This window comes from Chiloscyllium plagiosum, unplaced genomic scaffold (assembly GCF_037043375.1).
Source record: "Chiloscyllium plagiosum isolate Xiang-an unplaced genomic scaffold, Cpla_swu_hap1 HiC_scaffold_6, whole genome shotgun sequence".
Classification (NCBI taxonomy): Eukaryota; Metazoa; Chordata; class Chondrichthyes; order Orectolobiformes; family Hemiscylliidae; genus Chiloscyllium; species Chiloscyllium plagiosum.
Window position 1 is genome coordinate 104,005,692 of NW_028270144.1, and position 72,089 is coordinate 104,077,780.

General features: G+C 41.3%; 1 protein-coding gene across 1 annotated transcript; it reads left to right on the plus strand.

The window, feature by feature from the left end:
- Nucleotides 1-5,856: 5,856 nt before the first annotated feature.
- Nucleotides 5,857-59,275, plus strand: LOC122551164 (transmembrane protein 272-like). The gene is made up of 5 exons (XM_043692790.2): nucleotides 5,857-5,959; nucleotides 40,951-41,039; nucleotides 45,603-45,662; nucleotides 52,493-52,575; nucleotides 55,678-59,275. Exons 2-5 carry the CDS (start codon nucleotides 40,982-40,984, stop codon nucleotides 56,038-56,040), a joined length of 564 nt encoding a protein of 187 aa, XP_043548725.1. The 5' UTR covers nucleotides 5,857-5,959; nucleotides 40,951-40,981; the 3' UTR covers nucleotides 56,041-59,275.
- Nucleotides 59,276-72,089: the final 12,814 nt, after the last annotated feature.

The window sequence follows — 72,089 nt, forward strand, 5'->3', positions numbered from 1 at the left end:
GCTCTGTAAAGCATGATCTTGGTATCGGATCTGATTTAATGTTCTCGAACACCCTTTTCCTCAGGCGGCTGAAGGTTGCACTAGCGCACTGAAGGTGATGCTGCATCTCTTCATCAATAACTACTTTGGCTGACAGGACACTTCCAAAGTATTGTAAGTGTAACATTCTCTGAGACTGCCCAAGGACCTTGATGATTGGGGGCTCGTTCCACAATGCCAGGCCAGGTTCCTGAAGGATCTTCATTTTGCTGATATTCAGGGTGAGACCCGTGATCTCATTTGCCTCCAAAAAGGTGCTGACCATGGTCTGGAGTACGTCCTTGGAGATTGCACATACACAAGCATTATCCATGTACTGCAGCCTGATGTCACTGTTTGGGGTGACTGCTTTTAGCTTGAACAGGGAATGGGTTGATGGTGGAGCCATTTATCATTACTGCAACTTCCATGTCATTGTGGAGCAGGCAAAGGATGGTGACAAACCTCATGGTGCAAGATATATATTGTGACAGCTAAGAAAATACGGCACAGTGGCTCAGTGGTTAACACTGCTGCCTCACAGCACCAGGGTCCCAGGTTTGATTCCAGCCTTGGGCGACTGTCTGTGTGGAGTTGCACATTCTCCCCGTGTCTGTGTGGGTTTCCTCCAGGTACTCCGGTTTCCTCCCACAGTCCAAAGATGTGCAGGTCAGGTGAATTGGCCCACCTAAATTGCCCAGCGTGTTAGGTGCATTAGTCAGAGGGAAATGGTCTGGGTGGGTTACTCTTCGGAGGGTCGGTGTGGACTGGTTGGGTTGAAGGGCCTGTTTCCACACGTAGGGAATCTATTCTAAAACATAAGTGGCAAGAAGACAAATGATGTCCTTCAAATTCTACCTAAGGGTCACTTTGTAAGGTTATTGTCAGTTCTCCCAAATTCCTCCGTGATTTTGATAAATGTGATAGTAATAACTTTGGATTGTGTTGCATATCTTCATTATAATTAATATATTATCTTTTTTCTATAGATTATTTCCACACTTCCTAAATCAGATCAATAGTTCCCTGGTTGTCATTTACATATGGTTGTTCCTTCACATTATATAATATTTTAAACTGGTCAATTCATTTTGAAGAAACAATTCATTCATTTCCAACTTTCTAATCTGGGAAGTCAGGCAAGGCAGTGACAACTTTATAGCTCATTGTCTGACTTTAGAATCCAAGCTGAGGATTGAGTTTCAAAAAAACACCAGGAATTGGTCAAACCAGAAATCTCTGTTCTGTATGACAGAGTGCTATGTAGACTCCTGCTCACTGTCATACATGCACTAGACTCACCTCCAGAACTGTACCCTATAAAGATTATAATCCTGGAGTTATACAACACATATCATGCAGAACTGTTTCCTGAATTATGTATGCCTATTATTCTGCTAGTGTCTCAGTAAAGCCTGTGATTTGAGGTTTTGTTTTCTATATATTACAAGCTGTTGGTTTCAAATGTGCAATGTCAGGAAAACTGTCCAAGGTGCTGACCAGAAAGGAATTTCAGTCCATGACTTTTAGTTCTCCCTTCCCATGGAAATTATGCCAGATAATCATTTTATTTTCTGCTGATGGGAATAAACCCATAATATAAAAATCTTTGCACTTTTAAGCAACTGGCCAGATTTCTGTTTTATCACTGTGAAATGACATTGAACATTCACTATCAAAACTGACAGCATTTTCTGGAGACTGCCCATGTGCAGTTAGCCATGAAGCTACTGTCAGTGATTTTACACTTCTCCATAAGTTCAGCCAATAAAGTTCTTCAGTCTGTAAACAAGTATTAATTGCTGTGCTGACAAAAAAAATTGCCTTTGTCCAGGTTTTAGGGATAAATCTTATGGAGGTACTGGGCTAAGAATCCCAGCTGTGAGCTAGACAGTCAGTGAAATAGGCCTGGCAACTCTTTAAGAATGATGTCTGCTCCTGTGTCACTCAGGCACTTGACAGGCCAATGGTAAGTCTTCCACTGGTTCAGACAACCTACCTGCTGTGAGACTCTGGCTATTCAGGGGCTCAGTAGCAAAAGCAGGGGTGTGTCTCTCAATGACACTACACCTTCTGTTTCCTTTATTGTGTTCCTTATTTGGATACTTAGTTCTTTTGAATAAGGGAGCAACTTGGGTGTTTGCATGCCAGCACACCAGAGTTTTCTTGCCATGCTCCCCACATGGAGTTCCAGTATGGGTGACATGGTAGCACAGTGGTTAGCACAGTTATCTCACAGTGCCAACCACCTGGGTTCAATTCCACCCCTCGGGTGACTGTCTGTGTGGGGTTTGAACATTTTTCCTGTGTCTGCATGGGTTTCCTCTGGATGCTCTGGTTTCCTACCACAGTCCAAAGATATGCAGGTTAGGTGGATTGGCCTTGCTGAATTACCCATAGTGTCCAGGGATGTGCTGACTAGGTGGGTTAGCCATAGGAAATTGCAGGGATAGGGAAGAGGGATGGGTCTGGGCGGGATGCCCTTTGGGGCATCAGGGTGGATTTGATGGACTGAATAGTCTGCTTCTGCATTGTAGGGATTCTATGATAACATGGAGACCTGTCATCAACCCCTGGGTTGTAACCAGCAGCAACAAAATAGGGGCCAACAAATTTACTGTAGGGGAGAACTCCAAATCCTGTCCCATGGCTCACCATAAAATCCTTGAGGAAGTTACACATTTTTGAATGAAATGTCACTAGATATTTAATGCTACACATACTAATGCAAAAAAAATTGCCTCTGAAAAATCTAATTTTATGTATCATACATGATTATTGGATATTGAATAAATATCTAATTATTTATTTCACTCTTAGTAAAATTTAATCAAAGTGAAAAATTTAGTGCATTTTGCTTCTTGATTTGCTGTCTCTCAGAATGCTTCAAAATAACTGGTTGCTTACCCCACTTGATGACACCACAATTGCTGGATACCTGCCAGGCTATTTTACTTGGTAGCAGATTCAAACAGGAGTTGGGAAAGGTGAAATCTGTGCCAATGAGTTCATTAGATCTTTATACACAACCTCCTTGTGTTCTGCAGTAAGTACCCTTGTCGTGCCACTGACTATGAAATCAGAAATTGACTTACGTTTTTCATATCAAAGGTACCTTTCATTGCAATCATACAGAATACTGGAGAAACTTAGCAGGTCTGGCAGCATCTGCTTAGAGAGAAAAAGAGTTTAAATTTTGAGTCTGGGATGACTTAATCTCCTGATCTGCTGAGTTTCTCCAGCATGCTCTGTATTTGTTTCAATTTTCCAGCATCTGCAATATTTAGCTTTTACCTTTTGTTACAATTTTGGTCAAAGTGATATTTATGTATCTTCAAGCAGTGACCATGGAAAATTGAGACTAATATTCAGTGAGTCGTACATTTACACTTTTTGTTTAAACCCGTATTTGAATGATTTTGGAATGAGTTAAAATCTAATCCATCGTCACATTTTGTGCAGGGTATGGGTATTAATTTTGGATTACATCCAATCATCATAGCATGAAAATGAAATGAGAAAGCCTTCCCCTTTTACATTTAATTGTATGAAAAATAGAAGTATTGTACAAATAGAAATCATATGCAGTTAGATAATGAATTCTGTTCAGTAGCACATTATCATACTTCAGATCATGATAGAGGCTACACAATTTGTGATCATTTTTAGCAGATAAGCTTTTCAAAATTCTCATCTAGTTGCCCTCAGAGGAAAGCTAATGTTAAATGGAGAGAGGGTCATTACATAACTTCCTGAATTATTTGGCTAATATCCACTTTCACTGAATTAGCAGATGCAAAGTGTCTTTTTCACTTTTGCTTGATTAACTTCTGAATTACAATGTCAAGTCACTGTCAGTGGCAGGTTTATGTGCAATTACTGTGTAGTTTGACAAGAAAATGATGCAGTATGTAACTGTTTTACACTGCTCAGAGTTGAAACTTTATGAGTATTGTGGCATTGTGAGTCTACTTGCTGTAGACGGCCATGGTTTAAGCTGGAAGCTCACCACCACCTTCTCAATGGCAACTAAGGATAGAAATATGCTGGCCCAGCCTGTGATACCCACGTCCCATGAGTGAGTAAAAAGAAATTATCCAGTGGGGTGTCAAAACAATTGTCAGTCTGAACTTTGTAAGACTTAAACTTCCATGAGAACATTTCTAATGTTATGAGAAAGTAAACATTGTCACCATGCACAGTACATATTAAAATGTATACTGAATGACAAATGGAATTCTGTGAATTTAGTGATACACAACTCATATTAAAGCTTGTTGTGGTAACCGCTTATCATGTTCTACAGCTAGTACAATGTTACTGCAGTGTCAGATGCCATTTCAGCGCAGTACAGAAGGAGGGCTACACAGCTGTGGGTGCTGGTATTCAGGTGAGCTCCTCTCATGTCCTGGTCAATACTTATCCACTCATCAAAAAGTAAAGTATCTGACTTTTATCAAATTGCTGTTCGTGGGATCTTGCCACATGTATAAACCAATGCCATGCTAACCCATCTCACAACAGTGAGATGTTCCAGAGACATTCCGATTTCCATTGATTCCAACCACACACAATCAAATGTAGCTTTGGGTGACAGTATAGAGGTTTGCAAAATCATGAAGGGCAAGATAAGGTAAATAGAAAGAGTCTTTCCCTACGGTGGATGAGTCCAAACCTAGGGGGCATATTTTCAACATGAGAGGAGAAAGGTTTAAAAAAGAACAAGGGGGCAACTTTTTCCATAAAGAGTGGTTCATATATGGAATTAACTGCCAGAGGAAGTGATGGATGCAGGTAGAGTTACAACATTTATTTGGCATTTGGATAAATACATGAATAGTAAAGGTTTGGAGCTTTATGGGGTCAAACACAGGCAGGTGGAATAAGGATGGTTTGAGAAAATAGTTGGTGTGGACTAGTTGGACCAAAGAGTCTGTTTCTGTACTGTAAGACTCTGTAACTTTTTTTTTGCCTTTAATAGCATAATACACAATGACAATGACTGCAATTCAAAGAAAGTAATTTTATTTGATCTAGAGCATTTCAGTGTATCTCTGAGACACTTAATGGAAGTACAAAGCATTTCCCTTTGAAAAGTAACCCCAGTTTCTTCAATCCAGGTGGTAAAGTTGGCAGTTTAGACAAATTAGCCAAAATATTCAGTGTGGAGTACAGGCATAAAGTTGCAAGGGAGTTCCGCAGAAGATGGAGAACATATATCCAACGTTAACGAACTACAGATAGATTGTGCATTGTATAAAATTGCACAAACTCAGTCACGTTTGAGGCACCCTTCAATTTTCCTGCATTTGCTTTTAGCTTTTGTTTCTGAAACTATTAATTTCAGAACTATCTTAGCAGACATTTCACTTTGATAGCTAAGGTATCCAGATGATTACCTCCACAACATTAACAATCATTTGTGTGTGTGTGTGGGGGGGGGGGAGGGATTCAGCGTTTACATCCACTACATGATGTATCTGATTCTAAAACCAAATCTATCAAAGGAAGACATCCTGGTGCCAAAAGAGAAACTGCTCGAGGTAATGTGCCCCCCATGGTGCCTCCTCACTGCGGGGCTTTAGCTATTGATTGAAGAGAGTACTGTTACTGACACTACACAGCCCAGCTCCGGTGTTTGCATCGACAGCTCTTATCAACAGGAGCATTTCATTTTTGCAACATTGCAGCCTGGTTACGGATCCAACAACATGTGCTGGAAAGCAATGCAAGCTCTGAAACATTATCACTTGAACTGATCGGTGCAAGTTCTGGAGCGAGTCTGTATCTGAAATCTGAAGCCGGAGCATCTGCAGTGAAGTTAACCCCCCCCCCCCCCCCCCTCCCCCCCCACCGAGTGACTGTAGATTGTGGATTTCTCACAGCCGGTGTGTTTTGCTCGTAGCTTAAACTGGGGATCCATTGGCTCAACATAATTCAGGTAAGCGTTCCGAATCCGCCAAATGTAGTATTTCAGATCACTGGTCAAACCGCCATTTCTACCTCAAGCAACTTCTAAAAAAAAAATCCATCTCTTTGTATTCTGGTGGTAACACGAATTGTACAGTTAGTTGGAAGCGCCAATAGATCCAGATAACAGAACAGGATGTTCAAAAATGTTCAATCTTTTTTTGCAGCGTTGCCTTCACACGCGCCTATCTCTTGCTTCTTGTATTTTGTTTTCATCGTTGAAAGTCCAAAGATCGCCAGCACCAATTATCTGATTCGCTGTTATTTTTAAAAGAAAAGCATACTGTGTTTTTATTTGCATTGTAAAGACATCAGTCCATGTAAAGAAGCATGTAAAAAATTGGAAGAATTTCTGGATGTTTAGATCAGAAATATTCCGCAGTAAGCTGCAGTGGGAGAGGGTTAGAAAGAATTAGTCACCTTTTATGTCTTCACTTGGTGTTTCTGAACCTGCTTGTAGTTTGGCCAGAGTTTATTCAGCCAACTTCTGATATTCGTGAGGAAATGTCATGTAACCTTGTTCAAATAATGTCACTCCTGTGTCTTGGGGAAGGGGTTCCATACCGTAAGCTCTGCCGAGAGGTGGAAAGACTATACTTGTGTTTGCTTTAGTTATGGTCCCTTTGAGTGGATATATCCCTTCAGACCAGAACACAAAGCGCGTAACCTCTCCCTGATATGTCAGTTGTGAAGTCAACAAAGCTCCAGTGCTTTGACGAGATTAGCTGAGAGATACTACCGCAAACCAGCCTCTCAAACCTCCCTAGTGCTCTAAAAGCTTTTCCAGAGCTAAACTGGCACACTGAAAGCTTGTGTTCAAACGGCAAATCGATCAGAACATTGGCTTTAATGTAACTGTTTAACTTTGGTGTAACACCAGTTTTTGCGCGATCATTAGACAATTGGGTTAGAGATACTTGATGAACTGTAACTTCTAGCCAACTGACGACATTGATAGTTAATGGAGTAAAAGCTAAAGGGATTATGAAAACAAAATTATGCGCCAAAAAGCTGAAACAAAAATTTTAAAATGCCATACGGGTCAGTCAGCATCTGTTGGGAACTAAGGTTGGTAATGTTTCAGTTGCTTGAACTGCCATGGTACTCCCTTTCTGTTTTTGAAGTTGAGTTGGATGAACTGTACATACCTTCTAAGCAACCTGTACAGAGATATTACACTCCTCTGGGGCAGGTGGACTTGAACCCAGACCTCCTAAAACAGAGGTAGGGACATAATCACTACACCAAAGAGCCCTTAGTTGCAAGACTAAATATTTTTCCAATCAACCTGTTCAGGCATGTTTGGACACAGCTCTGCAGGGACTTGAACCTGGCTCTTCTGGCCTAGAGGTAGGGACACCACCACTGCACCACAACCCTTTTGCACAGCTGTAAATGAAGCAGGCTAAGTGACCTCAGCTGTGACCTGCTTAGATCTTTCACTTCATCCATTACTTTGTGAGAAAGAAAACGGCATATCAAGTAGAAATTTGCACTTTTGCCAAATAGGGAGCTCTCAGCCATCAATTCATAAATTACAGGTGGAAATATAAAGAGTCATGAATGCAAAACTCAATGGGATTCGGGATAAGTAAGATTAGCTTGTTTGTCGTTATGGGGAAATGTGTATAAAGGACCAGTAGAATAGAAATTTGGTAGTACAGAACTGAGAGAAAGAAAAACTGTGTCAAAGATTTTCATCTGGCACTCATCAGAACAATTCTCATTAAATGTCAGCATCAAGGGGAAAGATCACTTAAACTAAAATCAGAAATACAAGAGAAACTCAGCAGTATGTATGGAGAGAAATAGAGTTAAAGTTTTGAGTCCAGTATGGCCGTTCATCAGAAAATTTATTCTGTATGAGTGGTGAATTGGTTTCAAGTCGACTCAGATTGGTAGAGGCATTGTCATGGAGAATGCCCCATTTGATGTTGAATGACAGTTAAATGTCATTGTTTAAATATGTTTTAGCATTAAATCAAATTCAAATTCTCCAGAATTGAAGACATCTATTGAAGGGTCATATCTGACTTGAAGGCTTAACTCTGTTTCTCTCCTCACAGACCTGTTGAGAAGTTCCAGAACTATTATTCTCATATATTGTGTTGCAGAATTTCTCAAATGGGTTTTCTTTCTGTCAAGGCATGGCCAATTCTTGCTTGGGTCAGGTACCAATATTGATCATGTGTGAACAAAAGCAAAGACTCCAAGTTCTGTTGTCAATCACTAATGAAAAGAATGAGGGAAAGAGACAGAGGCTTAGAGAGGAGCACCATGACAGAAGGGCTACAACATCAAAACATTTATTGGAATTGGGTACAATTGGAGGAAGGGACTTATTTTGAGAAAATAGTCGAACTATCTTCTGGAGTGGTATAGAGTAAGCTACTTTTGCATGAAACTGGTTTGTTTTTCTTTGTATGATTAACATAAAAGATAATTAACATAAAAGATAAGGAGCGAAAGTAGACAAATCCCCTGGGCCAGATGGGATTTATCCGAGGATTCTCTGGGAAGCGAGAGAGGAGATAGCAGAGCCTTTGGCTTTCATATTTGAGTCGTCATTGTCTACAGGTTTAGTACCAGAGGACTGGAGGATTGCAAATGTTGTGCCCTTGTTCAAGGAGGGCAGTAGAGATGACCCAGGTAATTATAGATCAGTGAGCCTTACTTCTGTTGTAGGAAAGGTTTTGGACAGGATTATAAGAGATAAGATTTATAATAATCTAGCAAGCAACAATTTGATTTCAGAGAGTCAACATGGTTTCGTCAAGGGCAGGTCATGTCTCACAAACCTCATTGAGTTTTTTGAGAGGGTGACCAAGCATGTAGATGAAGGTAGGGCAGTTGATGTGGTATACATGGACTTCAGTAAAGCCTTTGATAAGGTTCCATATGGTAGGCTGTTGGAGAAAATGCAGAGGCATGGAATTGAGGGTGATTTAGCAGTTTGGATTAGAAACTGGCTTTCTGAAGGAAAGCAGTGAGTGGTGGTTGATGGAAAATATTCAGCCTGGAGTCTGGTTATTAGTGGTGTGCCACAAGGATCTGTTTTGGGACCACTGCTGTTTGTCATTTTTATAAATGACTTAGACGCAGGCATAGGTGGATGGATTAGTAAATATGCAGACGACACTAAAGTTGGTGGAGTAGTGGACAGTGTGGAAGAATGTTACAGATTGCAGGGGAACTTGGATAAACTGCAGGATTGGGCTGAGAGGTGGCAAATGGAGTTCAATGCAGTTAAATGTGAGGTGATGCACTTTGGAAAGAATAACAGGAAGGCAGAGTACTGGGTCAATGGAAAGATTCTTGGTAGTGTGGATGTGCAGAGGGATCTTGGAGTCCATGAATATAGATCCCTGAAAGTTGCCACCCAGATGGATAGTGCTGTTAAGAACACATATGGTGTGTTCAGTTTCATTTGTAGAGGGATTGAGTTCCGGAGCCACAATATCATGCTGCAACTATACAAAACGCTGATGCGGCCACACTTGGAATATTGTGTACAGTTCTGGTCCCCATATTTTGGGAAGGATGTGGAAGCATTGGAAAAGGTGCAGAGGAAATTTACCAGTATGTTGCCTGGTTTGGAGGGAAGATCTTATGAGGAAAGGCTGAGAGACTTGAACCTGTTCTCATTGGCAAGAAGAAGGCTAAGAGGGGATTTGTTAGAGACATACAAGATGATCAGAGGATTAGATAGCATAGACAGTGAAAAACGTTTTCCTAGGATAATCACGTCAGCGTGTACAAGGGGCATAACTACAAATTGAGGGGTGATGGATTTAAGACAGATGTCAGAGGCAGGTTCTTTACGCAAAGAGTGGTAAGGGCGTGGAATGCCTTACTTGCTAATGTAGACAGCTCAGCCACATTAGGGAGGTTTACACAATCCTTAGATAAGCAAATGGATGATTTTGGGATAGTGTAGGGGGACGAGCTGAGAATAGTTCATAGGTCGGCGCAACATCGAGGGCCGAAGGGCATGTTCTGCACTGTATTGTTCTATGTTCTATAATCCTGCTATAGCTGCTGTTTCTAACAATAATCAACATGGAATGAAAATGACTCATAACTAATGTACACAAAGGAGAAAGGTATGTACACAAAGGAGAAAGTGGGGACTGCAAATGCTAGAGATCAGAGTCAAAAAATATGGCACTGGAAAAGCACAGCAGGTCAGGCAGCATCCGAGGAGCAGGAGAGTCGCCCTGAAAGTTGAACATGTTCATCAGAAAGGTTCGTCCAAATGAATTTGTTTGTTTTTTAATAAGAATGAATATGAAACTTCAAGATTCGTGCAATGCAAATTTTTTGAGTGCAACTCTGCACTGATCAATCTTTACTAAATATCTAGATCTAAAAGTTGAAGTTCTAAATTGGAGAAAGGCCAATTTTGACGGTATTAGGCAAGAACTTTCGAAATCTGATTGGAGGCAGATGTTCGCAGGTAAAGGGACGGCTGGAAAATGGGAAGCCTTCAGAAATGAGATAACAAGAATCCAGAGAGTTTATATTCCTGTCAGGGTGAAAGGGAAGGCTGGTAGCTATAGGGAATGCTGGATGACTAAAGAAATTGAGGATTTGGTTAAGAAAAAGAAGGAAGCATATGTCAGGTATAGACAGGATAGATCGAGTAAATCCTTAGAAGAGTATAAAGGAAGTAGGAATATATTTAAGAGGGAAATCAGGAGGGCAAAAAGGGGACATGAAATAGCTTTGGCAAATAGAATTAAGGAGAATCCAAAAGGTTTTTACAAATATATTAAGGACAAAAGGGTAACTAGAGAGAGAATAGGGCCCCTCAAAGATCAGCAAGGCGGCCTTTGTGTGGAGATACTAAATGAATACTTTGCATCAGTATTTACTGTGGAAAAGGATATGGAAGATATAGACTGTAGGGAAATAGATGGGTGACATCTTGCAAAATGTCCAGATTACAGAGGAGGAAGTGCTGGATGTCTTGAAACGGTTAAAGATGGATAAATCCCCAGGACCTGATCAGGTGTACCCGAGAACGCTGTGGGAAGCTAGAGACGTGATTGCTGAGCCTCTTGCTGAGATATTTGTATCATCGATAGTCACAGGTGAGATGCCAGAAGACTGGAGGTTGACAAACGTGGTGCCACTGTTTAAGGAGGGTGGTAAAGACAAGCCAGGGAACTATAGACCAGTGAGTCTGAGGTAAGTGGTGGGCAAGTTGTTGGAGGGAATCCTGAGGGACAGGATGTACATGTATTTGGAAAGGCAAGGACTGATTATGGATAGTCAACATGGCTTTGTGCGTGGGAAATCATGTCTCCCAAACTTGATTGAGTTTTTTGAAGAAGTACCAAAGAAGATTGATGAGGGCAGAGCAGTAGATGTGATCTATATGGACTTCAGTAAGGCGTTCGACAAGGTTCCCCATGGGAGACAGATTAGCAAGGTTAGATCTTACGGAATACAGGGAGAACTAGACATTTGGATACAGAACTGGCTCAAAGGTAGAAGACAGAGGGTGGTGGTGGAGTGTTGTTTTTCAGACTGGAAGCCTGTGACCAGTGGAGTGCCACAAGGATCGGTGCTGGGTCCTCTACTTTTTGTCATTTACATAAATGATTTGGATGTGAGCATAAGAGGTACAGTTAGTAAGTTTGGAGATGACACCAAAATTGGAGGTGTAGTGGACAGCGAAGAGGGTTACCTCAGATTACAACAGGATCTGGACCAGATGGGCCAATGGCTGAGAAGTGGCAGATGGAGTTTAATCCAGATAAATGCGAGGTGCTGCATTTTGGGAAAGCAAATCTTAGCAGGACTTATACACTTAATATTAAGGTCCTAGGGAGTGTTACTAAACAAAGAGAACTTGGAGTGCAGGTTCATAGCCCCTTGAAAGTGGAGTTGCAGGTAGATAGGATAGTGAAGAAGGCATTTGGTATGCTTTCTTTTAATCATCAGAGTATTATTGGTCAGAGTATTGAGTACAGGAATTGGGAGGTCATGTTTGGCTGTGCAGGACATTGGTTAGGCCACTGTTGGAATATTGCATGCAATTCTGGTCTCCTTCCTATTGGAAGGATGTTGTGAAACTTTAAAGGGTTCAGAAAAGATTTACAAGGATGTTTCCAGGGTTGGAGGATCTGAGCTACAGGGAGAGGCTGAACAGGCTGGGGCTGTTTTCCCTGGAGCATCGGAGGCTGAGGGGTGACCTTATAGAGGTTTACAAAATTATGAGGGGCATGGATAGGATAAATAGACAAAGTCTTTTCCCTGGGGTCGGGGAGTCCAGAACTAGAGGGCATTGGTTTAGGGTGAGAGGGAAAAGATACAAAAGAGACCTAAGCGGCAACGTTTTCACGCAGAGGGTGGTACGTGTATGGAATGAGCTGCCAGAGGATGTGGCGGAGGCTGATACAATTGCAACATTTAAGAGGCATTTGGATGGGTATTATGAATAGGAAGGGTTTGGAGGGATATGGGCCGGGTGCTGGCAGGTGGGTTGGGATATCTGGTCTGCATGGATGGGTTGGACCGAAGGGTCTGTTTCCATGCTGTACATCTCTATGACTCTGTGATTCTATTTGAAAAGGTTAGTGGAGGTGCAAATCAGCACAGGTCTAGGCATTGGCTGAATAAATCTGTTTCTGTCTGTGTTCTGTCCTCCTAGAACTGATATATTACAGACATATTTGTAGGCTTTTTCTTTGTTGATCTACATTGTATAGATTAAATAATTTATCTATTGGATTTTCGTAGTGTGGAGAATGTTATTGAAAATGCATAGAATTCCTTACTTGTGAAGAGAGTTTAAATACCCATGTCCCCAGGATTTTCACAAAAATAAGGGCAAGAAAAATATGTAGGTGGTACATTCAGAACAATGGGTAAAGATGAATATTGCAATAAGCTAGATTCTAACAGTGTTCATGGTTATTCAAGTGTAAATTGGATAGCAGCTACCATCAACATATTTTGATCAATGCACATATTAGGAATTTGCAGTCAAAAGCTATGCAAGAATGGCATCTCACCATGAGGTTCACTATTATAACATATTGAATTGTGTGAAGTTGCTTTATTTATAAGATATATACAGATACACCAAACTCAACTTTAAAAGTTACGACTGATCCAATTTGGTGTAAGTACATTTTAATCGTATTTTTATCTTAGTAGCTACCAACAACTTCTCTGACACTGAAAATTAACTTGAACATTGTACTTCTCATTCTGCAAGATATTAGTTGTTGGAGATTTTAAAAACTGATCAAATATTTATAGTCATATGGTAATGCAGAATTTGAGTATTGCTGGAAAAAGATACATTTTTGAAGGATTTCATCTTGCACTCCTCAGAACATGTTGCAAGAATACAAATAGAAAGAGAAAATCAACTGCATGAGAGAAGAATGCTGATTGGTCAGCAAGTGGACTTCGGTTGATACAAGCCTTGCCATGGAGAATTCACACAGTTAATGCTGATTGACAGTTCATAGCCAAGCTTATTTAAATACTCAACCAGACAGGTTTTCTTTAAATTCACGGAATGTGGATTTCACTGCCTAGTCCAGCATTTATTGCCCATCCTCTAGTTGCCTTTGTGGGTGGCATGATAGCAAAGTGGTTAGCATTGCTGCCTCAGAGCGCCAGAGACCCGGGTTCAATTCCCGCCTCAGGCAACTGACTGTGTGAAGTTTGCACATTCTCCCTATGTCTTGCATGGGTTTCCTCTGGGTGCTCCGGTTTCCTCCTATAGTCTAAAAATGTGCACGTTAGATGAATTGGCCTGTAGTGTGAGGTGTAGGGGAATGGGTCTGGGTGGGTTGCGCGTCGGTGTTGACTTGTTGGGCCGAAGGGCCTGTTTCCACACAGTAAGTAAGTAATCTAATCTAATCAGTAAATGCCTTTGAGAAGATGCCAGTGATCTGCTTTCTTGAACTATTGCAGTCTCTTTTAGTTAGGTGCATTCACGATGCTGTTGGTTGTGATCATGGATCATAGAAGATCATGATCAAAAATCCCTACAGTGTGGAAACATGCCATTTGGGCCAACAAGTCCACACCAACCCTCCAAAGAGATCCCACCCAGACCCATTCCTCTATCCTATTACTCTACATTTCCCCTGACAAATGCTCCTAACCTACGTATCCCTGAACACTATGGGAAATTTAAGAACATAGAACATAAAAACTAGAAGCAGAAGTAGGCCACAGAGCTCTTCAAGCCTGCTCCGTCACTCAAATGCAATCATGGCTGGCCTTTTTGTGGGCTCAGCTCCACTTACCCGTGCTCTCACCGTATCCCTTAATTCCTTTGTTTTTTTTAAAATGTCTATCTTAGCTTTAATTTGTTTACTGAAGTAGCGTCAACTACGTCCCTGGGCAAGAAAGATTAACAACCCTCTGGGTGACGAAGTTCGTACTCAATTCAGTCCTAAATCAGCTCCCCCTAATCTTGAGGCTGTGCTCTCTTGTCCTAGCTTCACTTGCCAGTGAAAACATCCTCTCTACTTTTATTTTATCGATTCCCTTATTAATTTTATATTTTTCTATAATATCCCCCCATTCTTCTGAATTCCAATGTACATAATCCCAATCTACTCAATCTCTCCTCAGAAGACAACCCCCCTCAACTCTGGAATCAACTGAGTGAACCTCTTTTGTACCCCCTTCAGTTCCAGTACATCCTTTCTCAAGTAATGACACCAAAACTGTACACAGTACTCCAGGTTGGCCTCACCAGCACCCTGTACAGCTGTAATATTACCTCTCTGCTTTTAAACTCAACGTCTTTGGCAATGAAGGGCAAAATTCTATTCGCCTTCCTAATTACCTGTTGCAACTGCAGACCAACCTTCTGTGATTCATGCACAAGGACACCAGGTCCCTCTGCATAGCAGCATGCTACAACGTTTTTACCATTCAAGCAATAATCTTTTGTACCGTTACTACTACCAAAATGCATGACTTCACATTTATTAACATTGTACTCCATCTGCCAGACTTTTGCCCACTCACTCAATGTATCTATGTTCCGCTGCAAAGTTTCACAATCCTCTGCACACTTTGCTCTGCCACTCATCTTAGTGTCAGCTGCAAATTTTGACACCGTACATGTGGTCCCTAACTCCAAGTCATCTGTATAAATTGTAAATAATTGTGGTCCCAACAGTGATCCCTGAGGCCACTAGTCACTGATTGCCAGCCAGAATAGCACTCATTTATCCCGACTCTTTGTTTCCTATTAGTCCACTTTTCCTCTATCCATGCTAATACTTTACCCCTAACACCAGGCAACCTTATCTTATGCAGCAGCCTCTTGTGCAGCTCCTTGTCAAGGGCCTTTTGGAAATCTAGGTACACCACATCCACTGGGTCCCCTTTGTCCACCTTGCCCTAAATGTCTTCATAGAATTCTAAAAGATTTGTTAAGCATGACCTGCCCTTCCCGAACTCATGCTGCATCTGTCCAATGAGACAATTTCTTTCGAGATGCCCTGCTATTTCTTCCTTAGTAATAGACTCATGCATCTTACCCACTACAGAGGTTAAGCTAACTCGTCTATAATTCCCATCTTTTGTCTATCTCCCTTTTTAAACAGGGGCATCACATTTGCTGTATTCCAATCTGCTGGGACTGCCTCAGTACTGGGGCACTTCAGCATGGCCAGTTCAGCTAGCCTGCACATCTTCGGACTGTGGCAAGAAACTGGAGCACCTGGAGGAAACCCATGCAGACATGGGGAGAACTCCACATAGACAGTCACCTGAGGCTGGAATCGAACCCGGGTTCCTAGTGCTGTGAGGCAGCAATGCTACCTACTGTGGGATGGATTTCCTGAACCTTGACACTGATACACCAAAGGAACAATTATATATTTTCAAGTCAGGTCTGTGGATGCTTTGGAGGGGATTTTACAGTTGGTTGTGTTTCCTTGTAAGTGCTGCACTTGTTCTTTTAGATTTGGAGGTGCCAGTGTTGGACTGGGGTGGTGCTCTTCCAGCACCACTAATCCAGAATCTGGTTTCCAGCATCTGCAGTCATTGTTTTTACCCTGACAAAGTTAAAAGTCATACAACACCAGGTTATAGACCAACAGGTTTATTTGGAAGCACTAACTTTTGAGGCACTGCCTCTTCACCACATGGGTTGCAGAACAGGACCATAAGACACAGAATTTATAGCAAAAGGGTTACTGTGTCATGGAGTTGTAATGATATATTAACATTGGGACGCAGAAAGACTTTGGTATCACACTTTATGATCACATTATGAATAATGTGATCAAGAATAGTCAGCATGGTTTTGTGAAGGGCAGGTTGTGCCTCACAAACCTTATTGAATTCTTTGAGAAGGTGACTAAGGAGATGGACGAGGGGAAAGCGGTAGATGTGGTGTATATGGATTTTAGTAAGGCGTTTGATAAGGTTCCCCATAATAGACTACTGCAAAAAATACGGAGGTATGGCATTGAGGGTGAGTTGGAGGTTTGGATTAGGAGTTGGCTGGCTGGAAGAAGACAGAGGGTAGTAGTTGATGGCAAAGGTTCATCTTGGAGTGCCGTCACTAGCGGTGTTCCGCAAGGATCTGTTTTGGGACCATTGCTGTTTGTCATTTTTATAAATGACCTGGAGGAGGGGTTAGAAGGTTGGGTGAGCAAGTTTGCGGATGATACGAAAGTCGGAGGAGTTGTAGACAGTGAGGAAGGATGTGGCAGGTTACAGTGGGATATAGATAAGCTGCAGAACTGGGCAGAAAGGTGGCAAATGGAGTTAAGTGTAGCTAAGTGTGAGGTGATTCACTTTGGTAAGAGTAACAAAAAGATGGGGTACTGGGCTAATGGTCGGATACTTGGTAGTGTGGATGAGCAGAGGGATCTTGGTGTCCATGTACACAGATCTTTGAAAGTTGCCACCCAGGTAAATAGTGCGGTGAAGAAGGCATATGGCGTACTGGCTTTTATTGGTAGAGGAATTGAGTTCCGGAGTACTGAGGTCATGTTGCAGTTGTATAAGACTCTGGTGCGGCCACATCTGGAGTATTGTGTGCAGTTTTGGTCGCCATACTATAGGAAGGATGTGGAGGCACTGGAACGGGTGCAGAGGAGGTTTACCAGGATGTTGCCTGGTATGGTAGAAAGATCGTATGAGGAAAGGCTGAGGCACTTGGGGTTGTTTTCATTGGAGAAAAGAAGGTTTAGGGGTGACTTGATAGAGGTGTACAAGATGATTAGGGGTTATGATAAGGTTGACAGTGAGAATCTTTTTCCACGTATGGAGTCAGCTATTACAAGGGGGCATAGCTTTAAATTAAGGGGGGGTAGGTAGAGGACAGATGTTAGGGGTAGGTTCTTTACTCAGCGAGTCGTGAATTCATGGAATGCCCTGCCAGTAGCAGTGGTGGACTCTCCCTCATTATGGGCATTTAAGCGGGCATTGGATAGGCATATGGAGGATAGTGGGCTAGTGTAGGTTAGGTGGGCTTGGATCGGCGCAACATCGAGGGCCGAAGGGCCTGTACTGCGCTGTATTCTTCTATGTTCTATGTTTAATGCATTGCATGAGCTGAGATGGCATCTATTGTCAGAAAAGCTGAAGCTATCTTGAGAATGTAACCTAAAAGGAGTTCTGGGATTTGCATATTAAAGAACTGAAACTAGCATATCCCATTCTGAAAGATGAAAGACTTAATCTAAATTTGTTTAATAGAGGTAGACGATCTTTTATCCAAAATCATCGGGACCAGCTGTTTTTTGAAATTTGGAATTTTTCAAATTTCAGAATAATTGATAGTTTGATGGTGAAATTTTTAAAAAGTCTTAATGGAAGAGCAGACTTACTAACCAAAACAGGCCTTGAGAGAGAATCTAGGCCTGCTGGTGCTAGGCCACGCCCCCCCACGTCACACCTGAGTGACACGCATCGAGTGGGTGTTGACTTGGTTAACTGTTTGCACGCCAAACAACCTTGATAATGAGAAAAAAAACTTTACAAAAAAACCTTCGGATATCAGAGCTTTTCGGATTTTGGAACTTTGGATAAAGGATTGTCTACCTGTATATCTTTACAGCTCCATGATACTGTTACCCTTTCGCTATCAATTCTGTGTCTTATGATCCGATGAAGGAGCAGCGTTTCAAAAGCTAGTGCTTCCAAATAAACCTGTTGGACTATAACCTGGTGTGTGATTTTTAACTCTTTACTTCCAGATAATAGAGGTCATGAGTTTGAAAGATTAAAAAACCTTGGTTAAATTCTGCAGTGTATCTTGTAGATGGTAAGCACTGTTGCTACTGACCATCCGTGGTGGAAGAACTGAATATTTGTGGTTGTGGTGTCAATTGATCTGGCGGCTTTGTTCTGGATGGTGACAAGTTTACTGAATGTTGTTGGAGCTCAACTCTTCCAGGCAAGTGGAGACTTGTCCATCACACTTTTGACTTGTGCCTTGTAGATGGTGGATAGAAGTTGGGGAGTCAGGAGGTGAGTTACTCACTGCAGGATTCCTTATCTCCAAGACATCTCTGCAGGTGTTCTTCAGAGTGGTGACCTTGGTCCAACAGTCTTCAGCTGTTTTATCAGTGATGTTCTCTCTATCATAAGGTCAGAAGTAGGGATGTTAACTGATGACTGTAAGATGAAGGGCTAAATAGCCTCCTCCTGCTCCTGCTTCTATGTTTCTATGTTTCTACTGTTGGGAGGGCGATGCCCTGGTAGTCCTCAGCATTGACTCTGGACACTGTGAAATCTGATGATCCACCTCACCTTTCTTCAGTTGTCCCCTGAATCACAGATGTAAGTCTTCAGCCAATTTGATTCATTCCACATGATATCAAGAAATGGTTCGAGGTTCGGGCCTTGACAATATTCCTGCAATAGTGCTAAAGATTTGTGCTTCACAACTTGCATATCCCTAGCCAAGTTGTTACAATAAAGCTACAAAACTAGCATCTGCCCAGTCTTGGGGAAATTTGCTCCTGTATGTCTTATACTCAAAAGGCAAGACATATCCAACTCAGCTAATTACTGTCCTATCGGTCATCAGCAAAGTGATGGAAGATTTCATCAACAGTGCTTATACATTGTGCTTAGTAATTACACACTCAGTTTGAGTTCCTCCAGGGCTACTCATCTCCTGATCTCATTACAGCCCTGGTTCAGACACGAATAAAAGAACTGAATTTCAGACGCGAAGTGAGTATTGACTCTTGACATCAAGGCCATATTCCTAATCGAGTGTGACATCAAGGAACTCTAGTAAAATGGAACTAACGGCATCAGGAAAAACTAATCACCAGTTAGAGTTATACCTGGCACAAAGAAAGATGATTGTGGCTTTTGACGATCGGTTATCTTACCTCCAGGACATCTCTGCAGGCGTTCTTCAGGGTAATGATCTCGGTGCAACAGTCTACAGCTGTTTTATCAATGACTTTCTCTCTATCATAAGGTCAGAAGTGGGGATGTTAACTGATGACTGTAAGATGATCAGCACCATTTGCAACTCCTTAGAAACTGAAGCAATCCATACGCAAATGTAACAAGATCTGGACAATATCCAATGGCAAGTAACATTCGTGCCACACAAATGCCAGGCAATGACCATCTCCAACAAGAGAATGCAATCATCACTCCTTGGCATTCAATGGCATTACCATCATTGAATCCCTCACAGTCAACATTCATGGTTTACCATTGACCAGAAACTCAACTTGGCTAAACACATAAATACCCTGGCCATAAGAGCAAATAAATAGTCCAAATCAATAGCCTAATCCTGCTTTCTACCCATAACCTTTGATCCCATTTGCCAGAGGTACTATATCTAGCCACCTCTTGAATACATTCGATGTTTTGGTATCAACTACTTCCAGTGGTAATGACTTCTGTAGGCTCACCACTCTTAGGGTGAAGAAATGTCTCCTCATCTCCATCCTAAATGGTCCACCTCGAATCCTCAGACTGTGACTCCTGGTTCTGGATCCTCCCTGCATCTACCTTATCTGGTCCCATTAGAATTTTATAACTGTGTATGAGAGTCCACCCTCACTTGTCTGAACTGCAGCAAAAACAATCCTAACCTACTCAAACTCTCCTCATACATCAGTCCTGCCATCCTCAGAATCAGCCAGGTAAACCTTCGCTGCACTCTCTCGAGAGGATGAGCATTCTTCCTCAGAAAAGAAGATCAAAACAACATGTAATATTCAAGGTGTGACCTCACCAAGATCCTGTATAACTGCAACAACACATCCCTGCTCTGTATTCAAAACCTCTCGCAACAACGGTCAACATACCATTGGCCTTCTTTACCGCCTGCTGCACCTGTATGCTTACCTTCAGTGACTGGTGCACAAGGACACCCAGGTCCCACTGCATACTCCGCCCTCTCAATTGACAGCCATTCAGCTAGTAAACTACTTTCTTGTTTTTGTTTCATAAGTGAATAGCTTCATAATTATCCAAATTATACTGCATCTGTCATTGATTTGCCCACTCACCCAACCTGTCCAGATCATTGAGGAGAAAGTGAGGTCTGCAGATGCTGGAGATCAGAGCTGGAAATGTGTTGCTGGAAAGGCGCAGCAGGTCAGGCAGCATCCAGGGAACAGGAGAATCGACGTTTCGGGCATAAGCCCTTCTTCAGGAATGAGGAAAGTTTGTCCAGCAGGCTAAGATAAAAGGTAGGGAGGAGGGACTAGGGGGAGGGGCGTCGGAAATGTGATAGGTGGAAAGAGGTCAAGATGAGGGTGATAGGTCAGACTGGGGTGGGGGCGGAGAGGTCGGGAAGAAGATTGCAGGTTAGGAAGGCGGTGCTGAATTTGATGGATTTGACTGAGACAGGGTGGGGGGAGGGGAAATGAGGAAACTGGTGAAATCCGAGTTCATCCCTTGTGGTTGGAAGGTTCCTAGCCGGAAGATGAGGCGTTCTTCCTCCAACCGTCGTTTTGTTGTGGTCTGACGATGGAGGAGTCCAAAGACCTGCATATCCTTGGTGGAGTGGGAGGGGGAATTGAAATGTTGAGCTACAGGGTGATTTGCGGAGCTACAGGCTACTTGCGGAGCGTTTCAGAGAACACCTCTGGGACACCCGGACCAACCAACCCAATCACCCTGTAGCTCAACATTTCAATTCCCGCTCCCACTCCACCAAGGATATGCAGGTCTTTGGACTCCTCCATCGTCAGACCACAACAAAACGACGGTTGGAGGAAGAACGCCTCATCTTCCGGCTAGGAACCTTCCAACCACAAGGGATGAACTCAGATTTCACCAGTTTCCTCATTTCCCCTCCCCCCACCCTGTCTCAGTCAAATCCATCAAATTCAGCACCGCCTTCCTAACCTGCAATCTTCTTCCCGACCTCTCCGCCCCCACCCCAGTCTGACCTATCACCCTCACCTTGACCTCTTTCCACCTATCACATTTCCGACGCCCCTCCCCCTAGTCCCTCCTCCCTACCTTTTATCTTAGCCTGCTGGACAAACTTTCCTCATTCCTGAAGAAGGGCTTATGCCCGAAACGTCGATTCTCCTGTTCCCTGGATGCTGCCTGACCTGCTGCGCCTTTCCAGCAACACATTTCCTGTCCAGATCATATTAAAGGATGTCTGCAGTCTCGTCACAGTTCACCCTCCCACCCAATTTGATATCATCTGCAAACTTTGAGTTGTTACATTTTGTTCCCTCATCCAAATCATTAATATATATTGTGAATAGCTGGGGTCCTAGCACCGATCCTTGTGGCACCCCACTAGTTACTGCCTGCCAATTTGAAAAGGACCCATTAATTCCTGGTCTTTGTTTTTTCTCTGTCAACCAGTTTTCTATTCATCTCAATACACTTTCCCCAATCCAATGTGCTTTAATCTTGCACAAAAAACTCTAAAGTGGGACTTTGTGAAACACTTTCTAAAAGTCCAAATATACCACTTTGACTGGCTCCCCCTTTTCAACTCTACTAGCTATGTCTTCATAGAATTCTAACAGATTTGTCAAGCGTGATTTCCCATTCATAAATCCATGCTGACTCTGCCACTGCTTTCTAAGTGCTTCAGTATAAAGTCCTTGATAATAGATTCAAGAATATTCCCCACTATTGATGTTAGGCTTACTGATCTATAATTCCCTGTTTTCTCTCTACCTCCCTTTTTGTTTATTGGAGTAACATTAGCTATCCTCCAATCTGCAGGGACTCTTCTAGAGTCTATAGAATCCTGGAAGATGAACACCAATGCTTCCACTATTTCTAGAATCATTTCCTTAAGTATTCTGAGATGTAGGTTATCAGGCCCTGGGGATTTATCTGCCTTCAAGCCTCTCAATTCTCCCAGCACCGTTTTTCTACTAATATCGATCCCCCTCAGTTCTTCCCTCTCATTAAATCTTGCATTCTCCAACATTTTGGGTATCTGATTTGTGTCCTCTTTTGTGCAGACAGAACCAATGTATGTATTCATCTGCTCAACCATTTCTTTGTCCCCTATTATACATTCCCTGCTTCTGTCTGTAGGTGACCTACATTTGTCTTCATTTCCCCTTCTTAATCAATTCCTTGGACCTTCTTTGCTGAATTCTAAACTGCTCCTAATCCTCAGACCTATTATTTTTCTGTATGCTTCTTCCTTGGATTGAATGCTATCTCTAATTTCCTTGGTAATCCATGGATTGGCCCTCTTACCTATTTTGCTTTTTTGCCGGACAGGCATAAATAGTTGTTGCAGTTCCCTCATGCGTTCCTTGAATATTTACCATTGCCTATCCACTGTCATCCCTTTAAGTAACTCTCATCGATCTATCAAGGCCAACTCATGCCTCATATCTGCATAGTTCCCTTTATTAACATTCAGCACCCAAATCTCCAAATCAACTATCTCACTCTCCAACGTGATAAAAAATAAATGGAAAATATATACCTCATTTCCGTCACATCTTCTGGGTCTGTCTTGCCGTTAGGACAGTGCATACCCAGAATCGGGTACTGGGACACTAAGGTATGATTCTATGAATATGACTATGTCAGGTCGTTGCTCTCCCTATTTTGGTACCAGTGCCCAGATATTAGTATGGAGGACTTTGCAGGGTTAACAGGGTTGTGCTTGCTGTTGTAGTTTCTGGTGCTTAAGTTAACATCAGTGATCCATCTTGTGTCATTTCTTTTCTCCTTTCTAGAGGCTGATACAGCTGAATGGCTTGCAAGGGCCATTTCACGGGGAAGTTAAGAAAAAAAACACACTGTTGTGGGTCTGGAGTCACATGTAGGCCAGACCAAGTAAGGACAGCAGTTTCATTCCCTAAAGGACATTAACAAACCTGACGCATTTTTGTGACAATCAAAAGTGGTTTTGTGGTTATCATTAGATTTTCGATTCCAGATTTTTGTTTTATTGAATTCAAATTTCCATATTTACCATTCAAACACGGGGTTCCAGAACATTACCTGGGAATCTGGTTTACTAGTACATCAACAATACTACTAGGGCATTGCAGTATTTCATGATGTTAATGGCAAAGTAAGCTTCAGGGTAGGGTGATAGCTCAAGTTACTTAAGCTACAATTTCCTCTTTCATCCTGTAAACAGTGCACTTCCATGAGGAATTAAATAGCGCAAATCTCTGGAACACTCTGGGCCATTTCAATGCCACTGAGTGAATAGGGAGACTTGAAAGAATACATTTATGAAGATGTTTCTCTGATGACGAGTGTAGTAAGTTCCAGTTCACTAAAACATGTAAATGTAGGAGAAAGAACTGTTACATAAAGGCTGTCTGTATTATGATGACTGCTGTGAAATGAAGATGAATATGGTCTTCCATGGAGAGGAAGTAGTGAGTAAATAGAATTTGTGCAAAACATCTATTGCCAATAGCTTACCAGGATACATTTTATCATGATTTGAAGGAAAAGTATGATATTCTGAATGAAAATGTAATGAAAAGTTTGCATTACACAACTAGAGAGAAATGTGAAGTTAAGAATATGTTGTCAGGCTTCCGTTGATTCCAATTAATGGACATCAGTTGAAGCCCTACACAATTGTTACAACAACTCATTTGTTGAGCTGGTTAGCTAATATTAATGGCTCAAGTTCTTATTGGAGATTGACTGTCATGTAAATAGGATTTGAAGTGTTGCTATCTTATGAAGAGCCTGAAGTATATAAAAAAGATTTGTCAGCGAAGTTATTAAGTTTGTGATACTTATATAAAACTGACTGAAGCATTTTTTTTCAAAAAGTAACTTGAAAGCAGCCTGAAAGAAACAAAAAAAAAACCTGCAGATGATGGGAATCAGAAACAAAAACAGAAATTGCTGGGAAAATTCAGCAAATCTGGCAGCATCTGTGGAGAGAGAAGGCAGAGTCAACATTTTGGGTCCAATGATCCATTTAGAAGAAGAGTCACTGCATCTGAAACATTAACTCTGCTTTGTCTCCACAGATGCTGCCCAGACCCGCAGGATTTTTCCGGAAATTTCTGCTTTTGATTCCAAAGTGGTTACCCTTATGATCTGAAGTACTAGTTAACTACTCAATGGGGTTATCCAATGAGTACAACTTTAATCATATATGGTTATGTTCAGTGGAACATTTCCTGTATCTCCTGAAGGGCCCAGGCATCATGTCCTTCCATTTGCACCATAGTTTCCATTTTAAATGGAATGATCCAGTTAGCAGGAACTAGATACGATTATTGAAAGGTGCACTTTGAATTGTCAGTAAATGAGATTCAGTTACAGTCATGATTGGTAATAATTTACCAAGGATGATATTTAAAGCAAAAAAATGGAAAAACGTGAGTGTGTATATGTACACTTGCGTTTTCACAACTTTATTCATAATCATGACTGGGTAGGATGACTCCTTTATGAATCAAAACTTGTACCTTCATTCTCCAACAAATACACATATCATAAGTTAGTACAGCCTGTTTAACAATGAATTAGTGTGGAAACAGGCCCTTCGGCCCAACAAGCCCACATTTAACCTCTGAAGAGTAACCCACCCGGACCTATTCCCCTACCCTCTTAGTCTACATTTACCCAAATGCACCTAACCTACACATCCCTGAACACTATGCGCAATTTAGCTTGGCCAATTCACCTAAGCTGCACATCTTTAGATTGTGGGAGGAAACCAGAGCACCCCCACGCAGACTCGGGGTGAATGTGCAAACTCCACACAGACAGTCCCTGAGGCTGGAATCAAACCCAGGACCCTGGCGCTGTGAGGCAGCAGTGCCAACCACTGAGCCACCGTGCCACCCTAACAAATCTTAATCATGTTACAGAGTCACAGAATCATACTGCATGGAAACATACCCTTCGGTTCAACTCATGCCGACCAAATTTCCCAAACGAAACAAGTCTCACTTGCCTGTGTTTGGCCCATATCCCTCTAATCCTTTCGTATTCATGTACCTATCTTTTAAGTGTTGTAACTGTGCCTGCATCCATCACTTTGTCTGGCAGTTCATTCCATGTGAAAAAGTTGCCCCTCAGGCCCTTTTAAATCTTTCTCCTTTCATCTTAAAATTATGCCCTTTAGTTTTGAACTCAAGACTTTTGCTATTGACCCTATCTATGCCCCTCATGATTTTGTAAACCTCTGTAAGGTCACCTTCAACCTCCTATGTTTCAGTGAAAATGTTTAAGCTTGTTCAGCCTCTCCTCATAACTAAAACCCTCCAGTCCCAATAACATTTTGTCAGTCTTATCTGAACCCTTTCCAATTTGAAAATATCCTTCCTATAGCAGGGTGATCAGAACTGTACACAGTCCTCCAAAAGTGGCCTTACCAATGTGCTGTACAACTGCAACATGATGTCCGAACTCCTATACTCAGTGTTGTGAGCAATGAAGGTAAGCATGCTAAACGCCTTCTTTACCACTCTCTGTACCTGTGATGCAACTTTCAATGAACTATGTACCTGAACCCCTAGGTCTCTCTGTTCTACAACACACCCCATGGAGCTACCATTAGCTGTGTAAGTCCTATCCTTGTTCATCTTACCAAATTGCAATACCTTGCATTTATCTAAAGTAAACTCTATCTGTCACCCCTCGGCCCATTGGCCCAATTCATCAAGATTGCTTTGTAATCTTAGATAACATTCCTCACTGGCTACTATAATATAAATTTTGGTGTCTTCTGAAAACTTATTAACCATTCTTCCTATATTCTTATTAAATTATTTATATACATGACAAACGACAGTCAACTCAGCACCAATCCATACAGAAAACCACAGATCTTGAGTCTGAAAAACAGCACTCCACCATCACTGTCTGTCTCTTACCATCAAGCCAATTTTGTATCGAATTGGCAAGCTGTCTCTGAATCCTATGTGATTTAACTTTACTAAACAGGCTATCATGTGGAACCTTGTCAAAGATCTTACTAAAGTCCATGTAGACAACATCTACCTCTCTACCCTCCATCCATCGTCTTGATCACATCCACAAAAAACTCAATAAAATTTGTGAGACACGATTTCCCAGACACAAAACTCTGCTGACTATCCCTAACTGGTACTTGCCTTTCCAAAATCCTATGTCTCAGAATATCCTCCAACAACTTGTCCACCATTGACATCAGATTCACAGGTCTATTGTTTCCAGGCTTCTCCTTGCAGCCTTTCTTAAATAAAGGCACAACATTAGCCAAACTCCAGTTTTCCAGCTCCTTACCTGTGACTGTCGGTAAAACAAACATCTCTGATACGGTCCCACTATTTTTTCACTAGCTTGCCACAATATCCTAAGATAGAGATTTATCTACCTTTATGTTTTTTAAGACCTCCAGCACCTCCTCTATTTTTAAGAAATCAGTATTTATTTCCCTGCATTCCCTAGCTTCCATGTCTTTCTCCACACTAAATACTGAATTGAAATATTCATTTGATATCCCTCTCATCTCCTGTACACATAGATGACCTTGTTGATCTTTAAGGGTCCCTATTCTGAGGGGATCCAAGATGGCGGCGACCCAGTAAGACTGAGTCTATAGTGCTCCTCCCTAGACTTGGGCACAGTGGGTCACCTACCCCCTACCAAGCTCACCAAATCATTTATAAATCATTTATAATAGTTTAGTAACTCAATTAGTTGTGTAATATTACATTTAAGCAACTTAATCCTAAGTTAAAATGACTAAAGGGAAGGGAGCCCGCAGCTCTCAGCAAGCAGGAACCCCTCCCCCACACTCTCCAGCTGCAGCAGAGGCGTCCACAGCCGCCCCGGGGGACTTACCAACAGTAGCAAGTCTTGCAGAAATGCTTTCCAAGCTTGACTCGAAGATCGATGCCTTTATCGTCGAATCCAGAAATCGTTGGGAGTCGCTCTCGGCCGCGCTGCAGAAGCACGATCGTGAGATTGAAGAAATTCAACGCCGAGTCGGAGGGGCGGAGCTAAAGGCCGCGACCTCCGAGACAACCGCTCAATCGGCCGTGGATCAGGTCCGGACTCTTGAGCAGTGAGTCCGGACCTTGGAAAATCATATTGACGACCTCGATAATCGAGGTCGCCGAAAAAATATTCGTTTGCTGGGCCTTCCCGAACAGGAAGAGGAAGGCCAGCTTACAGCATTCCTGGAGCAGTGGCTGCCACAACTTTTAAATCTGCAAGCTGGATCAGGCCAGGTAAGGGTGGAATGGGCCTACCGGGTAGCAATACGCGGGCCCGGCTCGAACCAGCGCCCACGCCCGGTCCTGTTCCGGCTGCAGAGCTACAGGGAGAGGCAGATACTCCTAGAAGCCTCTAGAAATCTCGGAAAAGACCCCCAAGCTATGATCTATAAAGGATCCAAGATCATGCTATTTCAGGACTTTTCCCCGGCTCTGGTTCGAAAGAGGAAGGCATTCGACGAGGCGAAGAAGCGTTTAAGGGACTTAAATGTTCAGTACTCCTTACGCTACCCAGCGATGTTACGCTTTAACCATGAAGGATCTGTATATAACTTTGGATCACCAGAAAAGGCTAAGGAATTCTTGGACTCTCTTAGATAAACTGTAGGACATAATGGATGTTGGTCTGCCTTTCCCCCCCCCACCGCTTTGGTTTATATCCCCTCCCTTTTTTTTTCTTACCTTACTGCTTAATATTATCATGGGGGGTGGGGAGAGGGATTTGATTTTCTCCCCCCTCCCTTGGAGTTGTTTTCTGTTATTATTTTATGTATATATGAGGGATGTATGTATATGTGTGTGTGTGTATGTATATATGTATATATATGTGTGTATGTGTATGTATATATATGTATATATATATAAGCTGGGGGATTTGGTTAATGTTGGTGGGGGGAGGTGGTTACCTTATTCGATTTTATCTCTGTCTTTAGGAGCGGGGTTGTTTTTCCCTTCGTTATTTTGTATTATCATATTTAATTATTATTTGTTGAACTGGTAATTTTATAGTTATATGTTTATATATGGTATTAACATTACCAAATATACCCAGGTGTTGGTAGGGGTAGGGGTGGGGTGCTCACTGTTAACTCTAGCTTTGTATTATATTTGAATTTTCCTCATTTTATTGAGGAGTGCCTGGGTCAAGGGTGGGGCATTGGTTGGGAGAGGATATGAGGGATTTTTGGAGAGGAAGTGACGCCCCCTGGGAACAAGGGGGAAAGTCTCCACTTAGATACGTTTTATATTTTTTTTTATTTAGAAATAGTTTTTTACTGTATTGTTGTGGGTGTATTAAAGAGGCTTTATTTTTGTAAATTTTACATGTTCCATGCTCGGGATGTTCTGGATAGGGTTCCCCCTCCCGAGGGGTCTCGGATTGGCCCAGAGGATTATGGTTGATCAGTCGGTTAAGTGGTGCACCTGGAATGTCAAGGGGAGTAATTCGCCACTTAAAAGGAAGAAAATATTATCAAATCTTAAGAAGGAAAGAGTTGATATAGCTCTCCTACAGGAGACACACCTGTCAGATAAAGAACACTTGAAATTACGACAGGGCGGATTTGACCAGGCCTTTTTTTCTTCTTTTAGCTCAAAAAGCAGGGGAGTTGTTATTCTTGTTCGGAAGAATCTCCCTTTCAAAATCCTAAAGCAGATAAAAGACGAATCTGGACGATATATCTTGATTAAAGCCCTCATAAATGGAGAGGAATATGGGATTTTAAATTTGTACTGCCCCCCGACACACCCCTTTAAATTTATAACGGAAGCCTTTTCAAAATTGATGGCTTTTGATGCCCGTCATATAATTATAGGGGGAGACTTTAATTGTATTATGGATCCGGAAATAGACAGGATTCCCAAGAGTACTGCAGGAGTATCTCCCAGATCTAGACAATTGATGGATCTGAACAAAGAATTAGGATTAGTAGATGTACGGAGATGTCTTCATCCACAGGGTAGAGATTTTTCTTTCTACTCTAATCCACATAAATGTCATACCAGAATTGATATGTTTTTTGCCCCCTCGATTTTTTTAAATTCCATATCATCCTGTAAAATAGGTAATATAGCAATTTCTGACCACGCTGCTGTATATATGGAAACTAAGGCGAAGAACAGTGGGACATCCCCTCGGCATTGGCGTATGGACCCCTTCTTAATGAAAGATAGTAAATTTGTAAAGTACTTCTCTCAAGAATTTAAAACTTTTTTAGAAATTAATTCAGGTACAGCTAGCAACCCGTCAATGATGTGGGAGACCATCAAAGCTTACACGCGAGGCTTGATCATCTCCTACTCAGCGACCCAGAAGAAATTAAAGGGAGAACAACAGCGTCTGCTTGAAGCCCGCTTAAAAGCGGCTGAAACAGCATACACTGATAGACCTTCTATTATTAAATTGCAAAGGATTACAGCTCTTAGGACAGCTCTAAATACTACACTTACTCAAACGGCTAAGAGGGAAATATTATTTGCAAAGCAAAGGTTATATGAATATGGCGACAAACCGGGTAGATACTTAGCATTTCTTGCAAAGAAAAAAAAGGCCCCTCAGACTATTATGTCTATCAAGGAAAGTACGGGTATTTTGACTCATGATCATAAAAAGATTAATGCGACCTTTAGAAAATTCTATTCTGAGTTATATAAATCACAGGATTGTGAAGATAGGACGAAGAGGATGCAGTCATTTTTTAAAAATTTGACTTTTCCAGACCTAACTCCGGAACAAGTATCGGTCCTAAATGCTCCTCTTACACCCCAAGAAATAGTTGATGCAATTAGGCACCTTCAAAATGGTAAGACGCCGGGCCCAGATGGCTTTCAAGCCGAATTCTATAAAGAATTTACAGAAATACTGGTTGGTCCACTTATGGACATGTATAACTATGCATATAGTCAGGGCTGTCTCCCGCCTTCGCTGAAAGAGGCAAATATCTCTCTTATCCTTAAAAAAGGAAAGGACCCAGAAGATTGTACATCATACAGATCAATATCCTTGCTAAATGTAGATTTTAAAATCCTCTCTAAAACGTTAGCACTGAGATTAGAAAGGATACTGCCACATATTATAAAGGAGGATCAGACGGGGTTTATTAAGGGCCGTAGATCATCCAATAATGTTAGAAGGGCTCTGAATATGATTCAAGCTTGTCATCAGGGAAAGATACCAGGAGTAGTGGTTTCATTAGACGCGGAAAAGGCATTTGATAGGGTCGAATGGTCATATTTGTTTTACACATTGGAGAGGTTTGGTGTTGGACAGGTGTTTACCAAATGGATCTCAACATTGTATAGTGATCCCAAAGCAGTTGTGGTTACCAATGGATTAGGCTCGGATAGCTTCAGTGTGGGTAGGGGCTGCCGTCAGGGATGTCCCCTCTCGCCGTTGTTATTCATGCTAATAATTGAACCACTAGCAGAAGCTATACGAGCTGATCCTAATATAGTGGCCCCAAGGATTGGTACAGGTAAACATAAAATTACCCTTTATGCAGATGATGTTCTTCTATTCCTCAGTAACCCTTTGATGTCCATACCTCGCTTAATCCAAGTTATTAATACATTTAGTGCATTCTCAGGCTATAAAATTAATTTTTCAAAATCGGAGGCTATGCCAATGGGTGGCCTTGCTGTGATACCCCGCTTAGCAGACGGTCCCCTTTTTCCCTTTCGTTGGTCCCTGGAGGGTTTCTTATATTTAGGCATTTTTATTACTCCAGTATTTGGTCAGTTGTATAAGGCTAATTTTGTGTATTTATTGGAAAGGATAAGGCAGGACCTCCAGCGATGGGGAGACCTGCCAATTTCCTGGTTGGGTAGAATAGCATTAATCAAAATGAATATCCTGCCCCGTCTCCTATATCCTATGAGAATGCTTCCGGTGATGCTGCCGAGGACGGCTTTATGTAAATTATACGGCTGGCTGAGTTCCTTTATCTGGAATCATAGGCGGCCCCTCATTAAGCTGAAGAAGCTACAGCTTCCACAGGCAAGGGGTGGATTGGACTTCCCAGATTTTAGGAAATATCAATTAAGTTCCCTATTAAGTTACATAGCTGATTGGGTCTTGTCTGATCCACAATCAATCTGGCTGGACATCGAGGCTTCTCAAGTAAAATACCCACTTATTAACCTTTTATTCTCAGACAAGAGGAAAATCATTACAGATCACTGTAAAAACCCTATAATACTGAATACAATCAAGGCTTGGAATATAATGCGGCAAAATGAGGGTAATTCACATAAAACATCCCCCTATGCACCGATAGTGGGAGCATGGGGATTCCAACCGGGGTTAACAGATGCCACTTTTAAACTCTGGAGATCCAGGGGTATCTCATGTCTCGGGGATTTATTTAAAGATGGGGTCCTGATGTCTTTCGGACAGCTGCGTCAGAAATTCGGATTACCCAATGGAGACCTCTTTCGATACTTCCAAATTCGAGATTTTATACAGAAGGAGACTACGTTATTAGATAGTCTTTATAAATCCGATAGAGAATGTAGTGTCCTACGACCAGTGGGGGTATCTTCCGTCAGTAATATTTATCATTTGCTACATGATGAAGTATCGGGAGATATGGATAATCTGCTTAAAACATGGGATCAGGATCTGGGACTAGAAATCTCCACAGAAACGTGGAATGATATCTGGGAAAATGCTAGAAGAATTACTATTTGTAACAGAACCCAGGCTATCCAGCTGAAGATACTTCATAGGGCCCATATAGCACCGGTTCGATTGGCAAAATTTAAGGCAGGAGCATCTCCAATGTGTCCTAAATGCAAAATAGAGGTGGGCACTCTTGTACATTGCTTATGGACCTGTCATAAGATCCGTAAATATTGGACTAAAGTAGCAAGTACCCTGACAGAAATTTTAGGAACGGAAATAAAAGTGGACCCCGTATCTCTCCTCTTGGGCTTTTCGAACTTTCCCTCCCTGGACACGTACGGGAAGAGACTATTTTCTATTCTTTCTTTCTGTGCAAGGAAAAATATTTTGATGAACTGGGTGGCGGAGGGCCCCCCTGGACTTTCAAATTGGCACAGACTAATTATGGAATGTATTCCCCTTGACTTCCTTACAAATATGGTGCACCGAAAGACCGAATTATTTTATAAAATATGGCAGCCCTTTTTGAATTACATAAATACAGATATTTCGGCTATCCTAACAAGGGCTTTTATTTAATTGAGATTACAAACCTGGCTGGTCCGCGGCCCCTCGGGGGAGGAATCCCGCACGAATACGGGTTTTATCATATCTGATGCTAACACATCCCGAGCATGTAAGAGACTTAAATATACACCCTGGTTAGTTGTAGGTTAGATTAGTAGATAGATGAGTTTTGTTTGTTTGTTTTTTTTTCTTTTCGGTTTTTTTTTTGTTGTTTTTTTTTGTCAAATTTTGGCTATTGTATATTTGAGCTAATTGTATATCAATGTTTATATCTGAGAGTTTTGTTTATTTTTGTAAACTTGTAAAAATGTTAAATTTCTAATAAAAATATCTATATAAAAAAAGGTCCCTATTCTCTCCCTAGTTACTCTTTCACTGGACATTATGTAGCCTGACCAATTTGTTATCCTGTCACTTTGGAAGGTGGAATGCAATACATCACTAGACCAAGGTTTTTTTGTCTTTGTTCATGGGATATAAACATCAGTGACAAAATCAGCATTTATTACCCATTCCTAATTAATACCCTCGAGAAAGTGGTGAACTATTTTGTACTGCTGAAGTCAGCATGACTTAGGTACAAACAGAATGCTATGAAGTCAGAGTTCTAGGATTTTAACTGAGTAACAATGAAGGGATAGCAATACAGGATACAATGAAGCTCCCCTCACCCCCCAATTTGTGGTAAACGCATTTCTGGAGAATGTCGCACTTAGTGATTTTCACAAATTGCAAAAATAGCTAACTATCATGTGCAACACGGTGAACGTATGGATCCTGGAAGAGGGTGGATGAGTGAACATTGGCGTCAAAGTGGGTGAATAGGTGCACGATCAGGATCACACAGATAAGCAAATTCGCGAAGGTTAGGTGCTTGAATGGTAGAACTTTATTATATTTCTAAGTCAGGATGGTGTGTAACTTGGAGGGGAATTTGCAGCTGGTGGTGTTTTCACATGTCTGCTGTCTTTATCTTTCCATGTGATAAAACTTGAGAGTTTTGGAGGTGATCTCAAAAAAGCCTGGGTGATTTATTGTAGAGCAACTTGTAGATGGTACACCGTGTTATGTTGACGGTGGAGGGGATTGCTTGATTAAGGCAGCAAGCGAAATTATTGTTCAGATTTTATTTACAGTAGCAGTACAAATGTAAGAAGAACAAGTAGGTACAAAAGCAGTAGAATAACAACTTATACAAAATATGAAGTATTTCAAAGCAAAAAGAGACAGTTCCTTTCAGTAAATTTTTGATATCACTTTCCAGGGACAATTACAGAAAGAGATTATTCTCATCAATTCTATTCATACTATTTTTGATGAAATGGAAGACTGAAGCCCACTCATTGTAGGTCTTAAATAAAAAGCCTTTGAAGATTTGAAATAAAAACATAGATGCACACCAGGCCAGACAGCATTCATAAACTCGAAAGATGGGTTATAATGTTTCTTTCATCAACATTTGTTTTGAATAGTGCACAGCTACCATTGTATTTATTTTTTTAAAATCATTCTTTACAAAAACACTTAAGACCTAACAATGCATTATGCCCTGTCGGTGGGAAAATGTTTTTTTTAAATGTGTTCCCTTGTTCAGAGTGAAGAAGGAAACATTTTGTTGTTTTTTTCTAACATGTCTTTCACAACCGGGGCCCTCTCATAATGCATTACTTCCAATATTGCTGGTAAGAGTTGAAGGCAGGTACACGGTCATGCCTTGAAGAATGAAAGCAGTTGTTTCCATTTACAGTAATTAACAAATGTTCTTTTGCTGTGTGCCAGATAGACTTTACAGAAACAATTGCACTTGTATATCACCTTTAATATTATGAAACATACCAAGATGCCTTGCAAGATGCTATTCAGACAAAAGAGATATTAGGAGTGGTGACTAAGACCTTCACTAATACAATATGTTTTAAGAAGGGCCCTAACTAGGATATGAGAAATAGAAGCAAAAGTTTAGGAAAGGAATTCCGGAGCTTACAGTGTAGATAGCAGAAGGCAATGCTTTCAATGCTGGAGCAAAGAGTATGGGAAAGGTTAAAGAGGCAGAGTTTGTGAAGGTTTGGAGGACTGAAGGAAGTTACAGATATAGGAAGGGGGGAATGCCATTAAGGAACTTGAAATATTGGGTGAAAATTTTATATTTGTGTTGTTTATTTACTGGGCACCATTATAGGTCAGAAAGCATGTTTTTTCTGTGCGTTAGAATACAGGCAGTAGATGTTTGGATGAGTTAGAGTTTGCAGAGGGTAGAACATGGAAGCACAGGATTCAGCCAAATGAGGCAGGGACTGAGGATGCCTAGCATGAGAGTTTCAGAAGCAGCTAGGCTTAGGTATGGGGAATATTGCCAAGCGGCTGGCCCTGATACTCTGAGGTTCTAAATAGTCTGGTTTAATCTGAAACAGAGGCTGGCAGAATGATGCAGCCATTAACCAGGAACTGGTATTAGTGGCACAGGCTGAAGGCAATACCTTCAGTTTTCCCAATATTTGTTGAGAGGGAACTGTGGTTTACTGAGAGGTGATGTAAATAAGTGGAATGACAATACAATGAAGGTAAGGGGAAATGTTGACAGCATACAGGTGGATATTAACATTGTGGCTTCAGGTGATAAGAATGGCAAGTAGATGTAAATAAGAAGGGGCCTATATCCTTAGGAGGCTGCAAGAGAGTGTTCGACTTAATCATGTAGCCTAATTTATACAGCCAACTTCTTGAATGAAGTCCAAAGGCTGCTATGACTAAAATAAAATATTTTTCTTTAGTTTTACTTTCAGGTATGGCCATTTAAATCTAGTTGCAAAGTCAGCATTAATTAAATTTCATGCCCTGACCTAGGTTGATATAAATGTTGCGAGGATGGATTTGAACTATGTTTTGAAATGGCGGCTTGAGATGATGAGCTAAACAACATTCAAAGTAACATCCATCCACTGGATGACTCATAAAGTTATACGTGACAGCTAATTATTACAAATTAAATAGTTGCTTGGTAATACAGAACTTTATTTTCATTGAAAATAAACTCATGCTGTTGAGTTTTTTCCACTTACAAGAATGCCATGTTTTTAAGGAAATAATAACATGAGAAAAGGGTGCTGAGTAGTTGGTAAAGTTAGACAAAGGAGAGCCTGTGAATGTGATCTATTTAGATTTCCAGAAGGCCTTTGACAAGGTGCTGCACAGGAGGCTGCCAAATAAGATAAAAGCCCATGGTGTTAGGGGCAAAATACTGGCATGGATAGACAATTGGCTGACAGGTAAACGGCAGACAGTCAGGATAAAGGGGCCTTTTTCAGGGCGACAGCCAGTGACTAGTGAAGTTCCACAGGGATCAGTGTTCGGAACACAACTATTCACCTTATACATTAATGATCTGGACGAAGGAATTGAGGGCATTGTTGCTGAGTTTAAAAATGATGCAAAGTAGATGGGGGTTGGGTAGTGTTGAGGAGGCAGGATGCTGCAGAGGGAGAGTGGGCAAAGAAGTGGCAGATAGAATAAGTGTGTGAATGTGCGAGGAACTTTGAACTTTTGTAGGAAGAATGTGTTTTCTAAATGCAGAATGGCTTTGGAAATCTGAAGTTCAGACTTCTCTTAAGGTTAATAATCTGATTCAGATGGCAGTTAGGAAGGCAAATACAATGTTAGCATTAATTTCAAGAGGGCTAGAATACAAAAGCAGGGATATACTGCTGAGACTGTAAAAGTGTCTAGTCAGACTGCATCTGTATTATTATGAGCAGTTTTAGGGCCCGTATCTAAGAAAGGATATGTTGGTGTTGAAGGAGTTTCAGAGGAGGTTCACAAGATTGATTCCAGGGATGAAGGGCTTGTCACATGAGGAATGATCGAGGACTCTGGATCTGTACTTGATGGAGTTTAGAGGAATGAGGGGGTATCTGTTTGAAACTAACAAAATACTGAGACTCATAGATAGAGTGGATATGGAGTAAACATTTCCACTAATAAAAGACTTCAGGATCTGAGGGCACAGCCTCAGATTGAAGGGAATGACCCTTCAGGGGTTACAGGGAGAAGGCATTGAGAGACATATCAACCGTGATTAAATGACAGAGCACACTCTGTGGGCCAAAATACTGAATTCAGTTTCTATACCTTATGGTCTTTGGTTTTATGATTGGTCAAGATATCACCATGGAGAATGCATGGGAGTTACTGTTGGTCTTCCTCCTTCCCCTCCATTCCCACTTCCCAGGTCCTCCATCTCTTCACCAGTCCAGTATTGATGCCAGCCCCAGTCCCAATCCCTTCAGCACACTTAATTCTGATTTCCACCCACTCTAATATCACCTGCCCCCTCTCTAGTTGCCATTCCCCAAAATCTGTGCATACATAGTTCAAAGCAGTGTATAGTGTTGGTGTCAGCAAACACAACCATTGTTTCATACCAAAAAGCTTAATGCTTCAATATGTTCCTTTTTCCTGCAGAGGACAGGTCCCTGCATTGGGGTGTCTGTAACTTATATGCAGGGATTTGATTCATTAATTGTTATTTATTTGTTTATTTTTCCTTTATTTACTTGAATTCACTTTATAGTTGAAACTAAAATGGACTTTAGCTTGTGCTACTCCCTTGCCTGTCAACAGTGATGGCAAAATTGTGTGCAGAAACACATATGTTGTTAAATTTTCTGGCACAGAAAGAGGCCTTTTGGCCCATCTTGTCTGCACTGGTCATCAAGTATCTATCTACTGGAATCACATTTCACAGCACTTGGCCCATAGCCTTGTATGCTTTGATTTTTCAACTATTATCTAAGTAGTTCTTAGATGTTGCGATGGTTCTCACCTCTACCATCCTTTGCGGTTCTGAAGAGGAGTCAAAACAGACTTGAAATGTTAACTCTGTTACCACAGGTGCTGCCAGACCTGCTGACATTTTCCATCATTCTCTGTGTTTGCTTCAGAGTTCCAGATACCTACTACCCTTTAAGTGAAAAACATTTTCATTAAATCTTCTCTACACCTCCAGTCCCTTACTTTAAATCTGTGGCCCTTGGTTATTGATCTCCCTACTAAGGGGAAAAGTTCCCATCCATCCACCCTCTCTATACACCTTATCAGTCCCCTCCTCATCCTTCTCAAAAGAAAACAATCCCAGCCTATTCAGTGTCTGTAAATAGCTGAATCAATCCAGCCTATGTAACATCTTGATGAACCACCTATCTGCACTCTGCAGTACAATCACACCCTTCTTCTTGTGTGACAACCAGAACTGCATACAGTATGCTAGCTGTGACCTAATCAACATTATTTACAGCTCCATAATGACCTCGCCACTTTTATACTTTATGCCTCGTCAAATGACAACATATATCCCAAACGCCTTCTTGACCAATCTGTCCACCTGCCTTGTTGCTTTCAGTTTTCAGCAGCCAGAGTAATAGGGATATTGGGTGCAGTTTTCCCTCTCTGGAGGTGTCCAGAGAGAAGATGAGAAGAGGAAATAATTGGGCAAGTTGACCCTGGAGAGATACTTGTTCTCCCATCTCACCACCTCACCAATGAAGTGCTGGATGATGAAGTCCATTTGGGACTTTCACAATCCCACCACCCTTCAGAGGTCAATTAATGACTGAGTAAGGGCTTGAATCCCACCTATCCACCCACCCCAGGTTACCTTCCTTCTTGGCAGTTGAGGAAAGTGGCTAGTTTGCTGCCTAACAGGATGGGAAGAGCACAATTCACTCCGGACTTGGGACAATCCAAGACACAGATGGGGATCACCAGCACAGCCTCTGAAAGTCTTACCCCTTCCTTTGTCATCAACCTCCTTGACCTCCCCAATCCCCAGTCTTGCAACCTCCTTGCTCCATTAGACCCTAAGCTGAACTCCATAATCTCTCCATCGCCATGGTCACCTACCGCCACATCTAGTCCTTTGCTACTGTCTGCTTCATAAGTACTATTCCATGTTTCTGTTAATTCTAGAATTGACTATTCCATTGCCCTTTTGAGTGGGATTCCCATTTTGCATCCTTGAAAATTTTGTGCTGATCTAAACTGCGCTACCAACATCTGACTTTCCATCAATTCCTGTTCATGGGTGGATCTAATTTGCTGCTGATACATTCAATATTTAAATGCTTATTTTTGTGTTTAACTCCCTCTGTGGCCTCACTGATTCCCAGCTCTAAATGCTTGTCCAGCCCAATAATTCTCTGTGATGTCTGTGCACTTTAAATTCTGGACTCTTTTGCATCCTCAATTTTTTTCTATAGAATTACATAAGCTGCTCCCATTCTGCAGTGGAGGCTGACAATGGAAAGGGCAGACGAAGGCAGACAGGATCCATGTTATGTAAACAGACTTTCTGAAAACTGGAAATCGCCTATGAATGAGTGGAAACATCTTCTCAGAAGAACTCAAAGATCTTATCGTAGAATCCCGACAGTGTGGAATTGTGCGGAAACAGGCAATTTTGTCCAACAAGCCCACACCAACCCTCCGAAAAGTATCCCACCCATACCCATTCCCCTATCCTATTATTCTACTTTTATCCCCTGACTGATGCACCTAGCCTACACATTGCTGAACACTACGTGCAATTTAGTATGGTCAGTCCAGCTAACCTGCACATCTTTGGACAGTGGGTGGAAAATGAAGCACCTGAAGGAAACCCACGCAGACATGGGGAGAATGTGCAAACTCCACACACACACACATGGTCACCTAAGGATCGAATCAAATCTGGGTCCCTGGCACTGTGAGGCAGCACTGCTAACCACTGAGCCAAAGTCCTGTGACCACAAGCCTTTAATTTAGATGGGGAATAGCTATGCTCATTAAAGGATTCCCAACATGACAATTTCACAGAATAATTATTCCCCATTGTGCTTTTGTTTTATTGACTGGTGTTTGTCAGACGGTTTAGTACACTGTCCAAATTGGCTATGAACCTACTTCAGAGACAGACTGGATGTCTTCACAGGGGTGTCTCCGACATGCCTCCCAGTATATGTTCTGGTAAAACCAGGATCATGTTAGATTTATGAGGCCCCCTCCAGAAAGCGTTTAGAGATTTAACCACCCCCACTACCTGTGCCCGATATAATCCCTCCTTGCTGGTTAAAATTAAAATTTCAAGCTTGATCACTTTTCATCAGGACTTTCAACTGGGATCGCAGAGCTCCTAGCTGCAATGAGGTGGGTTTGGAGCTGGGACTGCGAGCAAACCTACAAACTGGTGTGCCAGGTCAGTGTTCCTGACAGATTCCCACCTTTTAATGAATCATAGAATCCGTACAGTGTGGAAGCAGGCCATTAGATCCACCAAGTCCACACTGACCCTCCGAATAGCATCCCAACCAGACCCACTCCCCTTACCCTATCCCCATAACTCTACAGTTTCAGGCTAATCCACCTTGCCTGAACATCCCTTGACACTATGGACAATGGTTAATCCAGCCAACCTGCACATCCTTGGACTGTGGGAGGAAACCAGAGCACCAGGGGGAAACCCTTACAGACAGGGGGAGAATGTGCAATTAGCAACAGTGGCACGGTGGTTAGCGCTGCTGCCTCATAGCACCAGGGATTCAGGCTCAATTCCACCGTTGGGCGACTGTGTGGAGTTTGGAAATGTGTTGCTGGAGAAGCGCAGCAGGTCAGGCAGCATCTAGGGAACAGGAGAATCGACGTTTCGGGCATTAGCCCTTCTCCATGGGTTTCCTCTGGGTGCTTCAGTTTTCTCCCACAGTCCAAAGACATGTAGGTTAGATATATTAGCCATGCTAAATTACCCATAGAGTCTATGGATATGTAGGCTAGGTGGATTAACCATGGGAAATGCAGGATTACGGGGAGGTGGGTTTGGATGGTGGTTGTGGACTCAATGGGATGACTGGCCTACTTCCATACTATAGGGCCTCGCTGAGTGATTGACCACACCTCAGGCACAATATGGCTAATTCAAGGACCAGGTGGAGGCTGATGCTGACAGGATCTCTCTGGCACATCTATCTCTTGATAGATGCTGACTGATCTGTTGGGTAGTTCCAGCATTTTACATTTTAATTTCAGAATCTCCATTACTTTAGATTTGCAATTGGTGGAAAGTTTGTCTTTGTCTGTTATACTGCAAAGCATAAACTGGTGATGTAACCCTCATGGTCACGGAGAGTTAAGAATTGCCTCGTAAAGATAACTTAAAATATTAAAGCTATAAATTTTAGAATAAGATCAGTAGACAAAGATTTTAAAAAAGTAAAATTCAATATTCATTCAGATGCAACAGAGCTACCAGTTATTAAAAGTTTTTGATCTAAAATTTTAATGCATTAACTTGAAACCTGCAGTATTTCGTCTACCTACAATGTTAATCAAAATTCTTAATTTGTTTTGATTCAGAAGTAGCCTGGTCAAGAGAAGAATTGAAATAATGTCTGCTGGTGTCGAAAAAGCTTGCCATCGATGTATTTCAAAAATTGCCAGCAATGGTAAGCAACAAGGTTTACTTTAAATTGTTAATTTTATCATTATGTTCATTGCACAAACTGAAGAAAGCCTCTCACAGATAATGATAGTACTTTACATTTCTTAAAGTTGTCAAACCCACAGCCTAAATTCAGGACTACCCAGCATTTAGACAGTCCATTGTCACAGTGTTGTTCAGATTGCCAGTGCTGAATGAAGATGATCATGATTAAAAGCAGGAGCACCGTACTTAGAACCAATTACACTGTTTGAAGACCTATTAGGATCATTTATAACTCCTAATAGACTTGAATGCAGATGATAAAACATATTCAGCTGTAATTTGCTTTGTGAAAGGCAGTGTGAACTTCATCTGTATATATGGGAATTGGGATTAGTTTTGAGTTCATGCTGGCAGTGGGCACAACTCTGCATTGACAGAAAAACTTTAAACCACTGCTCTCTGCACAATATGCTTTCAGTTGATGTATATCGTGCTATGAGCCCATTGAAAGCTGTTTAGGAGAAGGAAAATCCGTACAGCTGTTTACATTAATGTTTCTGTAAGGGGCAATTTTAGCATTACCCTCCCAGAAGAAACTAGATGCGCAGATAGTTAGTATTGGAAAACTGATGTACTCACCGATGCCTTTCAATGCCTCTCCTGCCTTCTATTTTAACCTGTTCTTTTGATTAGGTGTCAAGGACACCTGTCTATAGCTGGTGTGAGCTTTCTTTAAATATGCAGACCAGAGTCCAATAACGAAAGCAAGAGATTAGACTATTTGGAATTTATTACATATTTATGAGATCTGGGCACAGCTTGCAAGGCCAGCATTTACTGCCCATTCCTATTAGCCCAGAAGGCAATTAAGAGTCAAGAAAGTTACTGTGGGTTTGGAGTCACATATAAGCCAGGACAGGTAAGAATAGTAGATTTCCTTCCATAAAGGATATTGGTGAACCAGATGGGTTTTTATCACAACCAACAGTGGCTATGTGGTTGCCATTGGACTAGCTTGTTATTCCATATTATTGTTGAATTCAAATTCCACCACCTGCCATTGTGCCGCCAGAACGTTGGGACTGGGGCTCTGGATTATTGATGTAATAATGTCACCATTTTGCCATTGTTTTCCCAACCCATTTCCAAGGGAAAGAAATCCAATGAGAAGATGAAGATATGTTTTGAGCATGGCTGATGAAGGAACTGAGATGAGGGTGGAGCTGGAAGCAAGTGGTTTCGTGATAGAGAGCATGTCAAGATTAAAATTCAGTTCAGACTTGAAAGGGTAGCCAAGATTAAACCTTGACTGAGTGGCCAGGAATGGGTAAAGCCAAAGAGATGAGGGCAGAGTTTTTGGAATAGAGCTGAAGCTGATGGCTTTGGTCTTCCTAATGTTGAGCTATAGAGCATTGTAACCAATCCAGAACTTGATGTCTGATAGCATGGACACAGCCAAGATTGCAAGAGAAGACATGAGCAGGTAGAGTGTAAAGTCATCTGTGTAAATGTACAGGTTGCCCCTCTGCCTGCAGATGATGTTGCAGAGGAATGACTTGTGAATAAGGATGAGGATGAGCAATAGGGTAAATCTTTGTGGGGGACATCAAGATAGAAAAGAAACAATTGCCAGAGATGCACTGATTGCATTCAGATAAATGGAAGTGGATGTATGTCAGGGCTGACTAAGTAAGAGGAGTACTGAAGACTGTAGAAAGGTTCACCAGGAAAAGATCCTGTATCACCTTTTGGGAAACTGATGAATGGTTAGACTGCAAAACACTGGAAATAAATGTGCATGTATTAGATATTTATTCCTGGAAACATGAGATTTCAAATCTAGAAAGCTCTTCATTCTGGGTCTTTGTTTAAGCTTAAAGACAGGTTGTTATCCAGACTAATACTATGAGTGATTTTCTTGGCAGACTCCCAGTTTATTGAGAACAAGCATATCATAGAATCACAGAATTCTTCATTGCAGGAGGCCATTCAGCCCATCGTGAATGCAATGACTCCAAAAGCATTTTAACTTAGAACCAATCTCCTTCCTTTTCCCTCTCCCAGTCGAGAATCATTCCTGCAATTTGTTTCTATTTAAATAATGATCCACTGTCCTATTGAATGCTTCAACTGAACCTGCCTCCAGCACACTTTCGGGCCACGCATTCCATATCCTAACTATCTGCATGGTGAAAAAGTGTTTTTCTCATCTTGCATTTGTTTCTTTTGCAAAATGCTTTAAAACTGCCATCTGATTCTTTTATAAACGGAACAATTTCTCATGATCTTCACTGCAAGAACATGTTTAAACTCTTGAGAATGTAAATTTGCTGGATTCAGAACGAACACTAGGAAGTTCAGTACTGCAGCATTCATCGCATCATCCCCCTGGTCTGTGACTCTGTACAAGATCCAAATATTGCTAATGGCATTTGAGAAATCCAGCTGGTTGACAGGACCCTAATAACAGAGAATCCCCCTTTCTGGTAGCTTATTGCCATTTGATATTACCTATACTGACAAACATATCAAGTGAAATTATAGAGAGAAAGAGCTACAGTTAGATGTACAGAATCGTGTATGTTATGTCAGAGATAAATTACTTATTCTGAAAACTTGTGTACTGATTTGACTCAAGGAGTAGAGAAGTTAATGTCCTTGGCACCATTTAGAATCACAGAATCCCTACAGTATAAATAGAGTCCTTTCGGCCCATCAAGTCTACACCGACCCTCCAACCCTATCCCTGTAACTCCATATTTTCCATGTTTAATCCACCTAGCCTGCACATCTCTGGACACCATGGGGTAATTTAGCATGGCCAATCCACCCAACCTTCACATCTATGGACTGTGGGAGGAAACAGGAGCACCGAGCAGAAATCCACACAGAAATGGGGAGAACTTACAAAACTTCATGCAGACAGTCACATAAGACTGAAATCACACCAAGGTCCCTGGTGCTGTGAGGCAGCAGTGCTAACCACTGTGTCAACCATTTGGAAGTCGAATACTGGATTATAGTGTCCAACTAATGCATAAGGATATCAGCATACAAATATCCATGTAGTTATGATCCCTAAAGTGATCAACAACTTTTTAAAAAAATGGTGAGGAATTCATCAGTGAAGAATAGCAATAAATAAAGTGCAAGAGTTTACTATAATAAATAAGCTCAAATTAATGCAGATTAAACATTCTTAACTGCAACTATTACACCAAACTAAAGCCAAGTCCGTATCAACTAAACAACCAGCACAACTGAAATACTTTATGACATGGTTTTACTTTTGCTGTGCTTTTAGCAGCAAGGTAACCTTGAAGCTTAAACTCCATGTTCCTTCCACTTGAAACACAGGGTTTCTTCTGCTGCCCGCAACTAGTTAGATCTTCCATTGTCTTTAGAAAGTCATTTTAATCAGTCTTCTGAGTTTCTCCAAATCAAATTCTCGCAGCAAGTCCATTCTGGTGACTCCTTGTCCCTCAAATCTCCCCACATTGCATCTTGTCAAACAATGAACTGGCTCACACCAGCAAGCTGTTTGATTGCTAATGTGAAACAATCTTCATGTGTGCTTTTTACAACAGTAGCTGTTTCTGACTCCCTTTCCATATCCCTGTGTCTGTGTTTATGTGCCCCTCTTTTATATCAAACTGTGAAAGCAGTCATTAATTTTCAATAGGCTTTGGTTTGGATCACCACTGGCCTGACTCCGTGCAGTATTACCAAGGTAACTATTCTCCCCTCAAAGACATTCTATTTTACTCAAAACATAACTGTCTTATAAAGTCTCTTATTTATAACAAAACCACTCTGGTTGCCGTTAACAAATATGGATCATTGCTTCCAGCATGTATGAGAAAAGATAAACAGTTCAAAATGGCATTTTAAAATAACAGTGTTTTCGATCCTGGTATACATAGCAATTTGATGACTTAGAGAAATTTTCACTGGAGCACAATTTGCTTTTTCCAGTAATTAATCACACATGGAAGACTTCTGGTCACCATTCAATTTTCAAATATTTTAGTTCTAGATTCGGGTGACAGATGCTTGGAAAATGCAGGCATTCCTTGAGAACAGAATTTTTGGAATTTCCTGGCTTACTGAATTGGTGTTTGTGGTGTGGTGTTACAGATTGTTACAGATTTGGTTTTTTTTTCTAATTTTGATTGAAGTATGTTAAAAAATGAACTAAAATCAACCGATTTGATAACGTTATTTAAAATTTTTAATCTTCTGTGGGAACACAGCGGTGTATGACAAAACCTGGAAGAACTGTACATATAATTAAGTTTTCTACCTTTGTCTCTTCTGATCAGAGACTATTACCTCCTCTGCTCTTGTTAATAAAACATTTCACACTCACAACCCGTGAAGCAGGTTTTGCCCAAATGACATATTATAATTTTTGAATAGCGTTTATTAGTCATAAGCAATGCCAAACTGCTGTATTTCTTCAGTAAGCATGTTCGTTTGTAGAAGGTGATACAGAGTTTATTGCTCTTCATATCCTGCTAATTTTATTTCCCAAATGATGAAAACAATGCAAAATGACATCTTTATATATTTATTTCCACAGCTTGTTTAATCTTTGGGCTACTTGCCTTCCTTGCACTGCCGCTGTCAATGGCTTTTGTGGGTGAGAAATTTAATTTTCATTGAACATTACATTAGAATGAATATTGATTTCCTGCTCCTCAGATGCTGCCTGACCTGCTGTGCTTTTCCAGCACAACTCTACTCTTGATATATATAACATTTGTCCATGGTTTATTTTAGGTATATGTTTTGCTTTTAAACTGTTTTGGTCCCAGCTGGACAAGTCAGATTCCAGACTGAAATCCGGCTCGATAAGTCACATGTTTTTTATATTTAACAAGGTGCATATTTAACAAGGGTCGAGAGTGCGTGGTGCAGGAAAAGCACAGCCGGTCAGGCAGCATCCGAGGAGCAGGAGAATCGACATTTCGGGCATAAGCCCTTCATCAAGAATGAGCTCCATTTCTGATGAAGGGCTTATGCCTGAAACATCAATTTTCCTACTGCTTGGGTACTGCCTTTCCAGCACCAGACTCTTGACTCTGATCTCCAGCATCTACAGTCCTCATTTTCTCCCTGTAAATTTAACAAGGTGATCTTTCACTGAAACACAAGCACGCAATGCTGAAGATTTACCTTTTAACAATAAGACAGACTTTTATTATGCAAAAGTAAAGAGGAAGTAGAATAAATCAAGCTACTTACAACTTGAAAGATTTAAAAGCACCCAGTAAAAATACAATCTCATCTATCTCAATATGAACATTTTGCAGGACTCAAACACTCAAACACTGTTTCTCTATCCCATCTATTGATGTAACTTAATTCCTGGTTTTGAGAGTTTTGTCGCCGCTTCCTTGATTAGCCACACAACAGAGTGTAGAAGTTTTCAACTTTGAATAACCTTTTCTAGGGTTAACCAACTACTTCTGGTCTGAAACTTTCAAACTAAAACCCTTACACTGAACTAACCTATATTCTAACTTGTCTGAATGAACCCATTTCCCTCGGAAAAAAGGGTTTTATATATTCAACTCCAACCAGGACTTCTTTGAACTGAGAAACAAAATGTTTCCAAGCTGTTGATTCTCCCCCAAGCAAAAGAAAAATATCTGATCCTTCTAAACAGAAAGCAAGTTGACACTCTTTACCTTGTATCTATCTGTTAAACTCTCTCTGTGCAAACAAATTCCTATTATCACAGCAGGGATTCCGTCTCCCATACTGGTTTCCAAAGATATCATGGTTCAAGAAATTCTGATGAGTTAACATTAAACTCCTTTATAAACACAGACCAAAAACCCACATGCCTCTAGTTCAAGAGCCAAACATTAAAATAAGTGATATTAAAATGCATGCATATATCACACACCTAATAAGCAAAATACTTTAACATAATTGATATATTAATATCATACTATCTAATTGATGTAAAATGCTAACAAGTCAAAACTGCTCTTAGTTTGCGTTAGTTTATCCACTGATAAATCCATCAGTTTGTTAAATTTATTATTTCTTGATTTAAATGATTGGGATGTCTCTCCAGATACATATCTTTGTTGCAGAATTAACTCTCACAGGCTGAGCTGAATGACTCACCAATGACATACAAAATGCATGGCATCTATTTGCAGAGCAATATTTTTGTTGTTACTATTGAATTAATGTGGTTTTCTGAGGTGCTAGTAGGAAGCACTTCTTTAGAAAGGTCTTTAGCCTTTGGAAAGAGAAATATTATCTCAATTAAACATACAGTGTTTTTTAAAATTTGTGGTTATTAAGATCATAAGACCATAAGAAATAGGAGTGGAATAAGGCCATTTGACCCATCGAGTTCACTCCTCCATTCAATCATGGCTGATGGACATTTCAATGCCACTCACCTGCACTCTCCCCTTATCCCTTAATTCCTTGTGAGATTAAGAATTTATCGATCTCTGCCTTGAAGATATTTAACGTCCCGGCCTCCACTGCGCTTTGTGGTAATGATTGCTGAGGACATCAATTTAGTTCTATAGCAATTGGAGCTTTAACACTTAAATTTTAAGAACTCAACATGAGTAAAGCAGAACAGTTGTTCACACTGAATCTTAGTGAAAAACTAAAAAATGGTATTTATGAATTATCAAAGGCTAGATTTGCTGCATCAATTTTAAATGTTGCAAAGGTGACCTAGGAAGTGAGGTGAAGACCAGGTCCCTAGACCACAAATATACTGGTGGATTTTGCATATGCTCCACTTGGATGGACACATTCATTCCTGCTGCATGTAATAATGTTGAGTGGCTGTAATTTTCTGCTCAGCCACATTTCTCTTACTGAGTACCTTATAGACAGCAACAGTCGACCACCCCTGAGAGGAAGATAAAATAGAGCAATAAAATAGAGATTTCAATCTCTTTTAGGTACCATTGTCTAGGTCACTATGAGGGAGTCATAGTGACCTAGACAATGGTACCTAAAAGAGATTGAAATCTATGGAGATATTTAACATTAGTTTGAATAATTTTTAATGGTTTTTAAATTTTATCAAGTCTTTAAAAGATCTTTCTTAAAGTTTGTAAACTTTATGCAAGTTTTCTTTTCAATTTGCAAAGTTATCTTTATGTATTTTTACCTTAATTTTTAAATTTTAAAGATCTAGACAGGACCCAAGAACCAAGGACTTTTCTTAGGATCCTCAATTTCCCAGCTTTGAGAAGAGTATAGAGGAAGATTAGAAAACTCAGTAGGGATGTGAGGTTGAACAATGTCAAATTATGTAAACTCTACGACACAGAAAGATGCCATTCATTCCAGTTGCTATATGCTGGTGTTATATGCTGCTCTATTTATCTCCTATATTCTAATTGTTTCTTTGCACCCTATCCCAGTATAGCTTGATACCCTAGAAGCATTGCATGTAGCCATAGCTTCCAGATGGTCCCCTTTGCCTTTATAAAGTAATACCTCCTATTTGCTATGATTGACATATTAGTAAAAATCTTATATTGATTTGTACCTGAAATAATGCACAGAGATCAGTATCCCATCACCAAGTCACCCTTAATGTACTTGTGTACAGTATGCTGGCTGTAGCCAGCACCTCAGGGTCAGTCCCCTGAACTGAGGAGATGCTAGATCCCCTTTACTTTGTCTTTTTTCTTTTTTAAACAAACACAAACAAATAATAAAGAAACCCAAACAAAAAAGAAACAAATATCTTCCCTCAATAAAAGGGGGAAAGAAAAGACAAAGAAACTCTTCTCCTCCTCAGAGCCAGCAGAAGCACACTGACTATAGCACCAGCTGGAACAGAGTCAGCCCCCTAAACTGAGGAGACTCTAAATCTCCTGTTTATATATATATATTTTCTTTTCCTTACCCCCACTCTACCGCCTAATTGCAGTAGTGCTTATGTTTTCCCCAGCACCCATGTTGTGTGTGTGCAGGTGTGAGACACAGTGAAAGACAACAGGTGTACAAATCTTTATTCAATTTCCACCACCAAGAAGAAAGGAAACACCCGAGTGGCCAGTGACAAGCAGTGTCCTTCTCAGAGGGCAATGCTGTGTGATCAAACAACGAAGGGGAGGGATTAAATCAAAATAGAGTTGGAGGGAGATATAATGCACTTCACTTCCTGCAGTGACCACCTCTCCCTGAAAATCTCGAGGGTGTTGGTAGACACCGCGTGCTATCCACAGTTAAAATTGGTCAGCCAGACCTTTCCTGATTGGCCCAGGTTAACAACCCAATCAAGGATTTCATTGTCAACAAGATTTGCCTGGTTCTAATAACTATCGTACAATTCGCATACCCACTGATCATTTTTTAAAACTGCAATTCCCGGTGACTGACTGAAAGGATCACACAGGACTTCATATTTTACAAAGCAACTGTAACAAATTAAAATCAGTATTGACAAAAACTCAGTTTGTAGGTAACTGCACTGAAGTACAGACAAGTATACCCCTTCCTTAGCTTCCTTACACAATCCCCACACTGCAGTTAGATGTAACACCACACAGTCTGCAGAATTGCAACCTTCACAGGAACAAGTGCAATGTTACTCCCAACTTACGACAGATGTGTTTCTCCCCATTTGACTCAGTGTTATGTCAAATATCATTCTTTAGTCTTCTGAGAGTCCCCAAACTGACTTTCAGCAGCAAGACCTGCTCCAGCGACAACTCCCCCTGGTCTTGCCTAAGCAACTCTTACAGTATCCTTAAAGCTCCATTGGTTATCACTGGTAGCTAATTAAAACCATTCTTTTTCCCTGCCATTTGGAACGGTTCCTGTTATTGTCTCCAGAACTCTCTCCCTTTCTGTCCAGGGTTACTGAGTCAATGGGTGTGATATCAGTGTGGGGGGCATGTAAAATAGCCTGGAAGGAAAAATCAAGAAAATTATGCATGTTGCATACTGGCGCGACTTGTCTTGTTTATTTCACAGCATGGGGCTCTTGTATGAACAGTGTGCATATTTGCTAGTATGGCTGTGTTTTTCTGTTTCTTTTCCTCTAAGAGAGTAGTGCTGCAACCCCTAGCTTCTCTCCCACCCCAATCCCAATCCCATAGTATGGAGAGTGTGTAGGAAATGTAACTGGCAGCACTCCCCCCCCCCTCATCAAATTTAAATAAATACTGAAGGATCAGTTGAGCTCTTGTTAAAAGCTAAACTGGCCAAAATAACTAAAAGCTAATCTGACTCCAGTATTAACCTGCCTGTGCCAATTAATCAGATGACAGGCAGGCAGGAGTGAGCAGCCTGATTTTGTTTTCAATGGAGTGTTTAAAATGACCAGGATAGAACAGGGTGCAGAATCATTGGAGGGTGCCCATTGCCTTTAGGGTTGTCCCTTAGAAAATATAACTGCCTGTTTTCCTCCTATCTTTTTCCACTTCAACATCCACCCCATTGCCCCTGTCCCTTAGTAAACGCTGTCCTCCCAATGCCCTCTAACTTACTTCACTCTGGGATCAATGGCTGTCCTCTTTGTGGCGCTGCCTGTGGTATCAGCAGTGCTCACTGCTGATCATGGCACTGCTAGGACTATTGGACCTGCCCATCAATCAGATCACTGGTAGCGCCAGCAGGTGAAACACCCTCCCAGGTGGGTAGCACAGTGGCTAGCACTGCTGCCTCACATTGCCAGGGCCCAGGGTTCGATTCCACCCATGGGTGACTGTCTGTGTGGAGTTTGCACAATCTCCCAGTGTCTGCATGGGTTTCCTTCGGGTGCTCCAGTTTCTTCTTGCAGTCCAAAGGTGTGAGGTTAGGTGGATTGCCTGTGATAAATTGGTAATATAGGGATGGGGTGGGTCTGGATTGGATGCTCTTTGGGGGGGGGGTGGGTAAGTGTGGGTTCGATGGGCTGAATAGCCTGCCTCCAAACTGTAGGAATTCTACGAATGAGGGGCCTGTTGCACTTTATTACAGCTGAGCAAAATTGTTCTTTAACCTAACTTTTAAAATCTGTTTTCTAGCAGGACACCCAACACCCACCTACTTGTAATTTTCAGCTGGGTAAATCTGCACTAGCAAGAACAGCTACCTTCTGCTGTCGGTCCTGGTTTCAAATCTAGGCACAAGGGTTTTAACAGGACCTGATCTGAGCCCCCTGTCCCTGAAGTGACCAGTCACATCATCTTGTCCACAGGCAGTCTAGTAAGAGATGACTTGCTCTATTTTATCTTGAGCTAAAATAGACAGTTTAAAACATAACCAAACTCATTCTCATAACATTATGCCCCTGAATTACAGACTGACCCACACGGAACCAATTTTCCACTTTCAATATTTGAAACTACTTCAAAATGTTAGTGACCTCTATCAAGTCTGTTCACACAAGTTTTCCAGGAATCTTTCTGGATAACTGCACTCTCTCAATTCTTGGAGCACTCTTAATTTTTTCCACACTCATTCTAATTGTCTGCTTTTAGTAGTTTCTCCCTCACTGATTTTAGAGTAAGTTGCGCTCGTGGTTGTTCATTTTGTTTCTTAATTCAGAGTTTATATTTTTGCTACTTAAGACCATGACACCATAACAAATACAAACAGGTCTAAGCTGTTTGGCCTCTTGAGACTGCTGTACCATTCAAAGGGATCATGCCTGATCTGACATTCCCCATGTCCACACCTTTCCTGCTCTTTCTCTGTAACCCTTGATTCCTCTATTGATCAGGGATCTATCAATCTATCTCAGCCTTAAGTGTTCACAGGTCTCTGCCCCCACAGCTCTCTATGGCAAGGAATTCCAAAGACTCATATCCCTCTAAAAGAAGAAATTCCATTTCATCGCAGTCTTAAATACTCCTTTATTAAGACTGCCGCCTGGTCCTAGACTCTTCCATGGGGGAAGCATCCTCTCAGCATTTCCCCATCAAGCTCCTTAAGAATCCTATATGTTTCAGTGAGATCACCTCTCAATCTTCCAAACTCCAATGAGTAGAGACCTAACCTGTTTAGCCTTTGCTCATAAGGCAATCCCACCAGGCCAGGGATCATCCTAGTGAACCTTCTTTGAATTGCCTCCAATGAAATGATATCTTATCTGAAATACAGGGACTAAAACTGCTCACAGTCCTCCAGATATGGTCTCATCAGTGTCATGTACCGTTGCAGTAAGACTTCCCTATCATATACTCTAACCTCCTTGAAATGAGGGCCAACATTCCATTAACTTTGATGATTACACAAAGATCACAGTTTACAACTTCAACATATTGCACATGTTGAGTCAAAATGTCACTGATGACTGCAGGCTATGACATTTCAATACTGTGATGAATATTTTTCAATCAGTCAGAATAAATTCAAGATTTTGTGAAATAAGAGTATTCAATTTTATATACACATATTTCTATGTTCTTAACTTGTGATTTGCAACTGTCGGCTTGTGTACAAACTTGTGTTCATTTAGCCTATCCCAATTGCTTGTTTTAGGGATGAAGTTCCTGGATAGTTGCCCTATTCAGCCATCGATTCCTTTGTACTTGCTAGTTGGAGGAATAATCGGCAGTCTGAAGGTAGAGTATAAAACTCAGTGCATTTCAACATCTGCCAGCATTTTTGCAAAGAAGGTGTGACACTAGCTGGTCTGCAATTCCTCAAATGAAACAACTTTGTGTGGATTTGGAATGGGATAATGATTTACATACTGTTCTTCCATATTCAGACAGAAGCAGAGTCTGAAAACTTTGGTAGTGTTGTAACAAGCAGTGCAAGTGACAGTGTGAATATTTGTTAGCTTGACCTTATTAAAATACCTCTGATTCTTAAGTGACTTGACAATCTAGATGATGAGTAGCAAAGTTTTCCAAGCCCATCCAGAGCTTTCAGGGGAGCAAGGGAATGCAGTTGAGTGGATAGCAAAATTTCAGTGAGTTAAAGTTTTGGTATTAACTTCAAATGGGTTAATACAACTTCAGCGTATTGCTGAGTCAAAATGTCACTGCAGGCTATGCCATTTCAAAACTGTTATGAATAATCATTCAGAATAAATTCAAGATTTTGTAAAAGAGCATTTAATTTTATATACACATTTCCACCGTTGTTACATGTAGTGACCAGCAACATTCACCCCACCCCTGCCCTGTTTAAGTATTAGAACATAGAACATAGAACAATACAGCACAGAACAGGCCCTTCGGCCCACGATGTTGTGCCGAACTTCTAACCTAGATTAAGTACCCATCCATATACCTATCCAAATGCCGCTTAAAGGTCGCCAATGATTCCGACTCTACCACTCCCACGGGCAGCGCATTCCATGCCCCCACCACTCTCTGGGTAAAGAACCCACCCCTGACATCTCCCCTATACCTTCCACCCTTCACCTTAAATTTATGTCCCCTTGTAACACTCTGTTGTACCCGGGGAAAAAGTTTCTGACTGTCTACTCTGTCTATTCCTCTGATCATCTTATAAACCTCTATCAAGTCACCCCTCATCCTTCGCCGTTCCAACGAGAAAAGGCCGAGAACTCTCAACCTATCCTCATACGACTTCCTCTCCATTCCAGGCAACATCCTGGTAAATCTTCTCTGCACCCTCTCCAAAGCTTCCACATCTTTCCTAAAGTGAGGCGACCAGAACTGCACACAGTACTCCAACTGTGGCCTAACCAAAGTCCTGTACAGCTGCAACATCACTTCACGACTCTTGAATTCAATCCCTCTGCTAATGAACGATAATACTCCATAGGCCTTCTTACAAACTCTATCCACCTGAGTGGCAACCTTCAAAGATCTATGTACATAGACCCCAAGATCCCTCTGTTCCTCCACCTGACTAAGAACCCTACCATTAACCCTGTATTCCGCATTCTTATTTGTTCTTCCAAAATGGACAACCTCACACTTGGCAGGGTTGAACTCCATCTGCCACTCCTCAGCCCAGCTCTGCATCATATCTAAGTCCCTCTGCAGCCGACAACAGCCCTCCTCACTGTCCACAACTCCACCTATCTTCGTATCATCTGTGTGAGAGACAGTATTCTTGTGCTGTTTGTTCATGATCTTCTACAGAAGGGGAGAAGTATTAAGGGACATGAATATGCATATATGACCACCATGCCTGCATTGTCAGATACAAATAGAAACTCCAGAACTGTGAATGTGTGCATTACTTGTTGAATTACTGTGATAGGGGCAAGTGAGGAGCAAAGGGTTCTGACTCAAAGAGTTGATGCAAATCAGTAAAGCATGATATGACGTATGTACCTGAGATAACTGTGAGGTGTTCACCTCAGAACCATCTTTTGCAATTGTCTCCTTATCCCTGTGCAAGGCTTTTTGTGAAAAGCTATCAAATATGTACATTCCCCCTGTTGTGGAGAAAGGTCAGTGAGCTGATGAGTGTTGTTGCTCCTTTTATGTTTTAAATGTGAATCCTAGTGAATGTGTGAGAGACAGTAACACTGTGGTGCAAGTGGTGCTACGTTATTGACTGCTATGAAGTAACAGGTGCATTGGTTTCACATGAGGCACCTGATGGAGATGCCTGATACCCAATCCTGAGTGTGGCAGTTTTGTGCACTGGCAACCTTACAGTGCTAAATCACGGTCATGGGGGCATGAAGCTCTGAGCAGGTGGTGGTATTTACCTTGGCACAGTGCAGTGGATCACTCATCCTTTTGCAGCTCTGTGATCAGATTTTCTTGAAGTGCCCAGGGGTGCTGACATCCACAGCCACCTCTGGCCAGGCTGCTCCAGCAGTTGTGATGGCCTCTTGTTGTCATTCCCAAGGAGAAACTCTTCCCTTCTCTCCTGGACAGCCTTGAGGAGAACATCTGAACAGTTTTTAGCTGGGACTCTGACATCTCCACAGGTCATGAGCAGAGGGAGTTGTGAGATGCTCTATGCTGCAGAGAGGGAAGCGCTGTCTGAGTGCCTTTTAAAAGTGCCATGTGGAAGTTGGAGCCTGTACAGTCATGGTGGGGTCAAAACTCCCTGCACCCCCAACCCCTTGCCCAGAACATTTTACATTACCCATGCACAAAGAAACAATGAGCTGTAGCAAATATAATTGCACCACAAAATTCACCCCAGCTCCAAGCAGACTTACCTCCTGCTTTTAGGCTCAGCTCCATCGTTAGTCTAAAAGAAAACAAGATTCCATCTGCCTGGAGGGAAGGTACGGAACTTGGGTTCACAGTTTTACAATAAACAGTTGGTGATTTAAGGCTGAGCTGAGGAGAACTTGCTTCACTCAAAAGTTTGTGAACTTTTAAAATTTCTATCTCAGAGAGCTATGAATGTTCAGCGATTGAAAAATTCATAACAAAGATCGACACGTTTGTATACTAAAGGAATGAAAAAATAAGGGGATAATCTGTTAGCATGGAGTTAATATTTAAGACCATTATCTTAGTGAATGAATGAAGTAGGCTTTAAGGCCTACTTCTGCTCATATTCTTCATGTTCTCTTAAGACCATAAGACATAGGAGCAGAAATTAGGCCATTCAACCCATCAAGTCTGCTCTATCATTCAATCATGGCTGATAAGTTCCTGAATCCCATTCTCCTGCTTTCTCCCCATAATCCTTGATCCCCTTGATACTCAAGAACCTGTCTATAAGACATAATACATTTGTAATAATATTGTTTTGCTTTATTAATTACACAGGTTACCCTCTTACTCTATGATTCTGCAAAAATGAGGCAACTTCTTTCCAAATCTGTTATGATTGGCGATGACGATGATGATGAATATCCATGGCGACAAAATCTTCACCGTTATTACATCCATGTTACCCTCAGTCTGTTCCTGTTTGTGTGGTTTATATTGGGAAACTACTGGGTGTTCTCTGCATATCTGCCCAATTTTATTCCACCTTTTCACCAGCCTCAGGATTACTGTGATAAAACTGTGTACATCTTCTCAGTGGTTGTTCTGGTCATAAGTCACACGGTTCTAGGCCTTTTGGTTCTGTGCAGTTGCTGCTTAATCTCTTTCTCAAAGCAAGGTGATGATTCAGAAGAAGAATGAAAATCAGGCTGAATATCAATCATGTGAAAATATAATTAAAACACAAAACCTCTGATTAAACTGCACACTTTCGAGAAGGTCAGGATTGGTTGGGCTATTCCTGTTATTTTCAGGGCTGTTTATAAGTAACTGTCTTCGCTGCTGTGCCCTGTGTCATAGACTCTACTCTGTCCGTGTACACCTAATTGAAAATGCAAGCTAGATTTAGGCATGTGCAGCCAGCAACAATTGTCTTTGTACATTTTTTCACAGTTGTTTGAATTCTCTCGGTATTTGGACTTGCATGCTATTTTATTATCCTCACTGATAGTTTATTCAACTTGGCTTTAAACTGAGTCAAGACACACAGGGGAATGAGAATAAAAATACTTCATGTTTCAGTTTTTTGGAAATGTATGAGAACTCAGGTTCTGATTTGCATCATCCTGCTTCTGGAAAGAGAAACATATGTTGGATTGAGAAGTTAGCAATTTATGGTAATTAGGACGTCTGATGTATTATTAAATCCCTTCGCCCTAATTATGGACTCGTAAAGGCTCTGAATTCCTACTCTCAATCTTTCCACCTTAATATTTTCTCTTTTGAGATTAGCCACTCTGCTAATAACTCTCTTGGATTCAGTGTTTGTATTATAATGCCTTGGAATGTCTTGAGTGACTTGGTTAGCACCTCACAGTGCTAGGGACCTGGGTGTGATTCCAACCTTGGGCAATTGTCTGTGTGGAATTTGCACTGTCTGTGTGTGTTTCCACCAGGTGCCACCAAAGTGACCTAACCAATGTCCTGTACAGCCGCAACATGACAACCCAGCTCCTATACACAGTGCACTGACCAATAAAGGCAAGTGTACCAAACACCTTCTTCACAATCCTGTCAAATTGTGACTCCACCTTCAAGGAACTATGAACCTGCACTACAAGGTCTCTTTGTTAAGCACCACTGTCCAGGACCTTACCATTAAATGTATAAGTCTTGCCCTGATTTGCCTTACCAAAATGTAACACCTCACATTTACCTAAAGTACACACCATCTGCCACTCCTTGGTCCATTGGCCCATTTGATCAAGATTGTGCTCTTCACCATCCACTACATCCAATTTTGATATCATCTGCAAAAAATACTAACCATTCCTCCTATATTCACATCCAAATAATGTGCATAAATGACAAAAAACAGTGGACCCAGCATTGATCCCTGTGACACTGGTCACAGGCCTCCAGTCTGAAAAACAACTGTTCACCACCACCCTCTGTCGACTACCTTCAAGCCAATTTTGTATCCAAAGCAGTTGTGTATGAATAAAATGGCTGGAAATATAAATTATAGAATCAGGTCATTCATATTTCTAGTCAAGAAATATGCTGAGTGGCTAACACAGGGTTGTTCAACTTCACTGCATAAGGCATGACATTTTATACTTTTTCTGACTGAAAGGGTGGCGATGAGCAGATTTCAGAAATATAACGGTTGCTGAACATTAAACAAGAATTTCAAAGTAAAAGGTAAAGTATGAAAAAAAAACAATCTGTTTTGCAAAAGAGTCAAAGCAATAAACTGATTTTTTTTCAAAAATGAGTGCTTATTAAAGACAACCATTAAAAAATGCCAAATAACAGAGCTAGCGAATAAAAGCTTTTTTTCTGTTTTTGCAGAGTTTGAGAGCGAGAATGGGGCCATGTCCTGGTCACTAGGGAAGGAAAAAGAGTGAAGGAATTGTGTTTAACTAACACTTGTGTAACCTTGATTTACCTTTAAGCTGGCCTTGGCAGAATTCTTACAACAACAGGGACAGAAGTAGGTTGCCTTTCAGCCTGGGTGTGCCTCCTTTCCCAAACTTGTGTGTGGTTAAGTTTTTGCAGTGTGTGCATGTGCATGTGTAGCTAACTCCTAGTCTCAGAGTTCACACTCACTCACACTCCACCAGTCTCTGTAACCTCTTAAGCAGTCACTCAAGACTAAGAACAACTTTCTCTCACCCTGCTATTGCAGGTTCTGCAGTGACAAAACAGTCCAATTCTGGATCTCCCACAAATGGTCCCGGTCTTCCACCCCCCCACCCCCCCACCCACCCCAACTAACTCCCTTGCACATTTCCCCTTTCTCTCACACACACTTCATGACCCTCACAGAATTGTTAAGACGGTTATTTGTCCCATAGTATCTAGACCAACTGTCTGAGCACTTTGGCTTTTTACCAAGCTCCTGCCTTTTCCCTCCAACCCTTCACCTTATTTCTATTTAAATAATTGCTGAATGCCCTCTTTAAGGCTTCAATTAAACTCCACTGTTCCAGGTAGTGCTTTCCATACCCTAAATACTCGCTGTGTGAGAAAGCTTTTCCTTATCTTACATTTGCACCTGTTGCAAAACCCTTTAAGTCTGTGCTATCTGGTTCTCAAAACCTTTATGAGCAGGAACAGTTCCTCCCTCATCTGTATGGCATTGAAATCTTTAATAAGCTTGTGGATAAATGGAAATGTGGAATTCAGAGCACAAACAGATTAGCAATGATCTTATTGAATGGTGGAACAGACTTGAAGGGCCAAATGACCTATGTCTCCAAATTTATATCTGTGTGTCCTTGCATCATTTCATGGCTAGATCCATCCAGGTGAGTGGTTCAGTCCCAATTGTAACTTGACATCTTTAAATGGTGGGTCGGTCTGTTTCTGTGCTCTACAACTCTGTGAGAGAATTAGACGATGAGTCACTTGAAGATTCCCACCCCCCCCAATTGTTGGTTATTTAATCAAATATTTTTGAAATTTAACATGAAAATATACCAATTCAACTGAATAAACACAGTGATCACAAATGACATTTGTATTCATTGCAGAAAGACTCAATTGTGTGTTAATGTCTCAGATGTAAAATACATTTGGATGAAATTCCTATTTTGTTGCATGATAAAACAGTTTGTACGTGCTACAGAATGATTCCTTTGCTCATGACTGTTCAAATGATCACGTGCTCAAAATGTAGCACACAGTGATCAATAAATATAACATTTTCCTGAGTCCACTGACATTACAACTTTAGTCCTTGGAATTGACTATTACCGATACCAGCACTATAGACAGAGAAATGGAAACATGGGGGGCAGTGGGAGGCTGGTGTTGGAAGACGGGCTACTGATGACCAGAGAATATCTGGATACCAATCAAAGGAAATGTAAAAAGCTATCTGAAGTCTTATGCTGTACTGGTGAAGTGCAATAAAATGTTGAAACGTTTGCAAAATCACTGGACTTTTTTTTTAATCTAGTTTTCAGTCATTTAGTTTGACACTTCCATTTCTTGCATCATAAGTTTTTGGTTTCCTTCAACAAAACAATAAACTAATTATCAATTATTACTGAATTTTGACAGTTTTGTTGATTTCTGACTATGAGGGAATGGATTTAGACCACTTAAATTAATGTACCTCACAACTAGCACGTGATTTAAGGTGTTTGAAAGTTGTCACAGTGTTCTAATGTATAATGCACTGCATAGTGTTGTACTAAGCCATACAAAACAAGAACAATAGCAAGGTGAAATAAATACTAAAATAAAACAAAGAACTGTGAATTCTTGCAATCTGAAACAAAACAGAAGTTCCCGGTGTAACTCTGCAACTCTGGCAGTATCTATAGAGAGAAAACAGAGTTAACATTTCGAATCCAGAAACTCTTCTTTAGAGTTTGAAGAAAGGTCACAGGACTTGAAACATTAACTCTATTTTCTCTCCAATGATGTTGCCAGACCCGCTGATATTCTCCAGTAATTTCTGTTGTTGTTACAGGAGCATAGTGATCATGTTATTGAAGCAGCAATCCAGAGGCCCAGATTCTCAGTTGTGAGCTCAAATTTGGGAAATTTGAATTAATTTTTAAGTGCACAATGAAAAACTGGTATCAGTAATGATGATCATGAAATTGTGAGCTTGTAATGACATGGGGTAACCCCCCCTCCCCCCAGCTAATTTAAACCAGCCACACAGAAATGATTCACCCCGTGCTGTAATCTGTTAAAATCTGAGAGGCAAAGATCTATCTCAGTGGTCACTATTTAAAGTAAAAATTAACAACTTTATTCTTTAAGTCCAACAGAGAATATTAAAACCAACAACTATTTACAACTCCTTTTTCTTAAACCTATCTTTTACCTCCCACTCTACAATACTAATCTGATAAAAAATATCCCGATTAAGATTTACAAAAAACTTCAAATTTCAAAACCAGTCAGCTGTTGAATCTTCTCTTTGTATCTTCTTCTGTCATCTTTTCGATGTTCTGCTGCACAAACTTCTTATAGACAGGTTCCTTTCAGAGAGCTGTTCTGCTGGCAGTCCTGTTGGTGGCTTGGCAGTTCTCCCTCTAACTATTCAAAATGTCTGGTTTTATACCCCAAAACATCAGATCATTTTATTGGTTTTAATATTATCAAAATATTAAATTCAAATTTGATTGGATTTTGGAATCTTGGGGCATAATTTAAACATCCATCTTTGGGAAGGTGACTGAAGTTTTGATGACAAAGCTATGAAACTGCATCTGGATTTCAATCTGGATTTTGCCAGGCCCATCCAGCTCCAGATTTCAGTAGAGCCTTGCTCTAAGCATGGACAAAAGTATTAAATTCCAGGTAGTGACTGTCCTTGGCATCAATGTCACACTTGACAGAGTGCGACATCAGGAGCCACAGAAAAATTAGTCTTTGGGAATTGGGTGCAGGGAAATTTAAGTCTCTAAAGAGAAAGTTAATAGAATAACGTAGTTATTTGGGTTCAGAGAATCAGAATCAGATTGGAAAGTATACAGAGTTTATTGATAATTGACAAATAATTACCTCAAATAATAGCAGTAAAAATGAAATGCATGAAAATCTGTAATGAGATCAATGAACAAGCGAAAGAAATACAGAAAAATGGGTTAGACAATCATCATTACAAATGTTGTTAATTAAGGTTGGGAACTTGGTCAACAAATACTCTAAGGCACACAACATTTTAAAAATATATGAAGACATAATATGATGTATAAAATCTATAATATAGGAAGAACAAGGATCAGAAAATGTTGGGAATAGATTATAGGTTCCTTAACAGTGGTTATCCTGTTTGATCAAGCAAGCAGCAATGGGGGAAGAAGGGAGAATGCCGGAGAAACTCAGCAGGTCTGGCAGCATCTGTGGAGAAGGAAGCAGCGTTAACATTTCAAGTGTAGTATGAGCTTTCTTTAGAACCACGGCATTTAAATTCAATGAATTAATAAATGTGCAATAAAAAAATAGTATCAGCTCTGATGACCATGAAACTACGAGCTTGACATAACTACTCATCTGGGTTATTATATCCTTCAGGGGAAGTGGTGTGACCCAGATCTGGACTACATGTGACCACATAACCACAGCAATGCATTTTCTAAGCTGCTGCTTATGCCTTGTCAATGCTGTGTTAGTTTGTTTAACTAAGGTACAAGGCTGGGTAATCTGATTGATACAATACCTAAGGATTAATGAAAAATCTGACAGTGCATGTTTCTCATGATTATTATCATACTGTTGTACAGTAACACAAGAACATTTGAAGGTTTCACAAGCAAAAGCGAACGAATGACCAGATAAAAGTTCAATGGCTAAGATGTTTCAAACAAGAGATGAAGTATTGGTGTTGTTGCAAGGTAAACCTTTGAAACTGAAATTCAAGGATTCATACAAGGAGGTTTAATTTAGTGACCTACCTGATAAATACTCCTGATTGTAGGGAGACAAATCAGTTATATCATATAAACATGCTAAAACAGTATCACGGGACATAAGAGAATAAAGTTAAGTGAGTGTGTCAAGGGTAAGACTAGTAGAGGGTAACAGAGGCAATAAGGAGGAGAGGATTATAGTTCTCAAATCGAAGATCCTGTAATTTGATCAGCCAGCATAGAAATACTGGGACAGTTAGACACCATGATCTCATAGTTAGAAAAAGGACATAGGAGGATTCTGTAAAACTATTTACAGGAAGTCTAAGGCAACCTGTAGATATATACCTCAATGTATTATGTTGGTTAGGCATCATGTGGATGTTGGAGAGTCACTTCCGATTAATCAGCATCATAAAAAATTCAGGTAGAGATAGAGACTTGATATATACTGGAGAACAACTTGATTGCACCTACTCAAAGGGGTTGGAGTTCACTGGTATATTAGTTCCTAAACTGGATGGATTAACTCAATTTTGTATAGATGCAGTAGTGAAAACAGATTCATACCCAAATTCCATGGTTAGAAGACTATACCAGTAGGGTTGGCAGTGCCTCAATCTTTTCTAAGGTTGATCAGTTGAAAGGATACTAGCAAGTGTTATAAACATAAACGACTAAGGAAATATCCACTTTTGTCACACTGAACAGGTTATACCAATGTCAAGTTATGTCTTTCGGGTTAAAGAATGCTCCAGCTACATTCCAGAAAATGCAAAACAAGTTGGAGCTGAGGTCTGTAACTCTGTAATTTACTTAAACTATTATATCACACACACACACACACAAACACACAGAATAGGAGCACATAATAGATATAATAAGAGCATGCAAGACAATTCGTTTAAGTACTATGATTGACTGGCTTAGCAATAAATTGGGCCAAAAATGAATTTGGGCAAGTAAGAATAATTTATCTAGAACACATCATAGCACAAGGGGTAGAAGTGACCTGTACAAGAAGGGCGGATTGCACCTAACTTGGAAGGGGACCAATATACTGGCAGGGAAATTTGCTAGAACTGCTTGGGAGGATTTAAACTAGTAAGGTTGGGGGGGTGGGACCCAGGGAGATAGTGAGGAAAGAGACGAGTACAGCTGAGAACAGAAGTGAGTCAAACAGTCAGGGCAGGCAGGGACAAAGTAGGACTAATAAATTAAACTGCATTTATTTCAATGCAAGGGGCTTAACAGGGAAGGCAGATGAACTCAGGGCATGGTTATGAACATGGGACTGGGATATCATAGCAATTACAGAAACATGGCTCAGGGATGGGCAGGACTGGCAGCTTAATGTTCCAGGATACAAATGCTGCAGGAAGGATAGAAAGGGAGGCAAGAGAGGAAGGGGAGTGGCATTTTCGATAAGGGATAGCATTACAGCTGTGCTGAGGGAGAATATTCCCAGAAATACATCCAGGGAAGTAATTTGGATGGAACTGAGAAATAAGAAAGGGATGATCACATTATTGGGATTATATTATAGACCTCCCAATAGTCAGAGGGAAATTGAGAAACAAACTTGTAAGGAGATCTCAGCTATCTGAAAGAATAATAGGGTAGTTATGGTAGGGGATTTTAACTTTCCAAACATCGACTGGGACTGCCATAGTATTAAAGGTTTAGATGGAGAGGAATTTCTTAAGTGTGTACAAGACAATTTTCTGATTCGGTATGTGGATGTACCTACTAGAGAAGGTGCAAAACTTGACCTACTCTTGGGAAGTAAGGCAGGGCAGGTGACTGAGGTGTCAGTGGGGGAGCACTTTGGGGCCAGCGACCATAATTCTATTCGTTTTAAAATAGTGATGGAAAAGGATAGACCAGATCTAAAAGTTGAAGTTCTAAATTGGAGAAAGGCCAATTTTGACGGTATTAGGCAAGCACTTTTGAAAACTGATTGGAGGCAGATGTTCGCAGGTAAAGGGACGGCTGGAAAATGGGAAGCCCTCAGAAATTAGATAACAAGAATCCAGAGAAAGTATATTCCTGTTAGGGTGAAAGGGAAGGCTGGTAGGTATAGGGAATGCTGGATGACTAAAGAAATTGAGGGTTTGGTTAAGAAAAAGGAAGCATATGTCAGGTATAGACAGGATAGATCGAGTGAATCCTTAGAGTATGAAGGAAGTAGGAGTATACTTAAGAGGAAAATCAGGAGGGCAAAAAAGGGACGTGAGATAGTTTTGGCAAATAGAATTAAGGAGAATCCAAAGGGTTTTTACAAATATATTAAGGACAAAAGGGTAACTAGGGAGATAATAGGACCCCTCAAAGATCAGCGAGATGGCCTTTGTGTAGAGCCACAGAAAATGAGGGAGATACTAAATGAATATTTTGCATCAGTATTTACTGTGGAAAAGGATATGGAAGATATAGACTGTAGGGAAATAGATGGTGACATCTTGCAAAATGTCCAGATTACAGAGAAGGAAGTGCTGGATGTCTTGAAACGGTTAAAGGTGGATAAACCCCAGGACCTGATCAGGTGTACCCGAGAACTCTGTGGGAAGCTAAAGAAGTGATTGCTGGGCCTCTTGCTGAGATATTTGTATCATCGATAGTCACAGGTGAGGTGCCAGAAGACTGGAGGTTGGCAAACGTGGTGCCACCGTTTAAGAAGGGCGGTAAAGACAAGCCAGGGAATTATAGACCGGTGAACCTGACCTCGGTGGTGGGCAAGTTGTTGGAGGGAATCCTGAGGGACAGGATGTACATGTATTTGGAAAGGCAAGGGCTGATAAGGGATAGTCAACATGGCTTTGTGCGTGGGAAATCATGTCTCACAAACTTGATTGAGTTTTTTTGAAGAAGTAACAAAGAAGATTGATGAGGGCAGAGCAGTAGATGTGATCAACATGGACTTTAGTAAGGCGTTCGACAAGGTTCCCCATGGGAGACTGATTAGCAAGGTTAGATCTCATGGAATACGGGGAGAACTAGCCATTTGGATACAGAATTGGCTCAAAGGTAGAAAACAGAGGGTGGTGGTGGAGGGTTGTTTTTCAGACTGGAGGCCTGTGAACAGTGGAATGCCACAAGGATCAGTGCTGGGCCCTCTACTTTTTGTCATTTACATAAATGATTTGGATGCAAGCATAAGAGGTACAGTTAGTAAGTTTGCAGATGACTCCAAAATTGGAGGAGTAGTGGACAGTGAAGAGGGTTACCTCAGACTACAACAGGATCTGGACCAGATGGGCCAATGGGCTGAGAAGTGGCAGATGGAGTTTACAGAGAAGGTGCTACATTTTGGGAAAGCAAATCTTAGCAGGACTTATACACTTAATGGTAAGGTCCCAGGGAGTGTTGCTGAACAAAGAGACCTTGGAGTGCAGGTTCATAGCTCCTTGAAAGTGGAGTTGCAGGTAGATAGGATAGTTAAGAAGGTGTTTGGTATGCTTTCCTTTATTGGTCAGAGTATTGAGCACAGGAGTTGGGAGGTCATGTTGCGGCTGTACAGGACATTGGTTAGGCCACTGTTGGAATATTGCATGCAATTCTAGTCTCCTTCCTATCGGAAAGATGTTGTGAAACTTGAAAGGGTTCAGAAAAGATTGACAAGGATGTTGCCAGGGTTGGAGGATCTGAGCCACTCGGAGAGGCTGAATAGGCTGGGGCTGTTTTCCCTGGAGCATTGGAGCTGAGGGGCGACCTTATAGAGGTGTACAAAATTATGAGGGGCATGGATAGGATAAATAGACAAAGTCTTTTCCCTGGGGTCGGGGAGTCCAGAACTAGAGGGGAAAGATGTAAAAGAGACCTATGGGGCAACTTTTTCACACAGAGGGTGGTACGTGTATGGAATGAGCTGCCAGAAGATGTGGTGGAGACTGGTACAATTGCAACATTTAAAAGGCATCTGGACGGGTATATGAATAGGAAGGGTTTGGAGGGATATGGGCCGGGTGCTGGCAGGTGGGACTAGACTGGGTTGGGATATCTGGTCTGCATGGACGGGTTGGACCAAAGGGTCTGTTTCCATGCTGTACATCTCTGTGACTCTATGACAAGGTCAAATGAAGCTTTCAGATGACTGATGGGCAGGACATAAGACTTTCCAATAAAATACCTAAAGCCTGAAGAAAGTCAGTTTATTTTCTCCCACCAGTTTCTGTAAACTGTTGCTTTTAACCAATAAGTCAGAGACTGTATAATTTGTAAATCAGTTGTTCTGTCCCTCCCCCGTGAAGTTGTGAGAGAAACTGAAGGACAGGATCAGAGAACTAAAGGGCGTGAGAAACAAAAGGAACACCTCATCAAATCCTGAGGACTGGCACCTTTGTACTGCTTCCCCAGTTGTTTTTCCCTCTATCCATAGCACAAAAGATTTTTGTTCATCTGTATGTGTATGCGGACGGGTTTTAGAAGAAGGTCAAAGTTTTAACTATTATAGTTGTATGTCAACAGCTTGTTTACCTGTAGTTAAATCTATTTAACAAATAGTAATCCTTATTAAATACAGAAAACTGGTCCATATTTTATGTTAATCTTATTCTATCAGACATGTAAAGTGGAGATCTTATGTTCTTTGGTAACATTTTTATAATTTTTGCATTAACTCCAGGAAAAGTGGGTTTGAATTCCAGCCCACCACTCCAGTGAGGCATGATATAGAGTTTAGAAAACACAGAAAGACATAGAAAATAGGAGCCCATTTCAGCCATTCAGCCCAAGGAACTCACTCTGCCATTCAATGTGAGGAGAAAGTGAGGACTGTAGATGCTGGAGATCTGGGTCGAGAGTGTGGTGCTGGAAAAGCACAGCAGGTCAGGCAGCATCCAAGGAGCAGGAGAATCAACGTTTTGAGCATAAGCCCTTCATCAGGAATGAGGCTTGTGAGCTGAGGAGGTGGAGAGATAAATGGGAGGGGGTGGGACTGGGTGGAAGGTAGCTGGGAATGTGCTAGGTAGATGAAATTGGGGGTGAAAGTGATAAGTTGAAGAGGAGGTGGAGTGGATATGTAGAAAGGAAGATGGACAAGAGGGCCGAGTTGGAGGGTCCCACTGGGATAAGGTGGGGGAGGGGAAATGAGGAAACTAGCAAACATTGGTCCTGTTTGGTTGCAGGGTCCCAAGGCAGAAGATGAGGTGTTCTTCCTCCAGCCAGCAAGTGGTTAGCGTTTGATGATGGAGGAGGCCCAGGACCTGCACGTTCTTGGTGAAGTGGGAGGGGGAGTTGAAGTGTTCAGCCATGGGGCGGTGGAGTTGGTTGGTGCAGGTGTCACAGAGATGTTCTCTGAAATGATCTGTAAGTTGGCATCCTGTCTCCCCGATGTACAGGAGACCACAAGATGTGCTATGGATACAGTAGATGACGTGTGTGGAAGTACAGATAAATCTCTGTCAGATGTGGAAGGATCCTTTGGGACCTTGGACAGAGGTGAGGGGGGAGGTGTGGGTGCAGGTTTTGCACTTCTTCTGGTGTCAAGGGAAGGTGCTAGGATTGCGCGGTGGGCTGGTAGGGGGTGTGGATCTGATAAAGGAGTCACGGAGGGAATGGTCTCTCTGAAATGCAGATGGGGTGGTGGGGTCTGTTTGTAGGTGGCGGAAATGGCGGGCGATGATGTGATGTATCCAGAGGTTGGTGGGGTGGAAGATAAGGATCAGGAAGGTTCCGTCCTTGTTTGCGATTGGAGGGGTGGGGTTCCAAGGAGAGAAATGTGGGAAGTGGTGGAGATTCGCTGGAGGGCATCGTTGACCATGTGGGAGGGGAAATTGTGGTCTTTGAAGAAGGAGGCCATCTGGGATGGACAAGCTGAATGAGTGGTGAAGGGCTTATGCCTAAAATGTTGATTCTCCTGCTCCTCAGATGCTGCCTGACCTGCTGCGCTTTTCCAATGCCACGCTTTTTGAAGCTGAATGAGAGGTCAAACGCATGGCAGATGCAGTATAATGTGGATAAATGTGAGGTTATCCACTCTTGTAGCAAAAACAAAAAGGCAAATTATTATTACCATTACAGTAGGTCCATGGCAGGCACCATTTCATCTCTGAATTCATCCCTGTAATATCTGGATAACAAGGACACTCAGGAGTACCCTATTTATTGACTTTAGTTCTGCCTTCAACACCAATATTCCAACAAAACCCTTCTCCAAACTCTGAAACCTAGGACTCTGCTATCACCTCTGTAACTAGATCCTCAACTTCCTGAGCCGCAGACCACAGTCAGTCAGGAGTTGCAACAACACCTCCTCTGTGATAATCCTCAACACTGTTGCCCCGCAATTTGCTGATGACACTACCGTAGTAGGGCGGATCTCAAACAGAGATGAGACAGAGTATAGATGAGAGTTAGACAGCTTAGTGTAAAGACAACAATCTCTCCCTCAATATCAACAAAATGAAGGAACTGGTTATTGACTTCAGGAAGCAGAGCAGATGATACACTCCTGTCAATGGTGCTGAGGTAGAAGTAGTCACAAGCTTCAAGTTTGTCTGAATAAATATCACTAACAATCTCTCCTGGTCCATCCACGTCAACGCTACAGTCAAGAAAGCACAACACAAGCCTTAACTTCTAGAGAAGGCTAAAAAAATTAGGCATGTCCAGTATGTTTCTTACCAATTTTTATAGATAGACCATAGAAAGCATTCTATATGGATGCATCACAGCTTGGTATGACAACTGCTCTGCAACAAATTAGAGAGTTGTGAAACAGCTCAGTCCATCATGAAAACCAACTTCCCTTCCATCAACTTTGTCTACACTTCCCCCTGCTTTGGGAAAGTAGCCAACATAATCAAGACCCCTACCATCCCAATTACACTCTCTTCCATCCTCTTCCATAGGGCAGAAGATACAAACATTTGAAAACATGTAGCCACAGATTTAAGAACAGCTTCTTCCCTGCTGTTATCAGACTTTTGATTGGACCTCATATATATTCACGTTGATCTTTCTCTGCACCTTCTCTATGGCTAGTTTCAATGTCTGTGTAACCCTGAGAAAATTTTATACATTTCAATGAGATTCCCCTCTCATTATTTTAAACTCCAGTGAATAACCCCAGGGAACCCAATGTCTCCTCATATGACAATCCTGCCATTCCAGAATCAGCTGGTCTCCACATGGGTGACAAGTGACGATTCAATTGGACTTGAATCTTGAACAGTCATGTTTGAAGAGTTTACGGTCATGGTTCACACATGAATAATCATTGTAGAGTTGCCTTAATAATGGCTTTGATAGAAGAGGGAAAGTAGATGACCTACAATTATTGATCAATTTAAAACAACAAGCCCTAAATTGTAAAAGAAAATTGGAAAACAGAGTATAATTATTTCCAACAGTTAATATTATCCATTGATTTTATGGCATGAATTTTCATATTGAACGATGAATTCTAAATATTTTTGTGCATATAGTACCTCAGTTCAAGTTAACTCTAACTGAAAAATTCTAAATTAATGCATGAAGCATAAACTATATTCAACCTTTCCATATCAGTAATAGCATCTGAATATAATATGATCTTACCATGTTTATCATTTGTGGATGTTTAGATTATGTTTGATATTTGATATTTAGTTCATCTAATCTGATAAACCAATCAAGGTATCCTCCCCATTTTCTATAGGTGCTGTGTATGGGTTTTTGTACAATGATGATTTATGGAATGATAGAATACAGACCATCAAGTCCGTACTGCCAAGGCTACACTGAATCTAGTCTCGCCTTTCAGTCCAAGGCCTATAGGAAAGCAATCCTGAGTTCATCACATGTTCTCTAATGCCCATCAGGCATTCTACTTCACAATTTACAGTCTCAAAAATGTTATTGTTCCAATTACCAATGTGAATTTGCAGTGTTCTCTGAACCATTCACTCTGGAAATAATCCACATGGAAGAAGACTTTTTTCAGCTTATGAATGCACCATTGCACGATCAAACCAACAGTGCTATCCTAAAAGGGTACTTGTCACAAAAGCTGGTGAAGTAGATTAACAGCCATTCATTATTTTATTCAGTGATGCGAGTTTCATTGAAAAACTTCACAGTTGAAATAACTCCACAGAGGCTAGTATCCAGTCACCGAGTTACCCTTTATTTACGCATGAACAGTCCTTGACTTTAGTACTATCTCTTCAGAGTCAGGTCCCAGAGTCCTGTTGTCTGTCAGTCAGGGCTCCCTAATTGGACTATAGTAACAGCCCCACTGAGGGAACTCATATTCTAACCTCATTACAATCACTACAATGTTGACTTTTGAATTACCTGGAGGGATAATTTGAGATATTGGGAGAATGTTAGCTTTTACACAATCCCTCATTGGGATTGGATTGAGGGATAACATCTGAATGAACTTATTTTAAAAAAAACAGTGGAAATCTGACTTAGCATAGGTGTGCTCAAAGGTGGCTGACTAACATGGTCTTCAGAGACAGGGCATGTATCTCAATATTGTAGTGATGTCATATACCACAGCTTTTGCCTCTATTTTATAGTTTAAGCTCTTTGGCTGTGTTTACTGTGCCTTGGGAACCTTGGCAATTGGAGGGAGGTGCAAACAACTTAAAACCAGCAAATGCTGTTTAGCCTGTGGGTCATAAGAACCAAGAGAGTGTTCTGATGTTTGGTCTCATCCCTGATATTCAAAACCCCCCCCAGTGCTCACCCTCCTCACCCCATCTCCTGACAGCCTGTTAGAAAGTGCATGGTTGTTGGGACAAGGATGGAGTCATAGCACGGAAACAGACCCTTCAGTCCAACTCGTCCATGCCGACCAGATATCCTAACCTAACCTAGTACCATTTGCCAGCACTTGCCCATATCCCGCTGATGAAGGGCTTTTGACCGAAACGTCGATTTTACTGCTCCTCGGATGCTGCCTGAACTGCTGTGCTCTTCCAGCACCACTAATCCAGAATCTGATTTCCAGCATCTGCAGTCATTGTTTTTACCTCGTTGATTTTAACCCTACTACGAATCCTCTTGCAAGGATGCCTGCCTTGAAGAAGTTTTCCTCCTCTCTCTACAAGAATCTCAGGAAGTCCCTCTCCCACTGCAACTCAGCACTGTCCCCATGACTTGTCCTACCTGCCTATCTTCTTTTCCACCTATCCACTCCACCCTCCTCCCTGACCTATCACCTTCATCCCCTCCCCCACTCACCTATTGTACTCTATACTACTTTCACCCCACCCCCACCCCCCTCTAGCTTATCTCTCCACCTTTCAGGCTCTCTGCCTTTATTCCTGATGAAGGACTTTTGCCCGAAACGTCGATTTCGCTGCTCCTTGGATGCTGCCTGAACTGCTGTGCTCTTCTAGCACCACTAATCCAGAATCTGGTTTCCAGTATCTGCAGTCATTGTTTTTACCATATCCCGCTGAACCCTTCCTATTCATATACCCATCCCAATGCCTTTTAAATGTTGTAATTGTACCAGCCTCCACCACTTCCTTTGGCACCTTATTCCACACATGCACCATTCTCTGAGTGAAAAAATTTGCCCCTTATATCCCTTTTACATTTTTTCCCTTTCACCCTCAACCTATGCCCTCTAGTTCTGGACTCCCCACCTCAGGGAAAAAATTGGATTAGACTTGATGAAGATCAATGATCTATAAACACTCAAATTTCAAATTAATGCATGAGGAATGACTGCATGGTATGGATAAACATAAGAAAGACTCATTTTTATTCAATTTACACAATGAATATGTTGATATAATCAGTATATGCTTAGTTTGTGCTTCTATCTTTGTCGATCCCATGGGATATGAGATAGTTCTCCATTTAGAGTCACAGAAATGTACAGCATGGAAACAGACCCTTCGGTCCAACCCGTCCATGCAGACCAGATATCCCAACCCAATCTAGTCCCACCTGCCAGCACCCGGCCCATATCCCTCCAAACCCTTCCTATTCATATACCCATCCAAATGCCTCTTAAATGTTGCAATTGTACTAGCCTCCGCCACTTCATCCGGCATCTTATTCCATATCCGTACCACCTTTTGTGTGAAACAGTTGCTCCTTAGGTCTCTTTTATATCTTTCCCCTCTCACCCTAAACCTATGCCCTCTAGTTCTGGACTCCCCGACCCCAAGGAAAAGACTTTGCCTATTTAACCTCTCCATGCCCCTCATAATTTTGTAAACCTCTATAAGGTCACCCCTCCGCCTCCAACGCTCCAGGGAAAACAGCCCCAGCCTGTTCAGCCTCTCCGAGTGGCTCAGATCCTCCAACCTTGGCAACATCCTTGTGAATCTTTTCTGAACCCTTTCAAGTTTCACAACATCTTTCTGATAGGAAGGAGACCAGAATTGCATGCAATATTCCATCAGTGGCCTAATCAATGACCTG

Excerpts from the sequence above, each read along its gene's own strand:
- LOC122551164 (XM_043692790.2), top strand. The coding sequence starts at position 40,982 with ATGTCTGCTGGTGTCGAAAAAGCTTGCCATCGATGTATTTCAAAAATT. Across the intron at positions 41,040-45,602 it reads TTCAAAAATTGCCAGCAATG|CTTGTTTAATCTTTGGGCTA; the intron begins GTAAGCAACAAG and ends TTATTTCCACAG. Across the intron at positions 45,663-52,492 it reads GCTGTCAATGGCTTTTGTGG|GGATGAAGTTCCTGGATAGT; the intron begins GTGAGAAATTTA and ends TGCTTGTTTTAG.